Raw genomic sequence first — 71,277 nt, 5'->3', positions numbered from 1 at the left:
AGAGCGCTGAAGTGCTTACCAAGAAGATTTGGAGTCCTTTTCAGTAAATAATGGGACTTCTAAAGCAGGCAAGTGGAACTTATGCAAGAAACGGTTATTCGGTTTTTTTTTTTACAAATTTCAAAATAGAGGCTCAGCGTGAGCAAGCAAATTGCCCCTGTATTCGTCAGGAAAACAGAACTAATAGGAGATATGTATATCTCCATACTTATATGTAGGTATGCACTTATATTTTATATATATTTATATTATACCTATAAAAGATTTATTATACATATATGTATAATAAATATACATATATATATACACACACATATATATAAAAGAGATTTTTTTATAAAGAATTGGCTTATGCGATTATGGCGGCCAGTGAGCCCCAGGATCTGCAGGGTGAGTCGGCAAACTGGAGGCCCAGGAGAGTGGATGGTTTAGTTCCAGTCCAAGTCTGAAGCTATCTGGACACTCTGTGAGCTGTCAATTTGACACATAAAATTATCACAGCCTCACAGCTAAATACTGGTAGAGCTGGGGTTCCATCCCAGGACTATCTGACTCGAGAACCCGTTGCTGCGGCAGCCTCTGGGCAGACATCCAGGGCTCTCCTTCCCCAGCCTGGTCTCCAGCCCCATGCCAGCTGGAAAGAAGCAGCCAGTCACCAGCCAGGTTAGGCCATGGGCCAGTCAGATAACCCAGCAGGACTTGGGGAAGGAAGGACTAAACAACAGCCTCTCTGTTTCAGGCAAGGCTTTACAAAGGGTTTTACACCCTCTTGGGAGGCAAGGTGAGGACAAGGGGGTTGGGGCTTCAGAGAAACTGCCCAGCAGGAGCAGGACCTGCTCCGCCCTAGTCAGGCATCTGAGCAGCTATGCCTCTCTCTCCCGTCCCTCCCACCCCCACCCCCACCCCCCACCCCCACCCCGGCTCCCTGGCCTGGAGAGCCATTGTTTTCAAGATTGCTGGAACTGGAAAAGCCCCCAAACTTCCCTTCTTCAAATCAATTCCACACCATTATGCAGATGGCAAAACAGAGGTCCAAAGGGCTTTCCCACTCAGCGAATCCAGTTCTTGTCAACGCATGTTTATAGGTCTCACTGTTTTCTATTGTGTAGGGGCTTAGATGGTAAAGGGATTGGATAGGCAAGTCCAGGAGTGTGCTTAAGTGACACTTTCCCCACCAGCCTGGAGCCCCTAAGGAATAAAAATGGACCCACCTCTGGGCCTCTGGTGTGAGTACAGGGCCTAGCGTAGAGAAGGTGTGGGACTATTCAGTAGTGTCCCCACATGTTCCACAAGGTCCTGAGGTACCTCTGAGAGACACAGAGAACAGAATCTACATGAGGTTAGTATAAATGTGGGTGGTAAGAGACAAGGAGTTGAGGATAATACATCCCAGGTTCCAGGCTTCAGCTTCTGGGTACATGGGGGTATCCTTCTCTAATTTTAAGGACAGTTGGAAGAAGTGCAGATCTAGAGGGAAGATGACAAGAACAGTTGGGACCTTGAACTCATGAGTAGAGGTCTGGAGAAGGAAAAGTAAGAAGCTTGTTTGGTGAAGGCTGTTGGTGTGTCTTGGAGAGCGGGAAGAATTAGGTATGAGTGGTAGAGGGTTTTGAATGGAGGATGAGGTTAGTCCTTGATTCCCTCGGGGCAGTGGAGGGCCACTGAAGGTCGGTAAGCAGATCCTCGGAGAGATGATTCCAAAGTGCACTTCCAGCAAGCACCATAGGAATAGCACCCTCAGATTCCTCAGGGAGTAGGGGGAGATGAAGCCAGGCTGTGCCCACATCAGTGTCCACTTTCTTTCCCATTCACCTCATTTGAGCTCAGCAACCCTGAGAGTGGGGAGGGGTAAATGCACATTGGGCAGATGAGAAACTAAGACGTAGAGAGGTGAAGTGTGTGCCCAGGGTCACAGCTGGGAAGAGAATCACTTGGAGCCCATCCCCCTCCTAATTTACAGAGAAAGAACGAGAGGCCCAGAGGGGAATATCCCCATTTTGCCCATGAAGTAGAAACACAGGAAGCTTGGGTCTTCTCCAAGCTGTTCAGTAAATAGTGGTCAAGCCCTCGAACTGTCCTAGGTATTTTTTCATCTTTCCAGAGAACTGGGCCTTTCTACGGTCCCCAAGCCCAGAGTTTACAAAATATTTGTCTTGGCCACTATATATTCAGTTCTAGATAATGCCACTGCGGAGCCAGATGCAACCTTACCCTCCGTACTGAGATCCAGGGAGGGGGAACAACCTCCCATGTCACCCAGAAAATCAGGTTCTAACTCCAACTATTTCCCTGGGCTGTCCCTTGGACTGGCAGAACAGAGGCTCGACTGGTGGTGGGACCAGCCTCTGGGTGGCCATGGGAAACCTCTCTGTGGAGAGGAAGGTTCTGAGGCCCGGAGATGGCAAGGGGCTGGCCTGAGGCTCCACGAGCTAAGACCTGTTGCTGCCCTATCACACCACTTGGCGAACACCAGGTACTATCTGGCAGTGATGGAGGATGGGCTGGGCCCCAGTGCCTGACCCACATCCCACCATGAAAGCACACCAGGAGCGAGGGGCTTTCCACCCAGATCTCTGAGAGAAGTTGCTCCATCACGCTGTCTCACCACAACCATTTCCTTCTCTAAAAACTCCCTTCGCCACAGGCTCTGAGGCCAGCCAGGCTGTCAACATGGAGGATCCAGACTAGCTTCTCTAGCTGTAGCCACACCAGGCTCAGGAATGTCCCAGGAGGCCCTCTTGCCTCTGCTACTGCCACAGCCTAGGGTGTGTACAGGGTTAGCCTCAGAGTAACACGCTCCCATTGTTGCAAAGCCATCACACACCACACACAACAGCTCACTTAATCCTCACAGCCATCCCGTGGGGGTGGGAACAGTTATTATCAATGGCCCTTTTACAGGTAAAGGAAACTGAAAGCAGGAAAGAGCTCCGAGTAATGACTTTTCCCTCTGACTGAGCAATCTGCTCTTCCTAAGGGTCTGCTCAGTACCGTCGAGTATCACGTTCTGAGTTTGTTTAGCTTTCGGAGGTTATTTTGGAGGTTGCCAGGGAAAGAGTTAAGCTTCGCAATGCGCCAAAGCGGAAGGGTCCCCCGGGGTTGGGGAAACTGGAGCGGGAAAGGAGACCTGACTTAGGGAAAGTCACACGGCAAGCGAACTAACTGGCTGGGGTCAGACTTGGCGGCGGGAAGCACTTGCCAGGCTTGCACCCTGACACCAGGGCTGCCGCCTCCCATCCCTAAGGCCTCAGCTTCTCGGCTCTCTAGGCGGGGAGCCCTTCCAGAGCTCATGCCTCCGGTGGCGCCGCAGACTATGGGAGCTGCGTCTGCGGAAACCGTTTTATCTGCAGAGATTCTCGCCCCGCTCCCTTTGGCGCGGGCAATTCCTTCAGCCCCCTCTAGCTTCCCGGACCCCCTCCAGCCCTGCCGCCGCCCCGCCCCCTGCACCCCAAGCACCAGAGGACTTGAAAGGCTCCGCCCCCAGCGATGCGCCAGGTGTAAGGGGCGGAGCCTCTCGTCCCAGCGGGGCCAGGCGGGAGCCCCGCCCCTCTACCTGAGGAGGCCCACCTTAGGAGATGAAAGGTTCGCTCCCCATAGGAGAAAGAGGGTCTGGCTGGTGGGCGATGCCTGCTGCTACTGACTCATTCATACACTCATCCATTCACGCATTCAACCTCCCTGATGTTCATTCGTGCACTCCATCAGCAAATTCTTATCCCAGAACCTTCTAATTCTCTCACTAGACTCCCCCGGACAGCCACACTGGGTCACGCCTTTTGCTGGACTCTGGGGACACAGAAATGAACAAGGTGGACATGGTCTCTGCTCTGGAGGAGTTTAAGAGTGTAAGGAGGGACTTCCCTGATGGTGTCGTGGTTAAGAATCCACCTGCCAATGCAGGGGTCACGGGTTCGATCCCTGGTACGGGAAAATCTCACATGCCGAAGAGCAACTGGGCCCCTGCGCCACAACTACGGAGGCCCGCCTGCCTAGAGCCCGTGATCCGCAACAAGAGAAGCCACCGCAATGAGAAGTCCGTGCACCGAAACGAAGAGTAGGCGCTGCTGACCACAACTAGAGAAAGCCCTCGCGCAGGATGAAGACCCAAGACAGCCAAAAATAAATTAATTAACTTAAAGAAAAAAGAGTGTACGGGGCACAGCGGCGTGTGTGTCTGATGCTATAACAGAAGGAAGGGCTCAGGACAGCAACAAGACGGGGAGGGAGCCTCAAGTGTGAGAGCAGCCAGGCAAGGCTACAAAGGGGAGCGGCATCTGACCTGGATCAGGAAGGGAGCAACAGATGGCCAGGTGAAGTTAATAATAGTAACAACCCAAATATAAGCTCTTTGCAGGCACTTACCATCTGCTTTATTTCCATGACTTTTCATCTTTACTACAATCTTGGGAAGTAGATATTATCACCTTCATTTTACACATGAGGAAACTGAGGCTTCAAGAGTTTACATAAATTGTCCAAAGTGATACAACCCATAAATTTTTAAAAAGCCAGATTCTGAACCAGGTCTATCTCCAAGTTTAGACCTAGATTTAAGTTTAAAAATTCCAAATGTTAACTATAAAGGCCTGGAGGCTATACCCAAAATATTAGCAACGGTAGTCTCTTGGAGATGAGTTTACATTGTTATGCATTTGAATTATGTATGAGACGAGATGTCTGTATATGTTAGAATTCAAAATTTCCCTATGGCAGATTAGTTTTGTTTTCTCCTATTCTTTTTCTTCCCCCAGAAATGGAAATTGCTTGACTGTGGGGTTTCTTTTCTTTCTCGATTACAAAAATATAGTATCATTTTTTGAAAATCAGTCCTTTTAAAAATAACCATTTTCAGTGATTATTTTCCCTCTGTGTTTTCCTAACTTACTGCATCAAGCATGAATTACCTTTGTAATTTGAAAGTAAATGCTATTTTTTTGTGGGGGGTGGTTCGCAGGCTTCTCACTGTTGTGGCCTCTCCCGTTGCGGAGCACAGGCTCCGGACGCGCAGGCTCAGCAGCCATGGCTCACGGGCCCAACCACTCCACATCATGTGGGATCTTCCCGGACCGGGGTACGAACCCGTGTCCCCTGCATCGGCAGGCGGACAGTAAATGCTATTTTTAAGAAATGAATTGCACACGTCAAGGACTCAATGACCTGAACCACCAGAGCTCAGGCAGTTCCTGAGAAAAAGGCTTGGGGTTATTGGTTGACCTCAGACAAGAGTGAGTCATCTCAGTGAAGTAGCTGCCAAACACTGGGCAGACAAGTAGAAACGCCCCAGATTGGAGAAGGAAACCTCCCCTGCACCTCAGGGCTGGTCAGACCTCATCTGAGCCTCAGGCAAGCTGGAGAGCTGCCCTGCAGCTGGGGAGAGACCTAAGCACAGTTGAGGGATCTTGGAGGAGAGGCACCTGGGGAGAGGTCTTCACAATACACACACAATTGACGTGCAGGTATGAGCAGGGCGACCAGGGGGCTTAACTTGTCTGGAGAAATAGTGAGCAAGGAGAGACTGGAAGACCACCTGATTAAAGGGTAGCTGTGTGGGTGATAGATCGCATTAGGAGACCTCCCTAATATGTACAGTGTTAGTCACATATGAGGGGAGAGAGATACATCCCCAACTCAACATCTCAGAGGGAATATGCTGGAACTATCGATAGTAAACAATAGTGATAACAATAATGGGAATTGTTTGTTGAGCGCCTATTGTGTGCCAGGCTCTTTATGCCTAGCACATTATATGTAATGTATATTGTAATACATGTAATTGTATACAATATATAATATAAATTATGTCAATTATTATATATGGTGTGTTATATAATATAATTATATAATATAAAATATAATGTTTATAATATAACTATATATATATATAGAGAGAGAGAGAGAGAGTTAGGCATAAAGAGCCTGGTGATATATATACCAATGACTTTTCAAATTTGAGCTACACTAGAATCCTCTGGAAGGCCTCTTGCCACACAGATTGCTGGGTCCCACCCCAAGAGTTTCCGATTCAGTATGTCAGGGGTGGGGCTAATTCACAGGTGATTAAACGCAGCTGGTCTGGGACCCACACTTTGAGAACCACAATATACATTTGTCACAACCGCCTTACAATAGAGGTTCTGTTATCAGCCCCATTTTACAGATCAACAAATAAATGAAACAAGACACATCCATGTTCCTCACGGAGGTAAAATTACTGTTTACAGCGAGTAAGTGGCAGAGCCTAGATTTGAATCCAGGTTTTTCTGACTCCAAATTCCAGACTTAACCAAAACAATCAGTTCTTTTTTTCAGTTAACTAATAAATAGAAATCAAGATTCTATTGTTTGGGCCTCCCTGGTGGCGCAGTGGTTGAGAGTCCGCCTGCCGGTGCAGGGGATACGGGTTCGTGCCCCGGTCTGGGAGGATCCCATATGCCGCGGAGCGGCTGGGCCCGTGAGCCATGGCCGCTGAGCCTGCGCATCCGGAGCCTGTGCTCCGCAACGGGAGAGGCCACAACGGTGAGAGGCCCGCGTACGGCAAAAAAAAAAAAAAAAAGATTCTATTGTTTGAAATTAACATAACATTGTAAATCCACTATACTTCAATAACATTTTTTTTTAAAGATTTTCTTATCTGGTAACAAACCTGTAAATTTTTCCTTCAAGTTATTAAAGAAATAAAAATTTTGATCCTGGAAGAGGCTGGGCAGGAGTTACCAGTATTCCAGAGGTGGAGAATAAGCAAAGCCTTGCGGGGGAGGCGGGAGTGATGATTCAGTCCCTCCCTCCATGTGGGAGGGGCTTTGGATTATACCTTGCCCAGCATTTCTCAGTTCTTACAGCTTCAGGATCTCGCGTTGGGGGCTCTCTGCTGGGGCAGTCGTTCTTCCCTTTCTTAGGATGCAATTGACCAAACATGTATTGAGCATCTTGTTCGATAGAGCAGGGTAGGCTGAATAATGGTCACCCAATGATACCAGGTCCTCATCCCCAGAACCTGTGAATGTTACCTTATACGGCAAAAGGGATTTTGCAGATGTGTTTACATCAAGAAACTTAAAATGGGGAGATCATCCTGGGTTATCAGGGTGGGTCCAATGTAGTCACAAGGGTCCTTAAAAGAGAGAAGGCAAGGACAGAGAGAGAGATTGGAAGATGCTTCGCTGCTAGCTTTGAGGATGGAGGAAGGGCCACAAGCCAAGGGATGAAGCTTTAGAAGCTGAAAAAGCAAGGAAACAGATTCTTTCCTAAAGCCTCCAGAAGAAATGCAAGCCCTGTCAACACCTTGACTTTAATCCCTGCAAGACCCATTTTAGCCCCACAGACCCATTTTGGACTTCTGACCTCCAACTATAAGATAATAAAATTGTCTTGTTTTAAGCCACTAAATTTATTGTAATTTGTTACAGAAGCTATAGGAAACTGGTATGAATATGTGCCAAAAATAGAAAACTGCCTCTAGTTGTTCCATAAATGTGTGAGCCAAAAAATACGCACACATCCACGTTCACACTCACACTGCTTCTGCCTTGTGCATGCAGGGGAGCAGGTGCATATGGTGGCCTCAGTGGCATCTGGCCTCAAAGAGTGAGAGTACCTGGAGCCACCTAGACCCACACAGACCACTTCTGGGCTTACTTCCACAAGTAAGCAAAGGTGATTCATTTCCTCAATAAACATTTACTGAGTACCTGCTCTGGGCCCAGCTCGGTGCCAGATATGGGTATGAAAGATGAACCAAACGGATCCTCATGGGGCTTCTGGTCTGGGGGTGGGACCGTAATTCATAATTATAGTGTGGGTGTCTCAGAAGGGGGTTCAGTTCTAAAGCCAGCACCCAGGAGGAAAGGATATATCATTCAAAATTACATTTGAAAGCCCTTAAATTACCTATAATGCACAATAATTCTTTTGCATGCTTGGGTCTGAGAACTCGGCTGAAGGGAATAACTAAAGGAAAGGCTGTCTTGAGATATCTGTACATTGAAGCTGCTCTGCCTTTAAGAAAAGACCCCATCTCTAGGGATGAATTAAGGTTGGGCAGAGAATTTGGGAGTGCTCCTGGCACCTGCAGGGTGATTCCAGTCTGCTTTTATATTATGCATGTATCATCTTAGTGCACATTAAAAGATTAGTTTGTTTTTATGAGGATAATACAAATTCTGGAGCTGCATCTTTGGAGGTCAGTGGTTGTAGGATAAGTTCATATTATTTAAATATGCCTTGGATATGAATCCACAGGGCAAACTGTGGGCAGTTATTATTATGGAAGAGAGCTGAACCCATGAGAAGCTATGGTTGGAAGAACACAGGGTCCCACAGAGGTCTTCCCAGAGGAAGTGACATTGAACTGACACCTGCAGGACAGGGGGACAGGTGAACATTAACCAGCAAAGACGACTGACCGGGAGAATATTCCAGGCATGCAAACTACCTCAGTAGGTGGCTAGAGTTGAGACCTCCTCTGTAGATCCAAGAGAGTGACACCCACAGTGTCCTTGCTGCCCAAAGATACCCTGGGACTCTCTGCCCTAACTCTGAGACCTTTAAGAGATCCTTGTCTGTGAACCCTAGGCACAGTTCTACTTCCTAGAAAATGCTGGGGATTTCTTAAGATTTGGGATTTCTTGTTCATGCCTGGGGCACTTTTTGTTTTCTGGAACAGTGTGGTGAGGCTTTGCAGGAGGTGGTCCTAGAGTCTGTTCTGACATCAACTTGCTGTGTGATCTTGGACAAGTCAGGTCTCTCTGGGCCTTGATCTGTCCATCTGTAAAGTGGGTTGAGCCCTTCCAGCCCTGACACAGTCCCTCTGGGACTGTGGAGAAATAGCGCCCTACAGTGGTTTGAAACCCCAGACTGTGGCACCAGCTCTGAGTGGGAGTCCTGACTCCACCATTTACTGGGACCTGGGGCAAGTCATTTCACCTCTCTGAGGCTCCATTTCCTCATCTGTTTTACAGATGAGGCCTTTGTTCCCCTCCCTATGGATTGTACGAGGATTAAATGAGATCAGGGACATAAAGCATTTGTTGCTGTTGCAGCTGTGGTCATTTTTTGTTATGGCTGTGAAACGGAACGAGTTAACTCTGCTGATTTCTGCAGAACGCACCACCCTCAGGGTTTACCACCAGTGCAGTCTCGGCAAACAGCGTCAGAAGGTCCTCTGATGGGTGTTCAGGGAAACACCCAGAACTGGGTAGCTGCATTTGGCAGGAACTGAGGAAACTCCCCACAGGGAGTTATGATGGGTGGGCGGTGGCTGCACTAACTTGTGAGTACGAAAATGATTCCCAGACTGAGCTGCAGGAGTAGGCCTGGGATGGAGTCTGGGTAGCCTGAAATAGTTCAGGGTGGGAAGGGAAATGTCCCTTGCCCTCAGCTGGTAACCAGGGCCAGAACAGGCTGGGACAGGATGGACAGGAGGAGGACTGAGTCTTCCCTCACCTATGACCAGCCCCTGAGCCTCTGGCCCTGCCCCACTTTGATTCTGACCACCTGGTGTCTATTCATATTGCAACTTAGACAGTCTGACTGCTCTTGATACAAGGGATAGGAAACTGAGTCCCAGAAAGGGGTAGGGACTTGCCCAAGATCACACAGCAAGTCAGAACCAGAACTGAAGTCTCCAGGTCTCAGATCCAAGAATCTCTGACAGCATCCAAGAATCTCTAAGGCTATGTGACCTTAGTCAGGTCACTCCACCTCTCTGACTTGGTTCCCTCATCTGTAAAATGGGGTTCATCTTATCTACCTCTCAGGTCTGGATAAGGAGCAAATGAAAAAATGACTCAGATCCAAGACTTGGTCAAGTGAGTGAGTAGCTGGTTGTTGCCTGGCAACTGCAGCAGCCCCAGATGTTTTCTATCTCCACACTTCCATGGGAATCAGGCCACCCAGTGACAACTGGGCTCAGATCTCAGAGAGAAAAGTCTCTGGCTTATGGGGCGGTAGGGAGGAAGGCTTCTCCTTCTGAAGCACTGACCGAGGCAAGGCACAGTCAGTTCCCTTCCAGGTCCTAGAGGTCCTGCCAGGCAGCCCAAACTTGTCTATCTTTCTAGCTTAGGGACGGATTTACATGACTCCTTCTCTCTAGGCAGAGCTGAGCTGTGGGCTGTCAGCACACACAGCAGCAAGTGCTAGAGGAGAAAAGCTTGCTGGGGCCTTTTCATCACCCCTGAGAGGCACCTTAAGAGAGTAATCTGGAGACACACCTGGGCCCAAACCCTGTCTCTGCCACTCATTGGCTATGTGACCTTAGGTCACTCCACCTCTCTGAGTTGGTTGCCTCATCTGTAAAGTGGGATTCATCATTTCTACCTCTCAGGTCTGGATAAGGAGCAAATGAAAAAATGAATGTAAAGTACCAGGCCTAGAAGTGGGCACTCAGTATCAGCACTGGATCAATTAGCTTTCTCAATTGCAAACAAGTCCACTCCAGGTCATCTTGCAGAAAAGGGCCAGAGAATCAGGCTGAGAGGCTATACAGTGAAAAACAACACCCCCAGAGTGCAAGTACGCTGCACGGATAGGGCAGCATGCACCAGGGATGCTCTGCAGGCTCGCTTCCCTGACCCCACTGTTTAACGCTGCATCCTCCTTCTCCTCCTCCACCCCATCAGCACTCCCTGACCTCCTTAACCTGCTTAGCCCTTATCAGCTTCTGACATAACTTACTTATTATGTTTACAAGTTGTCTGCTTTCCCTTGTTAAGCACCATGAGAGCGCGGATCTTTGTTCTGTTCACTGAACAAAGTATGGCACATGGTAGGTGCTCAAAAATATTCGTTGAATGAATGTACATAATGTCCCTGAGGTCACACAGCTGGGAAGCAGCATGGCTGTGATTAGAATTCAATTTTAGGGCTTCCCTGGTGGCGCAGTGGTTGACAGTCCGCCTGCCAATGCAGGGGACACGGGTTCGTGCCCCGGTCCGGGAAGATCCCACATGCCGTGGAGTGGCTAGGCCCGTGAGCCATGGCCGCTGAGCCTGCGCGTCCGGAGCCTGTGCTCCGCAACGGCAGAGGCCACAACAGTGAGAGGCCCGCGTACCGCAAAAAACAAACAACAAAAAAACAATTTTATTTGGTTCCAAAGCCATAGAATCTTCTTCCTAGGGCTGTTAAGGAGGCTCAAGTGAGTTCACATGTGTTAGCCACTTAGCACAGTGCCTGGTACAAAGGTTACTGTACCATAAATGTGGGCTGCCATCATCATCATCTCTCTTACTGTTATTATTATTGAAGGGCCCCCCCTTCTCTCCTCATGGGCTCATTTTTCTAAATTCCATAATAGTTCTGTCAGCTATCTGGGGTGTGACTTCAAGCCTGGGCAGACACACTGACATGAACCTCAGGAAGGAAAAATACAGGTGTCTCCAGACAGCCCAGGTCACAGGGAGCCCTGCCTGCCACCCCCACCCCAGGACCCAATCCTCTATGTGGCCTGTATTGTAACTGACCTGAAATTATTCTCTCACAATGGCAAACAACACAGACTTCCTGTGTTTTGAGAAAGGGGAAGTCCAGCCAGCAATTTACCTTGAGTCATTTGTTTCACAAAGGAAGCCCCAGCAGTAGGCAGAAGGTAGCAGAAGAGAGAAAGGAGGATTCTAGGAGAGCTACCACTTCTCAGCTCCATGCTGAGCAAATCTCCTCTCTGGTCTTAATTTTCTCATTTTGGAAAATGGGACAACGATCTTTATCTCACCTGCCCCTCTGCATTGTACTAATATTAGTGAGTATGTGTGAGGAGATGGGAATACATAAGCCCTGTGCAACCAGGAGAACTTGGAATGGCCACTAAGTCCATAAGTTAAAACTACACAGACCTGGATTCAAATCCTGCCTCCATCACTTTCTAGCTGTGCGGTCCTAGGCACGTAATGGACCCTCTCTGAGTCTTGGTTTCTTTTTCTATAAAATGGGCCCTTGGTTTCCTCAGCTGTGAAATAATAGCTTATCTCCTAAACTGGTTTTGAGGGTTAACTGAGAAATGTACATCAAGGCCAGGAAGGACCTAGGTTCAGAGCAAGCCTTCAGGGATGGTGGCTCTTGTTTTTAATCCTCGATGACTTCTCACTTACTCACCTCTCCCCTGTGTGCTGCCTTGTCCAGTCCCTGCTGTACTCAGGACAAAGCCCCTTCTGAGACTGCTTCTCATAGACCTTCTCCCACATCTATGAGGCCACAAATAACTGTTAAAATAGTTTTACTGATTACAAAAGTAATAAATCCATGCTAGAAAAAAAATTTTAAGCAAATAAGTAAAAAGAAGAAAATAGAGATTACGCATAACTTCACCACCCAGAGATAATCACTATCGATTGGGTGACTTTCCTCCCTGATTTCTTTTTAATGAATGTGTAACAGGATGTCCCTGTTGTTTTGGCAGAGGTAACAAATGCCATGAACCACGGACCACCCAGGCAGAGCATGCCGAAGGATGGAGAAACCAGTTCTACCAGCATTACCCCATCACCCACCTCCGGTCATCATGGAGTGTGTGTGTGTCTGTGAGAGAAACAGAGACAGAGATGAAGAGAGAGGAGAGGCTGGTTGGAAGGGATCTTTTTTTTTTTTTAATTTTTAATTTATTTATTTTATTGATTTTTTTTCTTTTTTTGGCCGCGTTGGGTCTTTGTTGCTGCGCGCGGGCTTTCTCTAGTTGCAGTGAGTTGGGGCTACTCTTCGTTGCAGTGCACCGGTTTCTCACTGTGCTGGCTTCTTTTGTTGCAGAGTATGGGCTCTAGGCGCACGGGCATCAGTAGTTGCAGCATGCAGGCTCAGTAGTTGTGGCTCAAGGGCTCTAGAGCACAGGCTCAGTAGTTGTGGTGCATGGGCTTAGTTGCTCCGCGGCATGTGGGATCTTCCCGGGCCAGCGCTCGAACCCATGTTCCCTGCATTGGCAGGCAGATTCTTAACCACTGCACCACCAGGGAAGCCCTGGGAGGGATTTCTTATGGAGAGGACTGTTGGTTATTGTTTGGTCCCCACTGCAAAACCCCCTCCACCCCAGAGAGGTGGACTTGAAGGGAACCACTTGGCAAGTTTGAGATGTACCTGGGGTCCACAGTCCAAAGAGAAAGGCAAGTCTAAGTCAATGGCACACTCTCCTATCACCCACACTTCACCCAGCACAGAGTTTATCACACTGAATTGGAAATGTCTGCTGAGTTGTCTGTCTCACCAGCTTGACCTAGAAATGGCTTTCAGACAGTCTGGGCCTTGTATCCCCTACCCCTGCAGAAGGCCTAGCACTTAGTTGATGCTTGATAAATGTTCTGGTGAATTGAGTGAAGACTGAAGAAGCTGTGTAATGGAAAGCAGAAAGATCAAGGATTTTAGAACCACACAGATCTAGGTTCAAATCCTGCCTCTGCCACTTTGTCGCTGTGTTCCCCTTGAGGAAGTCACGTCATATATCTTACCTCATTTTTTTCACTTGAAAAATGAGGATAATTTGAGTTTCTGTTCTGCAGAGTTTTGAATGATCAAGCGGTGGCACAGAGTAGGTGTTCCAGCAATGATGAATGAATGAAGACACAGTAGTCTTGGAAACGCTGCACACTGACTGGGCCTCCCTGTTTGAACTGATACAGTTCTGGAATTTCTGGATCCTGGTTTCTTTCCCCTGCTCCTTTCTCAATCATCATCATGTCATTGTCGTCATCATCATCATCATCTTTATAGCATCAACAACAGCTGCTGGTTGAATGGAAATTTACAGAAATTCCACCACCTGGTCTCATTTAAATCTCACAATAATCCTGTGAGATCTATAATTCCCATTCCACAGACAAGAAAACTGAGGCCTAGAGAGGGTGAATGACTTGTCCAAGGGCACAAAGACCTAAGACTTGAGGTGCTGCTTTTGGCCTTCCTTAAACTAATTGATTTAACATGTACTCAGCACCCACTGTGTGCCAGGCACTTGAAATTAGCAGCTTGGCTCCTGTCCCCTTATAGATGAGTGGGAAGGACAGACATGCAAGTTAAAACAATAATTATAACTCTGCATAGTAAGTGCTGTCCAGGAAAACTCCACAGAGAAGATGATTATTTCTTCTGCTGGGGGCAATCGGCTGGAGAGCGAGTCCAGTCCACTATTTTCTATCTCTGTGGCTTTGGGCAAGTTACTGCACCTCTCTGGGCTTTAATTTCTTCATCTGTAAAATGAGGATTATGATAATAATATCTCTCTCATACAATCACTGTGGGGATAACAGAGGTAATGTATGTATTTGCACAATGTCTGGCACAAGTAAGCACTTAGTAAATTATAGCTGGTTCTTTATTACTGTAACCTAGATGTCAGCCAGGGGCCTCCTGACCCCTTGAGATCATGGGATGAGCCCAAGCACTCATTCCAAAACCCTCACCAAAATTACTGCGAATTCTTGGGAGATTTGATATCTCGTGGTCCAGCTCCTGATTCAGCCTGTACTGTCTTTGATCAGCACTATGCCAAAACAGATGTAAAGCTTGGCCCCTTCAGCCATTTTCACAAACGCCCCAGTCGGGGCAGCTTCAGTGAGTACAGAAGACTTTTTTGAAGATTTCCAGGAATGGGAGACAGACGAAGAGACCACATCACAGTTACAAAAGACCTCAGGGTGAACTGAAAATACACTGGTTCCCAAGACAGCATCAGCAGCTCTTTTGCTTCCCTCTACACTGTTCCTACCCGCTCAGCTGTGGCCAGCTCCTGTCTCCTGGCCATGGATATCTGCCATTTGGCTATTGTCTCTACTCTCTCTTCCTAAGGAGCTCTCCAATTTCCCTTCCAGGCATTATCCCACTGTGTGAAGCCTTAGGGGTTGGGGGGCTGGCTTCTCCTCCCGTCTCCAGTCACACCCTCACGCTCTCCCTCACCCCCTGCAAGTCCAAGCGCAACAGGGCCCCTCCCTGGCCTTCATGTAGACCCCATGAATGAGGAAATGTTTGCCATCATTCACAGCAGTTGATGCTGGTGGGTAGGTGTCCTGGCTGGCTTTCTGCTGCCTCTGCCCTCCCCCCGCCTCGGTTCCTCCCCATTTCCCAAACCCAGTCCTCCAGTTTCTGGTAGATTTTCTGAGTCCTCAGTAGCTTAAAGCGTCTAGAGTCGTTTTAAGAACAAATCAAATCCAATTCCTCTTCTTTGTTGCCTCCACAACAGCTGCCTCTGGGAGCTTCAAGACCACACCTTCACCTTAAACAGTTTTTCAAAGTATTTTCCCAGTGAAAGCTATCCTCTTTCCTAAAGAGAAGAGGTCACACACTGAGGGTCTATGAGCTGCATCTGGTCCACAGGATGTTTAAAAAAAATCAAATCAATATTTAAAAAGTGAGCGATTACACGTAAAAATCTGGATTTGTGGCTTTTCCTGTACACTCACAGTATCTGGTGTCATAGGACCCACAGTCCCCGCAAGAAGCATGTTGGCCTCAATGGAGAGCAGAGTCCCTGCCCTCTAGCCAGGTTCTTCTTATGCCCCTGCCCACTGGCCCTATTTATTTCTCCTGTTTGACCCCTGTAATCTTTCAAATTTGTGACCTTTGCTGAGAAGCATTTCAGCAGCAGTTCCCACCCCCCATCGAATTTTATTATAATAAAGTTGGGTCTATGAATGTGTTAGGTTCGCAAAGGGCACCCTAGGCAAAAAGTACAGCAAGAATAATCACTTGAGTATGAAAGTGATGGCTGTTCCTGGAGGGGCAAGAGGTCCAGAGGGACTGGGTCTCTGGTGCAAGAGAGCAGTGGGACTGAAAAGGGTTAAGCCGGGGCTTGGTTATGAAGGGCCTTAATGCTCTCCTATAGGGCTATTGGGAGCCAGTGTGGGGTTTAAAGCAGGGCGGCACATCATGAGGTGTGCCGTAACAGAAAAGTGGCTGGTTAGCTCGTGGGGCAGGATAGATTGAAACCCTCCTGTCCCCCGCTGTCCCTGCAGGAAGCCCCGCGACAGGCTGGGGCAGTGGTCCAGGAGGGCCAGGGATGCTGTGGCCTGATTGCGGGGCAGCGGCAGTAGTAATGGCTGGGAGGGATTCCGGAGGCAGCCTTGCCATGGAGTGGGTATGCTCGACCTTGACGGAAAACATTGCGTGCGCTGCGGCTGCAGCTCACTCGCCTCCCCGCCCCTCCCCAGCGCCGCAGCGGACTGCGGCGGAATCCCGGCCCCTCGCCGGAGCCCACTCTCGCGCGGCTGCGGCACGCGAGGGGCGGGGGCGGGAGAGCAGGGGTGGCAGGATGGCGGGGATGCCAGTCTCCCCCAGAAGGCGAGGAGGGGAGGAGATGGGGAGGCTGGTCACGTGGCGCCGCCACTAGGCACAGTCCGATTGGCAGGTCCCGCAGCGGAGCCACCCGGGCTGCTTGGGTTTCCAGGCACGAAGCAGGCCCCTCCCCTCGTTCGAGGGCTCCGGGATGCGCTGGTCTCTTGCGGAGGAGGGTAGGGTGGGGATGCTGCTCCCTCCTCAGGGTGTAAAGCGGCCTGCTGCCTGGCTGCTCGCCACGGTCCTCACTGCATCTTGGGAGGTCTGATTATTGTCTCCGTGAGCACATCCCTTCTCTGCTTCTCTCCCTCCTTCCCACATCTGCCCCTCTTACTACCATGCTAGCTGGAGGCCAGCTTTGTTTAGGCTGGCTGAAGCAGGTTTCTGTTACTGGCCGCAATGTTGCAATTTGGGGTAAATCAATTAACCTGGCTGGAGGCGGTGAAGATTAAAACAGAAATCCCACAGACACTTCCAGCCTCCACACATCCAAACCGACATTTTTCTCTCTCCAAACTGCGCCTTCTTTTTGTCTTCATCTCTGTTTCAGGCAAGAAGCCCAAAAACCATCTCTGTCTCACTGTCCTCCATCAAATCTATGACAAAAACCTATTAAATTTACCTCCAAAATAGTTCTTAAAACTCAGTACCCAGTATTTTTCCTTAGTATTTATCCTGATTTGTAACTATGTTTATTTGTGATTGTTTTTGTACAGTTTTTCCCACTGGACTGTAAGTGAGCTCCATGAGAACAGGGACCTTATCTATTCTGCTCATTGCTGTATCACCAGCACCGTACCAGGCACACAGTAGGTGCTTAATAAGTGTTAACTGAATGAACAGATGCGCAGCAAGTACTGTACTAGGTGTGGAAAAGGGGCTCAGATTTTAAGATGAAACACACAGCTCTAGCCTCAAGAAGTCATCCATCCAACAAACCCACCCTGAGACCTTCTCTACACCAGGTGCTGGGGGGGGAACCAGTGCACAAGATGAGTAAGACTGCATTTCTACCTTCCCCCTACATCTGGGGAAGGGGGACCACACATGACTAACCTAGACAGTAAGACTCTGTGGTATTGGGGAGTCAGGGGTGGTGGCCCATACCAACCTCTAGAGTCAGAAGAGTTCAGGATTTGAAATCTGATGATTGACCTCCCGAGCCAGCTTTGCTGCCTTCTGGCTGTGTGACCACAAGTCTCTTCTCTCTCTGAGGCTTCACCTCCCCATCTTAAAAATGGGGATAACAATATCATCTCAAAGGGCTGAGAGATATGAAAGCACCAAGTGCCAGGTTTTATGACCATGTTGGGTGTAGGTGGATGACCGTACCTTCTAGTTTGCCTGGAACAGACTGATCAGACACCTGTTGAACCAGGGCAATTGATAATAGCATTCTCTTTCATTCTCAAAGGTGTCCTGGGTTTGGACAGTAAATCATGTGGTCATCCTAGTAATAGGTGTGACACTGGTGTTATCTACATCGTGCCCTGGGGACACAAGAGAGGGAGGGAGGTGAGTCTGAAAGTAGAAAGGGAGGTGGTGACCATGGAAATGAACCTGGAATTATGCATGGGATTACAAGCAGAGGGACTAGCATTTGCAAAGAAGCACGATGCATGGAAGGAGATGAGGCTGGCAGTGGGAACTGTAGAAAGTTTTTTGAGGAGGGGTTGACATGAGCAGATGATTTCACAAAAGACACCAATTGAGGGGAGCTGGGGCCAAAGTCCAGGCAAGAGAGATGATGAGGCCTGAACCAGGGTGAGGTTCCACAAGCACTTTGGAGTAAATAAGACTTGGATATGGGGCTCGGAGGACAGGTCAGAGGCAGGAGGACTTCCAGGTGGATGGGGAGGCCATTCACTGAGGCAGGCAGGGAGGGGGAAGGGCCAGGAAACCTAGGAGATAGGAGGCCACCCAGATCAGACTGACTAGGCCAGTGGCATTCACCATTCCTGATCCAGAGGGAATAATTAGGGGTAACAACAGGTAGATCACTCCTGAGGCCAGAGGAAGGAGCTGGGGCCCAGCAGTATTCAGGTGACATCTGATTAAAATTAGCTTTCAAAGCAACCTGGAAAGGCAAAAGAAAGTTCAAAAGTAGAGCCTCAAGTAAAGAAAGAGTAGGCTTTACAGGCCACCTTCATTGTACATATGGCTCTCCTTGATCAGAATGTTCCCACAGTGCCCTACTACTTAACAGAATAAAGGCTGAAGTTCTCAGGCTGGCATTCAAGGCTCCTGGTGACCTGGCCCCAACCTACCTCTGGTGAAAATTTCATATTTTACCGGCTCATGTTTGATCCCTCCCTTCTTGTGAAAACATAAGAATTGCCCTTTCCCCTGGTCCAACCATACGTTCCAGGTGGGGACTTTCAATCATGGCATCCCATCCCCCATGACCAAGGGCCCAGTAGCTGTAGTATTTGTCTCAGAGGTTTACATGAGCCCCAAATCACTTTTTTGGCCTAGGCTAGTTTACGTTGCACTTCTTTTCCTTGCATCCAATGGAGTCATAATACAGAAACTTTCCATTTTCTCTTCTCTCACACATGCTTTCAAACATTCTCTATTCCTGTCACACCCTGTTGCTCACACTTCCTCAGGCTGATCCAGCCTTTGTACCCCTATGCCTTTCTTTCAGGCTCCCTCAGTTCGGAATGTCCTTTCTCTTTCTTTTTTTTTTTTATTTTAACGCGGGCCTCTCACTGTTGTGGCCTCTCCCGTTGCGGAGCACAGGCTCCGGACGCGCAGGCTCAGCGGCCATGGCTCACGGGCCCAGCTGCTCCACGGCATGTGGGATCCTCCCAGACCGGGGCACGAACCCGTGTCCCCTGCATCGGCTGGCGGACTCCCAACCACTGCGCCACCAAGGGAAGCCCCCTTTCTCTTTCTTACAACTTGTCAACTCTAACTCATCCTTTGAGACCCAATCCAAAGGGCTCTTCTTCTGGACAGCCATCCCTCACCACCTCAGCAAGGCTTACCATGCCCTCCTCTGGCCTGTCACAGCTTTTTGTACATGACCTTATCACTTAGTATCCCAATGACCTGCTTTCTTGTCTGCAGTCCCTATTGGACTGTGCTTCATCTCTATGACCATAGTGCCTGGCAAAGAGCCTTCCACAAAGTAAGTATAATAAATGTTTACTGAATGAGTGAATAGACAAATGAGAATCCTTCTCTCTCATGTCATCTCCCTGAGTCACTGCTCAACTTGTATCAAGTGGAGACACAGAGGAAAAAGTGGGAGGAATTGCTTTAGTCTCTTGATTCACGGGTGATGGATTCAGGAGACAAAACCCAGTAGAAATGGGGCCATAGCAAAGTCCAGTGGCATTTATGAGAGGTCAGTTTTCTGCCAAAGCACTGATGGTGGCAGCTTTGAGCTGAGGCAGAGTTTGTTTGGCAACCAGAGCCAAGAAAAGCAAACATTCGGTGCATTGAGCTTTTCAGCAAGCTAGGATTCTGACAGCTGTTTCTGTCAGCTGCACAGGAGGAAGCATCTCAAAGCCAGCTGGGTCTGCCTGGAATCAGAGGTCCCCATCTCCTTCAGCACAAACTGACCCAAGGAACAAGGCAGACTTCTCCCCCATCTTTCATCCCTACCACAGGCACACACCTCCTTGAAGGGGGCTCTGCAACCGCTCAGGACATTGGGCACCGAGAACAAAGTCAACAGTGATTATAGGGAACTGTGGCTGAGACAACATCACTTACTAAATAGTCCATGCCTTCCCCCCCCTACATTTCCCAGCCTCCTTTGCAATTAAATTGGGCCCGTATGACATTTTCTGCCTAATAGTCTGTGAGTGGAAGTAACACGTGTCATTTCCAGGCTGAAGTATTGAACTGATGGTGCACAACCCTCCAGCTCTCTTTCCCCTATTGAGGCAATCCTGAAAGCCTTGGGTTGGGGTGGTAGAGCCCAGACTTCTGAGTGACCCAGAGACAGCCTTGCCTCATAGCAGGCTTTGTATGAGTGGGGAAAATATATCAATGTGTTAAGGCATTGAGATATGAGTTGTTACCACAACAAAGCCTAGCCTACTCTGACCAATATACAGAAATTAATTGTTGTTTAGCCATCCAGCATCAAATCTCCTTCCTCCTTGAGGAGAAACATTTCTCCTCCTTATGGGACTCTTTGGTATTGCCAAATCCAGCGGTCATTTCTCTGTTATCTTTCTTCATTTCTCAGCAGGATTTGTCACAATTGACCACTCCCCCCGGAAACATTTTATCTAGGTGTCTGTGACATCATGCCGGCTTGAGTTTTCTCCTGTCTCACAGCCCCTGCTTCTCAGTTTCCTTTGCTGGCTCCTCTTCCACTGTTTTACCTCATGAGTCTGAACTTTCTCAGGGTTTGTTCCTGGGGAACTTTCTCATGGTTTTAAATACCACCCATGAAAAAGACAGCTGGTTACCTTCCAGTACTCATTCCACCATTCTTTATTAATAACAGAGCACCTATTTTTAGGGGCACATTGTGCCCAGTTAGAAAACTACATGTCCCAGTATGGCCATGTGACGATGCTTTGGCTAATGAGATGTAAGCACAAACGTGCCAGACTTTCCAGGTAGTCTTCTTAAAAGGAAAATATTGTACCTTTCTTCCCTTTTCCCTCCCCACTGTCTGGAATGTGGACCATAATGAGGTGATCTTAAGATTAGAAACCAAGGGCTGAGGATGGCAGAGCAGCCTTGAACTGTCTACTTTGCGACTTAAGTTTTCACAGAGAGAGAAATAAATTTCTATCGTAAGTCATTTTTTTTCTTTTGTTATTTGCAACTGAGTATAATCCTAACTGATACATTCCCATTGCTGTTAAAGTGGCTTTCTTGCCTCGCATTTGTAAGTCTGAATCCAGATCTTCCCCCGGTCAGAGCAGTGGGGAACCAGCAAAAGAAAGGCACTTTCAGGCAAAAAAAATGCTGGGCCTCCTTCCACAAATTGTAAATAACGAAGCTACCGGGAGGTAAGAATGGGAGGTGGGCCTAGGAATAGTTTATTAGCTCACAGAGACCACGGATTGTTAGATTAAGGGATTTGGACTTTGTTCTAGAATTCTCTTGCAGATAGGGGGACCCCGTCTGTCTTATCTAGTAATGCCTCCACTTAACAGATGCTCAATGAATATATTCTTTATTAATTAAAGCTTAATAAACAACAACAAAAGAAGTGCTGGAAGGCGGACCAGCTCGGAGTCACCATCTGATTTACCCTTATCTGCTTTTTACAGATGGAGTAACTGAAGTATCATTTGCTGCAAGTGGCAATCGGCCCATCCTTGAGGAAAGGCAAACCGAAAACTCCACCTTGCGGATGATGGGGGTCAGAGAGAAGGTATTGTAGCAGTTGGGTTACCGTCTCCTCAAGATGGAGGTCCTGGAATCACCTGACCCCGAGGAGGCGGAGCTCCGCTCTAGCACGCCCAGCACGCCCCACCCCGCTCGGCCCCGCCCAGCGCCCCCATCCGGGCGGGGCGGCGCGGGCTGTGAGTTGTCTTCGCGAGGCGCCTGCGCAGTGGGCAGCGGCGCGCGGGGCGGAGGCTTTATAACCGCTTAGTCGCTACCCATCGGTTTCTGTCTCTGGGAGGGCGGTTGAGGCGGCGGCGGCGGTCGGGACGCCGGCTGAGGGGGCGCTGAGGCGTGAGCTGTGGCGGCGCTGGGCGCCCCTCTCTCTTCGGCCTCTGGGGGCCATGGGCTCCGAGAAAGACTCCGAGTCGCCGCGGTCTACATCCCTACACGCGGCTGCGCCCGACCCCAAGTGCCGCAGCGGCGGCCGGCGCCGGCGCCTCACCTTCCACAGCGTCTTCTCCGCCTCGGCCCGCGGTCGCCACGCCCGGGCCAAGCCGCAGGCCGAGCCGCCAACCCCGGCCGCGCCGCCGCCGCCCGCCCCGGCCCCTGCCGCGGCCCAGGCCCCGCCGCCTGAGGCGCTGCCCGCCGAGCCGGCCGCCGAGGCCGAGGAGGAGGCCGCGGCGACGGCGGGGCCCGGGTTAGACGATGAGGAGGCGGCGGAGGGCGGAGGCTCGGGCCCGGAGGAGGTGGAGTGTCCGTTGTGCCTGGTGCGGCTGCCGCCCGAGCGGGCCCCGCGCCTCCTCAGTTGTCCGCACCGCTCGTGCCGGGACTGCCTCCGCCACTACCTGCGCCTGGAGATCAGCGAGAGCCGGGTCCCCATCAGCTGCCCCGAGTGCAGCGAGCGACTGAACCCGCACGACATCCGCCTGCTGCTCGCCGACCCACCGCTCATGCACAAGTACGAGGAGTTCATGCTGCGCCGCTACCTGGCCTCGGACCCCGACTGCCGCTGGTGCCCGGCCCCGGACTGCGGGTGAGAGCGGGGGCGTGGCCCGGGGGCGGTGGCCGCGGCCGAGGGGACCTGGGGCCTGGGGCTGGTCACCGCGTGTGACCGGCCCCAGGGGCCGTCCTCTGCGCACCATGTGTGTGTGTGTCCCAGCGTGGAGGGAGAGGTGAGGGATGACCAGGGGGAGGGAGAGCCAGGCGGCAACTGCGGCGAGCCGGTAAGCGCTAACCATTCGCACGCCCAGAAGAGTAGGGTAAACGCACCCAACACCCCACCACTGCCCGAGGGCTTGAAGTGGGGGCTGAGCAGCCGGTGAGAAGGGAGCTGTCCATCAAGTCAGGAGGCAGGGAGAGGCCGTTTTTGGTCGGGTGAATGCCCCTCTGTCCAGAGGTAGGGGATATGTCTTAATGAGGATGGGGAGGGGATATCTGGCAAAGGATGGAATAAGAATATCATTCTGAGGGGGCAGCGCTTTGGAGGGGTGTGTCCATTTGGCTAGGGGCATACTTTGCAGCGTTTCAGGAGAAGGGGTGTTCTTTCTGCCCACCACTGCTGAAAGTTGGAATGCAGGTGACTGAAATGGCACTAACGGCAAAGGACAGCTCCCAGGCAGCGCTCTGGGGGCACCCTGGGCATTGCGGTGTGTCTTCTGTGCCAAGCTATTGGGGGGCCCCCTGTGGTTCTTACACTGCTGTCTTGGGCAGGGTGCAGAGTGGACAGACCCTTTCTTTGTCCAGAGAAGCAACGGGGCACTGAAAAGGATGCCCAGAGGTTGACATGGTAGGAGAAAATGTGTTTCCCAGCTCCTCTGATCTTGAGTTTTTGACGATGCACCATGTATGCCGGCTTTTTAAGGTCAGTGAGAAAATAGGCAGTAGATGCAGAGACATAATACTACCAGATTTCACCATCTGAAGCATTCAGTGGACACCGCCCCCTACCCCTGACCCTTACCTTTTAAAATCTGATTGTGTTACTGTCAGTACATCCCATGAACGATTGCGTGCAGCAAAGAGGGGCGTCAGACTGTGCCGTTACCTGCTCTGCGACCTTGGACAGATCATTTTATTCTTGTGTGTCATGCTTTGAGGACAAAAAGATGCTAGGGACTCCTAGTAAAAAGCTGAGTGTTCGTTTCTTTCAAAGGAGTTAAGAAAGGCTCTTAATTGTAGCCTATATATCAAGGCTGTTTTAAGATTTCCATGATTCTGCTATTTGTCTCCTTCAAAAGAAGCCGACTTATAGTGTCTAGGGGAGTAAGATGAGTTATTTTCTTCTATTTTTCTGTTCTGACAAACTTGTTTAGAGAAGGATGTGTTATTAAGCTCACTGAGTTGAGGTTTCTAAATTACTTTGAAGTGTTGTGGTCAAAGGTTGGGGCATTTAACTATGGTAGGTCACTTTCAGTTAATAAGTGTCAGAAAGAACCTCATAGGCTCTTGGAAAAGTTTGCTTATATCTGGAGATCTGGTGATCTACCTAGCCTTAAGAGGTTAATTTACATGGTACTGAAATTTTACAGACACTATTGATCTATTTTCTGAATCAAAGGAATATTTACTTTAGAGAACACTGCTTGGTTAACTTTGGAATAGTATATTAACTCCTTTTTCAGATGTGAATTTCCTTGAATTTTAACTGAGAAATGTGGCATCACTGATTATATTTCTGGAAAAGTTCTCTTTTTGTTTTTATTTCTCTGAAGTCAATCTCTGTCTTTGCTCACATCAATAAAAATGGACAGGAATTAATTTACAATCTTGATGATGACAACTCTAAACCATTACTGATTTGGAAGTTATTAAAAAATTAGGCCATTTCTTATTTTAGCCAAGTATTGGATTACTACCATCCAGAGGGTTTTTTTTAATTAGTTAAAAAACTATAACAAGTTTAATATAATCTGTGTTATCTGTTGGTTTAAAGAAGGTGAAGTCTGGGAAAAGCAAGCAGGCTAGCATCTGAGTATCTATGTGTCAGGCATACATAATTTAATTTGATCCCTGCAACATTGTAAGATAGATTTGATCTTGTTTTACAGATAAGGAAACTGAAGTTTAAATGAATTGAGTGACTTGTTTAGGGTCATATAACTAGTGGGTGGTGGAATCAGGCTTGGAACACTGGTCTTAACTCCAACCAAGGCCAGTATTCTTTTCTCTCAAACAATAAAAAGCTTTAAAAAAGCATAGGCTTATCAGCATTATTGGGGATGCTACTGTTTGGGTCATTTCATCAAGTGTGGCCTAAGGACAATGTTGAGAGAGCCAAAAATGCTAGAATCTGCTTTCTCTTCTGATTCGTATTGTTAACAGCCTATTACCTACTTTAATTTTCTTACCTGAAATAGGCCTAATCCTTTCCTTACTTGAGAGGCCTAATTGATATTTTCAGTGTTTTGATAATTCAGTTGAAGGTGTTAGATAAACAGGGAGTAACTTTAAATTTCTATCACTTCCCAAATAGGTGGGGATGTGGCCAGTGGTTTTGCCACCTCTTTTTAATGTCATGAGAAAAATAGCTTGTTTTGTTTTGTTTTGTTTTAATCAAACTGTTCTATTCTTCTGGGTCAGGTAAAAATCATGGATGAGAACTAGAAGAGAAGCCTAAGACCCCAGTTGTGTCTTCTCATACCTGACCATCTTTACTGCCTGCAGATTAAGTTCCTGCCAGCCAAATTTATCAAGTTCTTTTTTGCTCTCTGTGTGTATATGTGTGTATTTGGCAGGGTGAGGGGAGCATATAAGTGATCTGATCGTTAGTTTTACTGTGATTACTCATGATAATAAGAACACTATATGTTAAACGATTCATTATTTGTTTATAAAATATTTGTGGAACAGAGAAAAGAATCTTGAATTTTTCTTTTTTCATACTTAAATACAATTTTATTTTATTCATAAATAAGGGAACTGATTTCTATGGGAAAACACTCACATTATTATTAATATTATTAAGTACAATATTACCAACTGCAATTTTTTTTTTTTTTTTTTTTTTTTTTTTTGCTGTGCGAGACTGTGGGATCTTAGTTCCCAGACCAGGGATGGAACCCGGGCCCACGGCAGTGAAAGCACCGAGTCTTAATCACTGGATTCCCAGGGAATTCCCACCAAGTGTAATCTTTAAAACATACTTTCAAATGAAATAAAATTAACTCAGAATACAGATAAATGACATTTTTATAGTCCTTTATAATCTTCAGACTGTAACTTCATTCAGAAATAATTTCATTTTAGTTTCATACAGGTAGATGGTGGTAAACTCATTTTATAAAAGAGAAGCCAGTTCAGAAAAGTTTAAGTGTGGGACCCAGTGTCTCACAGCTGATAAATGGTACAGTTGATATGCTACCCCTTAGAGTCTCTACTTAAGCACAGGGTCTTTTCATAAACCTCCAAATCATGTAAACATGTAATGTTTTCCTCTCAAGTGCCCTGTTGCCTATCTTTAAACCCCTTCAGAATCTGTAGAAGACTGAGGGGTGAGCAAAGGAGACGACAGAATATTTCCTGGCATACACGGGGCAGATCTTCTGTACAGGTGAACAGGAGATAAGGCTGTCTTGACCTAAATTCTTTGTGCAGGTCCACCACTCCAGCCTCTCATTGCTGCCTCTGTCTCCTGCAGAGACCCCCGTCCCACCTGACCCCAGAAGGTAGTATCACTTATTGGCCCTCCTAGATAACTGGGCTGGATTATCCCATAAACAGGAAGCTTCTTTTATGAGGGAAGAGCAAGCTCCCTGAGTAAGACAGATTTCTCAGTCAGTGAGGGAGGATTTTTCCTTTCTGAAGCCTTCCTGAACCTCTTCTCTCTCTCCTTTTTGTAAAAAATATAATTAATTAATTTATTTTTTTAAAGGTGGAGATGGGGAGCTTTTTTAAAAAAAAGTTCATTTATTTTGGCTGCTCCGGGTCTTAGTTGCAGCACGTGGGATCTTCGTTGCAGCATGCAGGCTTCTTCGTTGCGACATGTGGACTTCTTAGTTGCGGCATGCATGTGGGATCTAGTTCCCCAACCAGGGATCGAACCCGGGCCCCCTGCATTGGGAGCGTGGAGTCTTACCCACTGGACCACCAGGGGAGTCCCCTGGACCTCTTTTCTTAATTTAGCTCTGTACCTTCATTTTCATAACTCTTTATTCCCCCTACAACGCCCCTCGCCATTTACATCATCCTCAGCCCAGTATGTCTTTTTCATATTTGCCAGAGTACTCATTCTAAAGTGGAGCATTTTATATCATTGCCCTGCTTAAAACTGCTCATACCTGACCTACAAGATGACTTCTTATGTCTTTAAGAACTTATTCTTTATATGATCTATCCTTATTATTTAAGACCCTTTATGGTCTCCAACCATCTTTTGATCTTATTTTCTATTTTTCACCAACATCAGTATTTCCCAAGGTATAGGCATTACTATTGAAAAGAAAAATGTTTTATGATTGAATAAGCTTGTGAAATGTTGGATTGAACAAAATAAAGCAACTCTATTCCTGAACCCCTTAGACCCTTTAAAAAATACTAATATACACTGTAAATCTTGTTAATGCTAATATGCAAATCTTCAGTCTGGTATAATTTCAGTAAACTGAGATCACCAGAAAACATGTTTTGTTTTGTTTTGTTTCGATGACGTCTTTAAAGCATACCTGAAACTTTCCCTATTTGCAGTTTTCTAAATTCCTTTAATAGTTATTCTGTCCTGCCTTCTGTTACTGTCCTTATTTAACACTAAATCCTGTGCTCTGAGTAAATTGAGAGCTCCTCTAGACTAGGATATCTATATTCCAACTTTTTCTACAACTCTGAACAAAATCTTTCAATTAGGTCCCAGAAGAATGGGATGAATAGTTAAATTTTTGATACGGGAGATAAAGAATACAAACACCACAGTTTTGAGAGGAGAAACAGATAAGAGGAGGGTGTGCAAGAAGAGGACAGACAAGTAATCATTAAACAGACACTTAACAAAATCATATGGTGTTGAAACTTAGGTGAGTACTGGGTATTACAAAAAGGACTTAGACATGGGCCTCTTGACAGGGAGTTTGGCCTGGTAGAGGAGACAGATAGGTAAGTAGGAAGATAATTATAAATGCAATGTAATATACACTAAAGAAAATACAAGTGTTCTTAGAAGATGGATGAAAGGTTTTGCATGATGGTGTCAATAAAGACTTCGTGGAGGAGATGGTATTTGATCAGGACTTGAAGAATATGAGTAGAAATTTATACCAGACAAAGATGAGGGTAGAGAAAAAGGTGTCTTAAGCCAGAATGTTATGAGCAAATGCATGGAGGTATAAAAATTCAAGACTAAGTCTGGAGTCTCGCTTGGTTAGCCTCTGGATATACAATATGGGGAACATGATCTGGGAAGTGACTTGAGATCCATCGGAAAAGGTAGATTGGATTCAGATTTATAGGTCTATCTATGCCATGCAAAGAAGTGTAAGTTTGAAGGACTTTTTTCTTTTTTGTTGAAGGATTTTAAGCAAAAGAGTAACATCATGATAGATAAACTTCTGGAACTGGAATTTGGATTGGAGTAGGGAATAAAGAGACTGCAGTCTCTTGCAGTTGTCTGGTCAAGAGATGACATGGGTTTGAACTAGCACAGTAAAAAGGAAGATAGTAATAGTATGGCTCATTGTGACAACTTGGCCCATGTTTTCCACCCTTATATATGCTCAGAGTCTGTTTGTAAATGATTATATGGCCTGGAACGGTGAAGTATAGACATAATATAGGAACGCATTTCTTTAACTCCCAGGGTTTGTTGGAGCATAATCAAATTCATACTATTGGGAATGTTTCCCACAGGGCTGGAGTAAGGTAATGCTGTGGTCTAGCTTGTCACACATTATAATGTTTCTCAAGATAGGAAATTAACAAAATTAATAAAAGTTGTATGAACTTAACGGGGGGAGGAAAGGATGCTTTTGTGTTCTTAGCATCATGCAATTTCCTACACCTTCCATTTAGCTTCTCATTAGCAGAACTGAATGCTCTGTTCAGCTAAGAAGGCAGAGTAGGAGAGAGGCTCCAGTGTAGGACATGGAAGAGAGGGAACAAGATAGTCAAGGCAGTTTTGGTCTCAAGGATGAAGGGTTTTTCTTGACTGCCTGGGGTAGAAGATTGCCCTATTCAGAATTGAGGAGTTTGCTCAGCAAAGGGGCTTAAACAGGATTTTAGGATTAAGTTATAGTACTTGACATAAAGAAAGCCAATAGATACATGGATAAATTTAAAAGATTGCTTTAGGAGAAAGTAATGGCCCAGGAGAAGAGCTAAATGACCCGGGGAAAGTAAAAAACCCAAACAGGAGAGGGTCTCTATCATTCATTCAACACAGTTATTTTAAGCATGAATCAGTGTGCTAGACCCTGGAGATTAAAAGATGGTTGATACTTTTCCTTGTGTAGTCTGGTTGGGGAAGCATACATATAAACAGATAATTACAATATAAGGTGTTAAGTATTGTAAAGTAATTATGCACAGACACAGAGTGGGCAACCAACTGCCTGGAGAGGTTAAGTGGATTTTATAGAGAGGATGACATTTGAGCTGGTTCTTAAATGGATAAGTATTTGCCAGGACAAGAAGTAAGGAGAAGGCGTTTCGAGGCTGAAAGGAATAGAATATGCGAAGGCCAAGAAGTAGGACAAAACGCGCTGTTTATCTATACCATAACTTTTGGGACAAAATCTCAAATGCAGTTTGTTTGTTTTTAATAAATTTATTTATTTATTTATGGCTGTGTTGGGTCTTCGTTGCTGCACACGGGCTCTCTCCAGCTGCGGCGAGCTGGGGATACTCTTTTTTTTTTTTTTTTTTTAATTTATTTATTTATGTTTGGCTGTGTTGGGTCTTCATTTCTGCGCGAGGGCTTTCTCTAGTGGCGGCGAGCGGGGGCCACTCTTCATCGCGGTGCACGGGTCTCTCACTGTTGTGGCCTCTCCCGTTGCGGAGCACAGGCTCCGGACGCGCAGGCTCAGTAGTTGCGGCTCACGGGCCCAGTTGCTCCGCGGCATGTGGGATCTTCCCAGACCAGAGCTCGAACCCGTGTCCCCTGCACTGGCAGGCAGATTCTCAACCACTGCGCCACCAGGGAAGCCCCGGGGATACTCTTTGTTGCAGTGCGTGGGCTTCTCATTGCGGTGGCTTCTCTTGTTGTGGAGCACGGGCTCTAGGCCTGCGGGCTTCAGTAGTTGTGGCGCGCAGGCTCAGTAGTTGTGGCTCGTGGGCTCTAGAGCGCAGGCTCAGTAGTTGTGGCGCGTGGACTCAGTTGCTCCATGGCATGTGGGATCTTCCCAGACCAGGGCTTGAACCCGTGTCCCCTGCACTGGCAGGCAGATTCTTAACCACTGCACCACCAGGGAAGTCCTCAACTGCAGTTTTAAAACATGTTCAGTTTTGTTTTTTTTAATAGAAATTTATTTTTTATTATTTATTTATTTTTGGCTGCATTGGGTCTTCATTGCTGCACGCGGGATTTCTCTAGCTGCGACGAGCGGGGGCTACTCTTTGTTGCGGTGCACAGGCTTCTCATTGCGGTGGCTTCTCTTGTTGTGGAGCACAGACTCTAGGCGCGTGGGCTTCAGTAGTTGCGGCACTTGGGCTCAGTAGTTGTGGCTCACGGGCTCTAGAGTACAGGCTCAGTAGTTGTGGCACACGGGCTTAGTTGCTCTGCAGCATGTGGGATCTTCCCAGACCAGGGCTCAAACCCGTGTCCCCTGCATTGGCAGGCGGATTCTTAACCACTGCGCCACCAGGGAAGTCCCAAAACATGTTTAGTTTTAAAACATGTTTAATTTTAAAACATGTTTAGTTTTAAGACTCGAAGACTGCAAGCACCTATACTTCCATTTTAGGGATAGAATCTAAGGTTTGGAGATTTTAATTAGCTCAGTGTCGTGCAGTACGAGTCAGGGGCAAGGAGCCCAGACCAGGCACCCAAAAACAGGAATGCCAAGTCTCGTGCCCTGAGTAATTCTCTGTCATGGTAATAGGTTGCTGGGGGTTCTTGAGTATTTGGGGTTATTTTACTTCCTTGGAACCAAATTCCACACCCAAAATTGACATTGTCAGTACTATCAAATGTTCTTTGAAAATAAAGAAGAATCTGTTAATAAATATTTACTCCCACCATGTGAGGTAGGAATGGATCATGAAATGCTCAAGGTTTCCTGACTGGCAGTCTATCCAATATGTATTGTCAGAAGTTGACTTAATACTTTTCTGAGATCATCCAGTACCTTTCTCATTTAACACAAAATAGCAAGCAAGTCACTTTCTTCAGGAGAAACGTTTTTTTTCTTTAGTAGTTATTTTACAACTAGGTGGGATAAATTTGCTCAGAACTCCTACAGGATATGAATCATTTGCATTCATACATTGACCTCTTCTCACTTTGCTCTTTCTGAGAAGAGTTTTAATACAGCCTGTATTATGTAACATAGATGATACCTTGTCATCGGTAATTTCAGTGTCATTCTCAAATCAGCTTGCAGAATCTATGATGAACCTGAGAACTTAAGTTGCTATCGTGAACATCTAATGTGCAAACAAACCATAGAATAAATCTAAGAAAATGTTATTAGTCTTTTGTTTAAGCTGTTTGAGGTCTTTGACTATTGGAGTAGAACATGGAATAGGTGACAAAGCCCCAATGGCAACACCTAAGCCTGAAATCACTGACCTGTCTAAAAATTGTTTGAACTTTCACAACTGCTGTCCTCCATTCTTCATTTGTTTGTTTAAATTACTTTTTTAAAAAAAAAGAATTATTTTGAACACTTGTCTACTTGTTAGTCTGTGCATTTAGTTGAAATTTTTAGAATTAGTCAGAAAGGCTAATAGTTTGTAAATATATTGGATTGTTTGTAGGAAAGTAATTCTTGGTAAATAAACATGAATTATAAGAAGCAGTTGATACTGGTGCTGATAGATTCTGAATTGTCCATCTTTACTAAGAATATGTGTCAGAAGGGATTGGGGGGAGATATGGCCATATTCTATGTTAATTCATAAGATAGATGAGTGGTATTCTTCGATTCTGGAACCTGTCAAGAAAGAAGAGATTTCAAGGTATACATTCAAATTGGGGAAAAAATTTTTTTGGAAAGATAAAATGAGCTTTCAATAGAAGTTGATCACGAACCCATCTGTGTTCATTGTCTCTCAGTCTGCCATCAGACCAGCTTCACTATGAAACTTAAAAATGAAAAAGTATTGAAATCATAAAGCTCCTAAAAGAAAACATACGCAGAACACTCTTTGACATAAATCATAGCAATATTTTTTTGATCTGTCTCCTAAAGCAGAGGAAATAAAAGCAAAACTAAATGGGACCTAATAAAACTTAAATGCTTTTGCACAGCAAAGGAAACCATTGACAAAGCAAAAAGACAAACTACCGAATGAGGGAAAATATTTGCTAATGATATGACTGATAAGAGGTTAATACCCAGAATATATAAGCAGGGAGAGGGTGTGGAGAAAAGGGAACCCTCTTGCACTGTTGGTGGGAATGTAAATTGATACAGCCACTATGGAGAACAGTATGGAGTTTCCTTAAAAAACTAAAAATAGGGCTTCCCTGGTGGTACAGTGGTTAAGAGTCCACCTGCCAATGCAGGGGACACGGGTTCAAGCCCTGGTCCGGGAAGATCCCACATGCCACGGAGCAACTAAGCCCATGCTCCACAACTACTGAGCCTGCACTCTAGAGCCCGCAAGCCACAACTGCTGAGCCCACATGCTACAACTACTGAAGCCCGTGTGCTTCTCTGCAACAAGAGAAGCCACCGCAGTAAGCCCACGCACTGCAACGAAGAGTAGTACCTGATCGCCGCAACTAGAGAAAGCCCGCACACAGCAAAGACGACCCAATGCAGCCAAAAAAAAAAACAACTAAAAACTAAAAATAGAACTACCATATGACCTAGTAATCCCACTACTGGGCATATACCCTGAGAAAACCATAATTCAAAAAGAGACATGTACCACAATGTTCATTGCAGCACTATTTACAATAGCCAGGACATGGAAGCAACCTAGGTGTCCGTCGACAGATGAATGGATAAAGAAGATGTGGCACATATATACAATGGAATATTACCCGGCCGTAAAAAGAAATAAAACTGAGTTATTTGTAGTGAGGTGGATGGACCTAGAGTCTGTCATATAGAGTGAAGTAAGTCAGAAAGAGAAAGACAAATACTGTATGCTAACACATATATATGGAATCTCAAAAAAAAATGGTTCTGATGAACCTAGGGGTGGGACAGGAATAAAGATGCAGATGTAGAGAATGGACTGGAGGACACAGGGAGGGGGAAGGGTAAGCTGGGATGAAGTGAAAGAGTAGCACTGACATATATACGCTACCAAATGTAAAACAGATAGCTAGTGGGAAGCAGCTGCATAGCACAGGGAGATGAGCTCAGTGCTTTGTGACCTCCTAGAGGGGTGGGATAGGGAGGGTGGGAGGAAGGCACAAGAGGGAGGGGATATGGAGATATATGTATACATATAACTGATTTATTTTGTTATACAGCAGAAACTAACACAACATTGTAAAGCAATTATACTCCAATAAAGATGTTAAAAAAAATTTTTTAATAAAACAAAAACAAAATATATAAGCAGCTCATACAAATCAACATCAAAAAAATTTTAAAAATGATCCAATTGAAAAATGGGCAGAAGACCTGAATAGACATTTCTCCAAAGAAGACATACAGATGGCTAACAGGCACATGAAAAGATGTTCAACATCATTAATCATCAGAGAAGTGCAAATTAAAACCACAATGAGACATCACCTCACACCTGTCAGAATGGCTATCCTCAAAAAGTCCACAAAAAATGTTGGCAAGGATGTGGAGAAAAGGGAGCCCTCGTACACCATTGGTGGCAATGTAAATTGGTACAGCCATTATGAAAAACAGTATAAGGTTTCTCAAAAAATTAAAAATAGAACTACCCTATGACCCAGCAATTCCACTCCTGGGTATTTATCTGAAAAAAGAAAAAAAAGACCAACACAAATTCGAAAAGATACATGCGCCCTAGTGGCAGCATTATTTACAATTGCCAAGATATGGAAACAACCTTAAATGTCCATCAACAGATGAGTAGATTAAAAAGATACGGTATATATACACAATGGAATACTACTCAGCCATTAAAAAAATGATATTTTGCCGTTTGCAACAACATGGATGAACCTGGAGGGTATTATGCTCAGTGGAATAAGTCAGACAGAGAAAAAAAAAATACTGGATGATATCACTTATATGTGGAATCTAAAAAATAAAACAAACTAGTGAATATAATAAAAAAGAAACAGAGACACAGAAATAGAGAACAAATTAGTGGTTACCAGTGGGGCGAGGGAAGGAGTAAGGGACAGGATAGGGGTAGGGGATTAAGAGGTACAAACTACTATGTATAAAATAAATAAGTTACAAGGATATATAGTACAACAGAGGGAATATAGCCAATATTTTGTAACTATAAATGGAGTATAACCGTTAAAAATTGTGAATTACTGTTGTACACCTGAAATTTATATAATGTTGTACATCAACCAAACTGCAATTTTAAAAAAGTATACTTGCTTTAGTTTTTGCTATTGTACTTTATTTTACAAATGTTCTATCCTTTAAACAAATTCTAATTTCTCTAAATATATCAAATCATCAAAAGGAAATAATTTTGTACCCTTATTTATGAAACTTGCTGGGACAAACTGCTCCTAAAGCATCTTAAACTATGACTGAATACATGCTAGAAATTCAGGCTGGACTTCCCTGGAAGTCCAATGGTTAAGACTCCACACTTCCACTGCAGGGAGCACAGGTTCGAACCCTGATTGGGGAACTAAGATCCTGCATGCTATGCAGTGCGGCCAAAAAAAAAAAAAAAAAAAAAAAAAATTCAGGCTAAGTATGATATTTTCCCCTACTTTTTCAGGAGATAAATGATATGTGTTTTTAGAACCTCAAGAAACAATTTACTTTCTCACACAGAATGTTTTACAGTTTGTTAGGTGTGCTTGTGCATGTGTTATTTGTTATATGTGTTTTCTTTCCTCTGCATCGTATTAAGTGGTGGGGGTACCACACAGTGTTACCCCACTGGGACTGATGCATGTCTTAACTTACTTATATCTCTTCCTATTTCCTTACCCAGGTATGCTGTTATTGCCTATGGCTGTGCCAGCTGCCCAAAGCTGACCTGTGAGAGGGAAGGCTGCCAGACTGAGTTCTGTTACCACTGCAAGCAAATATGGCATCCAAATCAGACATGCGATATGGCCCGTCAGCAGAGGGCGCAGACATTGCGTGTTCGGACCAAGCACACTTCAGGTCTCAGTTACGGGCAAGAATCTGGACCAGGTATGAGTTGGCATTGTCTCATTTGTCTCTTTATTGGTATTTCATAATGTGGGCCCAAAGCTGGGAGAGATTACCTTTCTGTATAACTCAAGGATTAGAGAGCAGAGACTATTTGGTTTTTGTTTGTTTGTTTTTATAAATTTATTTTTATTTATATTATTTATTTTGGGCTGCATTGGGTCTTCGTTGCTGCACTCGGGCTTTCTCTAGTTGCAGCGAGCGGGGGCTACTCTTCGTTGCAGTGCATGGCCTTCTCATTTCAGTGGCTTCTCTTGTTGCGGAGCACAGGCTCTAGGCATGTGGGCTTCAGTAGTTATGGCACACGGGCTCAGTAGTTGTGGCTCACAGGTTCTAGAGCACAGGCTCAGTAGTTGTGGCGCACGGGCTTAGTTGCTCCGCGGCATGTGGGATCTTCCCGTACCAGGGCTTGAACCTGTATCCCCTGCACTGGCAGACGGAATCTTAACCACTGCGCCACTAGGGAAGTCCCAAGTGCAGAAACTATTTGGTAATACTTTCAACACTGTATTTGGTATGTAGCTTCTCTCTCTGACCATTTATAGGTTGTTCAACCCAGGTGAAATTGGAATAAAGCAAAACTGAATTCTGTACTTTCTACCTTCTTAGTAATATGTCTCAGATTGGAGAGCAGTTGGGTCCTTCAGCTAGGGGCTTTTTCAGAACTTTCACTGTGAGCAGAAAGATGTTTAGTATTAAAACTGTACTGTTTTCCTACTAGCTTTAAGTACATCACTGGTTTGGGAAGTAGGGTACAGATTTAAGGAAAGGAAATAATATTAGTATGGATTAATGATTAACCTTTAAAAGGAGGAATATCACACATTCAGTTCCAACCTTGACATGTCAGAGTGAACCTCTTTTAAAATGTCAGTGGTTTTATTGCCTTTTATAAGTGTGCTTTATTTCACTGATGTCATTTGAGAGAAGCTAGTAGGAAAGATTTTACCATTCACTTTTTCCTGGCACAGTGTAATCTCCTAAATTCTCTTTGTAATAGGATAGTTCCTAGCTTGCTGTGAAAATTACCAGGTGTATGCTACATAGCATACTCAATTGTTTGTAGGTTTTGAATTTTAAAGTATTATGGGAAGGTACTGTGAATTATGTTAACAGCAAATCACAGTGATACTTGTGCCTGAGAAATGAGTTTCCTGAACTAAAATTTTTCAAGACTTAAAGCCAAATGCGGGCTGCAGACTATTCTTCCTGTAGGACTGTGTTTTTAATTCTGCCAGCCTGTTGGCTGCTGAAATTCCATTTTTCTTGGAACCATCTTTCTCTCTAGGGAAGTCTCCTTGCTCAGAGTGTGGCTGTAGTGCTGTGTAAGATGCCAGATTGGGGAATAGGCAGCTCCGTATGAGACAGGATCCATTTTATGAAATTTCCTGAGGTCTAGACATAGCCAGCCTTCCAGTGAAGTGGGTTGCACAATTTGGAATCCTCAGTCAAGAATTCTTGACTGCCTCTTCATTTCTTGCACATACTCCTAGGAATAATAAAATCAAACGAGGTTTAACTAGGGATATTTTTCTACCCATTCTTTCTCCCCCACTTAGCAGATGACATCAAGCCATGCCCACGATGCAGTGCTTACATTATCAAGATGAATGATGGAAGCTGTAATCATATGACCTGTGCAGTGTGTGGCTGTGAATTCTGTTGGCTTTGTATGAAGGAGATCTCAGACTTGCATTACCTCAGGTGAGATGAGAAAGTGTCTATTGTTTTTATAGTCTTGTTCTCTTACTGATTTAGGGAAAAGGATGTCAAAGAAACATCGTTGTCTGTCCTCTCATTACAGCATAAGGAAGCTGTAAAAAGTTCCTCTGAAACACCCTTCCAATCGTGTTTTTCTCCAGCTCAGCAACTTCCAGTGACTGTTTTCCATTACCTTCCAGACAGAGTTCAGTTTCCCTAGCATGGCTTTTAAGATTTTCTGCAGTCTGGCCCCAATATACCTTTTTCCATTTTGCTTTCATAAATGCTAATGTCCCAGATTATCTGTGTCTCTTCTGTGTTATCTTACCTCCATACTTCTTCATGTTCTTTCCTTCACCTGGAATGCTTTCTAATCACCTCACGCCCCAGCAACCCCCTTTTATCTCAACTGTTCAGTTCTCATTCAGCCTTCAAGGGCCACTTTAAATGCCATTCCATCTCTGATGCCTTCCCCCAGTTTTTTCTGCCTCATTCTTCTTTACTGACATTCTTTAAATGTTCTATAAACACCATCATGACTTTTACTTCATTTATGTGTCTAATCTTGTTGAACTATATTAAGAGTCTTCAGGCCAGTATTACCTTTTTACAGTTCCTTGGATGTAGTAGTCATTAAAATATTGTCCTGAAGGAGTTAATATTTACAAACTTAACATTCATTGTGTGGATGAAACATTTTCATTTCCAATTTAGCAAACATTTGATTACTTACAGTATACCAATTATTGGGGGCACAGGGGTGCATAAGACATGATCCCTACTTTCAAAATTACTTACTCTATCTAGTAGAGAAGACAGTACAAAGGGAGTGGGCAAAAGTGGTTGGACTCAGAAGGGCTGAGTGTAAAAGTAGCCAAACTCAGAGTATGAAACTGTCATAAAGGGTGTGATGAAGTCTTTTTATATCCTGTCCCAGGAAGGTGGTTTGCAGTATCTACGTATGCCGAGAAAACTATGCAAATCAGAGAGAGTTCATTAGCTGCAGGACACAGTATGTCTAGATGAGATGTCAGGTGCATAGACTATGCAGGATCCCACGTAGTATCACTCAGAGAAGTAGGTTCAGTTTGGTGCGTTAGAGAGGACAGAGTGCAGCAGAAAAGAACGGAAAAGAGGTTTCAAGTCTGGAGGCCTGCCTTTACGATAAAAGAAAAAAAAAGTAAAGAGCCAGAACTCTAATAGTCTAGCCTTGTCCTTTACTCCCCCTCATGTAATAAATTCATTTCTTGTAACCTCTTGTAACCGTTAATCACTCCTATAGAAAAGAAGGCTCTTGCTCTTATCAAGCTCTCTGATGACAATAGCTGCATTTGTAATATTGACATTAACTTCAGCATGTTTCCTCTGTAGCCCCTCTGGCTGTACATTCTGGGGGAAGAAACCATGGAGCCGTAAGAAGAAAATTCTTTGGCAGCTGGGCACATTGATTGGTGCTCCGGTGGGGATATCCCTCATTGCTGGCATTGCCATTCCTGCCATGGTCATTGGCATTCCTGTTTATGTTGGCAGGAAGGTAAGATATGTTGAGTTCTGTGCATGTTCCATCTTCAGGTTTGTTGGTAAAGGTTTGAAGGAAATGGGGAGGAGCTTATGTTTCAGAGCTGCCTGAAAGCCAGCTGGTTCTTAAATAAAAAGAATTTCTTAAATGGATTTTCATAAATCCCCAAGAGATCTGAAAGTTCTTATTAACATCCCGGGCCTGGTTTGTCTCAGTGACTTAAAGGTAAAATGCTTACTTCACTCCCCTGAGTTACTTTGTCTCTTCTTATATTAACTTTTTCTGTATTCGTTTATATCATCCTGGTCTGAGTTAGATTAAAATGTGAGAAAGATGTCTTTTTGACATGGGGCAATATGTTTTAATATAGGTAACTTATAAGGGAATATTCACTTATCCTTTTTCTCCCTAGCAAAAAGATTGATGTCCTAACCTGCTGACCTGGATTTTCTTTCTTATTCTTAGATTCATAGCAGGTATGAGGGAAGGAAAACCTCCAAACATAAGAGGAATTTGGCTATCACAGGAGGAGTGACTTTGTCGGTCATTGCATCCCCAGTTATTGCTGCAGTTAGTGTTGGTAAGAAGCTAGCCAGGACCATGACTCCTCCCCTTACACGACCCACTCCCATCAGCTTTCTGGCCCCGCAGTTTTGCCAGCTGGCCAGATGTTTCACCCTGGATGCTCCTGCATTTTATGTCAGACCCACCTTGGGAGTTTATTAGGCACCATTATTATTATCAGCCACACTATGTATCAGAGTTTGGGATCTTTCATTCGTAAGTTAGTGCCTAGAACTCCATCTGGCACATAAAAAAGATTGAATTAAAAAATATTACTTTAAGGCCTAGTTTTTCACTTTTCCTCTTCTTTCTCCATTTGCCACAGAACCCACAAAGCAAAATTACTTTTGATTTGCTTAATGCCTCACAGTATTTAGGGAGGCATGAGGGTCTGTTTTAGAATAATAATAATATAATATTTTCTGAGACTCTCCATGTGCCAGGAGCAGGTCTGAGTCTTTTGCCTGTATTAATTTATTTAATCCTCAGGGCAGCCCAGTTGTAACAGAAAGGTGCAGTAATTTGCCCAAGGTCACTTAGCTGGGACATGAATTAAGGCAGTCTGACTTCAGAGTCTGGGCTTTTAACAACTAAGCCATTCTGCCTTCCACAGCAGCAAGATTTTGGAATTAACACTCTGGGGGGATCCTAAACCCTAGGAGTCGCTTATTTAATGTTTGATTATTGATTGGTTCTTGGATTAGCACTTCAGCAGTGAATGGAAGGGGGAAAATGAAAGCAACGTATATTTACTGTGCTGAGCACTGTACATACATTGATCATTGGCAACCTAAGGAAGATATGTCCAAGGTTATAACAGCTGGTAAATTGGAGACAGGATTCTAATCCAGGCCTTTCTGATTCCAAGTCCAGTCATCATTCTGTTGGACCAGGCTGCCTCTTTAGCATAGCTATCTTCTGTCTTTCCTTGGCCCTTTATAAAGTGGTTTGTCTGTGTTCAGCCCTGGGAAGGAGAATTCAGGGCAGCTGCAACCTGATGGCCTGCTGACATGTTTCCTTATCTTCCCCAGGTATTGGTGTCCCTATTATGCTGGCTTATGTTTATGGGGTTGTGCCCATTTCTCTCTGTCGTGGAGGTGGCTGTGGAGTTAGTACGGCCAATGGAAAGGGAGTGAAAATTGAATTTGATGAAGATGATGGCCCAATCACAGGTAAAAGGAGAATTTTAATTTCCCTTTGAATTTATGGAACACAAGATAAAAGTCAGTAAAATTCAGCACATTTTACAGAGAGATTGACATTGGATTACATTGGCTAATGAGCTTTATAGGAGGTAAAGTATTTTTAGCTTTTCATTTCTTTTTTCCAGAGTTATTAGGTTAATTCCCCTGGTACTTGCCTCTGGGTGGCAGGTACAAACTAGTAGGACTCCAAGTAACTCTAAGTATGCTGGTAATAGTAAATTACATAATTATAATTATAATAAAGTCTTATATCTGCATGGTACTTTATAATTTTCAGAAGACTTACACAGTTATTATTTTCACTTGGCTTTTACAACAGCTCTGAAGAGAGAGGGCCAGGGCTGTTATTATCCCCAATTAATCGGAACTTATTTAAGCCTTTGTCTCAACATCTGTTAAATGGGTTTAAGAGCTTTTGCGGAGCTGGAACTATAGCAAGTCTTCTGGCTTATACTTTGATGTTGTTTCCACTTTACCATATTAACTAACCTGGGACACAGAGATCCCCAAAGGTCTTTCAAGCTTCCTACTAGAGTCAGCACACGACCTAAGTGTATTTTGAAATTTTCATGTTTAATTAGATGACATCTATAGTGTAATGGAAAGGATAGGAGACTTAGAATCAGATTGTAGTTTTGTGTGACTAGCCACAGACCAGGCATTTAGTTCTAAGCTTTTGTTTCCTCACCTAAAATTGAGGCTATTCCTAGTTATTGGGAAGATTACATGTAAGCATATGTTAAAACACCAGATATGTGGTGGCTGCCTGTAGTAGCTATTCATAAAGTGAATAAACGAGTATTTTTCTACATGAATATTCTCTGCTCTGAAGAGTCATTGCAGGAAAATGCCAGACTCTGTTTTGATGCTGTGCTATCATCAATTGAGATGTTTGGTTCCATCCCCAGTGGCAGATGCCTGGCGAGCCCTCAAGAATCCCAGCATTGGGGAAAGTAGCATTGAAGGTCTAACTAGCGTATTGAGCACCAGTGGAAGCCCTACGGATGGACTCAGTGTTATGCAAGGTCCATACAGCGAAACGGCCAGCTTTGCAGCCCTCTCAGGGGGCACACTGAGTGGTGGCATTCTTTCCAGTGGCAAGGGAAAATACAGCAGGTAAGCAATTTCTGACAGAACCAGTTGGAATTATAAGAAGTAACATATCATATTGAGCCATTTCTCTGTGCCAGACATGTCTCATATAGCATCTCATTTTGATTTAATCATCAATGGTGTTGTTTTGTTTTGTTTTGTTTTGTTTTAACTTTTACAATTAGAAAATAGGCTAGAAAGGTTAAGCGACTTAAACGTTCTGTGTTTCTTCCCACTGCACCATCGTGGCTCCATGTAAAGAATAATTTTTTTTTAACACAATAATCCTGTGTTCCTGGCCAATCTCTCTCTCTGTTTTTGTTTTTGTTTTGTTTTTTAAAAATGTTTATTTATTTAGGCTGCGCCAGGTCTTAGCTGCAGCACACGGGATCTTTAGTTGCAGCATGTGAACTCTTAGTTGCGGCATGCATGTGGGATCTAGTTCCCTGACCAGGGATCGAACCTGGGCCCCCTGCATTGGGAGCACAGAGTCTTAGCCACTGGACCACTAGGGAAGTCCCAATAAAGGATAATCTTGACTTCAGATCCTCCCTCTACTACGTTAGGCTGCCTCCATCAGGAAGGGGAAGTATGCATTTTTATAGAATTCCCAAGACTGTGTCCTCCGTTAGGCTTATCACTGGCTTTTAGTTGAACAGCATTTATACTGTATCTTGTTGGCTTATTGGTGCTGTGATCCTTAAAACCTTCCTATTCTGATTCCCATTTGATAGATAAGGTAAATCAATTCTATAAACTTGTGTTGAGAATATGTAAAGCTTTATGATTAAAAAGGTTATGACTTGGTTGGTCGTTGTACCAGTTAGAAAAAACAGAACATATTCAGAGGAGCATAGCATATGTTACATGAGAAGCAGTTATTTGAACGCACTGGAGAAGAGAGCCCTGGGGAGGGGTAAAGGTGCTACAAAACCAGGTAGGGAGGTAGGGGAGATGCCTGCCTTCAGATATCTGAAGGGCCTTGAACTGGAAAAAAGGATTAAGAGTTCTGCCTCATGCCAAGAGATAGATTAAGACGATTTGGCAGAAGCTAGAGGGAAACTAATTTTGTTTCATTATAGAGACTATAGGAAAAATCTATATAAAGTCCAAAGAAGGGATGGATTACGTTAGTAGATACGGACCTGTCTATCCCTGGAAGTGTTTAAAGTGAGACCAGAGGGCCATTTGGCTATTAGAAGGAGTCAAGCAACAGATGGCAGATGGACTGGATCCCACACCTGAGTGCTTGTCAGTTACCTGGGAGCCTTTTAAAAATAGATGTCAGCACCCTATCCCAGAATTAATAAATTAAAATCTCCCAGCTTCTCTTCTAATCTCCTAGGGATCTGTGGGTTTTTTTTTTTTTTTTTTTTTTTTGCGGTACGCGGGCCTCTCACCGTTGTGGCCTCTCCCGTTGCGGAGCACAGGCTCCGGACGCGCAGGCTCAGCGGCCATGGCTCACAGGCCCAGCCGCTCCGCAGCATGTGGGATCCTCCTGGACTGGGGCACGAACCCGTGTCCCCTGCATCGGCAGGCGAACTCTCAACCACTGCGCCACCAGGGAAGCCCCCGGGATCTGTGTTTTGAAAAGGTTCCCCAGGTGATTTTAGCATAGCCATTGCACAGACTAGCATCTGCGAACCACCTAAGGTGATAGATGTCCTTTGCGAAAGGCCTTTTCCAATTCTAACTGTGATTCTATGGCAGAGCTGAAACTAGGACCCAGGTCTCTGACTCAATGTACTTTCCATTGCACTGCCTCATTTTCCTGAGCCATGGCACATTTTTGAAGGGCATCTAAGGCTGGAGCAGCAGAGCAATGACTCAGGCAGCAGGATGGAGGTTGATTGAACGTGCAGCTGCAGGCTGCTGCTGACCTGTCTGCATTTCATGACTCTGGTTGTCTCTTGTTAGGGGATCCCGCCAGCACATGCTGGAGAATTCACTGCTGTGCTTTCTTAAAACCAACACCCCTGTAAATAAGCAGACATAATTGGAGACTGACTTGCTGAAACTGCAACTTAGCCAGTCCAGCTGTTCCAGTACTGTGAAAGCCATTTATAGGAAGTGAATGAGTCAGATGGGTTTGGCTGTGAAACCCATTATGAGGAAATACTTAAGTGTGCAACCAAATGATATTGGAGTCAAGAAAGGAAAAGCTATGGGTCCTCTGAGACACCACTGGGAAAGTTTGCTGCTCTTGTCGGAGGTTGACTCTTATTATGTCCTTTAAGCTTATAGGCTGGGGGTAATTTGATTGCTAAATGTTTAAGTTCCTAGTATGTGCAAGACATGGAGGGTAAAGTGTGAATGAGGTGTGGTCTCTCCTTTTTTGGAGCTCACAGATGACTGGGAAAGAGATGCATAAATTGATTTAATAAATAGGTAGGTGCTGTGGGAGCACTTCGCAGGAAGTGACTGGTTTGATAGAAGAATGAAGGGAGATGATACTTCCTTTGTTGTTAAGGACTGAGTATGAGTTTGTCACATAGAGAAGGGAAACTTCCAGAGAGAGGGACTAGCATATGCAAAGTCATAGAGGTATAAGATGTGTATAGGTGCGTAAGGAAAGAAAAAAATTCAGCGTGATTATGATTTAGGACCTATGGTGAGAGATGGAACTGGAGAGAGAGCTTGGAGGCAAATCAGTAGACCTTAAATGCCTGTTGGCAAGAGGGAGCCAAGAGAGGGCTGTTAGAGTGATCAGGTTTTTGTCCACGTTGGCACTGATCTGGAAGTTGTTTGACTTGGACTTAGGGCTACTGGAAAGAGAGCCCAATTGCAGTTACCCACTGGGGAGCTGTTGAGGGCCTGAAGTTAAACAGTAGCAGTGGGGATGGAAAGGAGGGGACGATTTCAATAGAAAAATTTAAGAGAGAAGATGTGTGGGCATCTGTTTGAGCTATTTGACATTTGGAGAAGATCAGATCAACTCATTTAGCAAGAGAATAATGGAAGAGGTATGTGCCAGGAAGCAGACTGTCTTGGAATACCCAGGTCTCGCATTAACTTAAACGTCCCCTCTTTACACAGGTTAGAAGTCCAAGCCGATGTCCAAAAGGAAATTTTCCCCAAAGACACAGCCAGTCTTGGTGCAATTAGTGACAACGCAAGCACTCGTGCTATGGCCGGTTCCATAATCAGTTCCTACAACCCACAGGACAGGTATGTGAACAGTCAGAAGCCTAGGAGAGGTTGCATTTTTTTGGTTGGGTTTTCGCCCTAGAAGCTCAATGCCTCATGTTAGGGCTCTGTGTACCATCTAGTGTGATACATAGTGTGTATACCCTGTGAATTCATCGAGCAAGTTCTTGGTATGGGAGTATTTGGCATCTCTTGATTGATTTTTCTTGTTAGCACTTGATTTTTAGAGGTTCTTTCTTCCTTTTCTATTTCCTTTTTTTTCCTTTTCTTTTCTTGGCTATTGCAACAGTGTAATTATTCACGTGGAACTGAAGAGCTAGATTGGTGTCCATTGATGTATGTATGTGGCTCTATGGTTTCTGCTCTCATGTTGCTCTTTGCTTGATGTGGCTCCTGTAGGCTATTTGTACTTGAGAAGCTAGTGTATCTGGTATGGTGTGACTGCAGCACTCCCTACTGGAGAGATTCTGGTTTCTTCTAATTGTGGCAGAGAAGTAAAAAGCTGTGACTCTTCTTTCACTTTCATATTTTGAGTAAGATAGTGTGAGGCTCCGAACCTTAGTTGAATTTTGGAAGCTCATTTTTAGTTGTTTAAAGAAATTGGCAGAATAACTAATAAGGACCTACTGTATAGCACAGGGAACTCTTCTCAATACTCTGTAATGACCTATATGGGAAAAGAATCTAAAAAAGAGTGGATATATGTATACATATGTATAACTGATTCATTTTGCTGTACAGCAGAAGCTAACACAACATTGTAAATCAACTATATATACTCCAATGAAAATTAAAAAATAAAGAAATACAGAAATTGGCAGAGATGTTTGTGTTTGTGTGTGTATTTTAAATCAACAAAAAGATCTAATTGTTCTTCTGCATCTTATTTAAGTGTTAGGTTAAATTTTATTTTCTCTGAAAGTGAGCTCTATTCTACTATTTACCTACATTTTCGGACTTTCTAATCCTGAACCCACAAACTGCTTTTACCAACAGGTATAGCATGACCCATGCATGATTCAGCAAAGTGGATTTTGTCTCCACAGAGAATGCAACAATATGGAAATCCAAGTGGACATTGAAGCCAAACCAAGCCACTATCAGCTGGTGAGTGGAAGCAGCACGGAGGACTCACTCCATGTTCACGCACAGATGGTGGAGAATGAAGAAGGTGGTGGTGGCGGTGGCAGCAATGAAGAGGATCCCCCCTGCAAACGCCAAAGCTGTGAACAGAAAGACTGCCAGGCCAGCAGACCTTGGGACATCAGCCTGGCCCAGCCCGAGAGCATCCGCAGTGACCTGGAGAGCTCTGATACGCAGTCTGATGATGTGCCAGACATCACCTCGGATGAGTGTGGCTCCCCTCACTCCCAAGCTGCAGCCTGCCCCTCAACACCCAGAGCCCCAGGTGCACCGAGCCCAAGTGCCCATATGAACCTCTCTGCCCCAGCTGAGGGGACGACTGTCTTGAAGCCGGAAGATGCAGAAGCCAGAGTATGAAGTGGAATAAATGCTCCTGTTCTGAGAAGCACACTTGTAACTGCATCTTTTGGAATCTTTTTGGGGGGGCAGGGATTTACATATTTTATTTCAAAGATTCTCTGGTCACAGGTTTTCCCCAGGGAAATTCTGAGAAATTTGCAATTTCTTACCAGAGGAAACATGGAAACTTTACCCTTAGTTCCACCCCCCATCCCCTTTGCCCCCCCACCCTTTTTTAGTTTTAATTTATTGGTTAAACTGTTGGTGGCAATCTGTGAGGTGTGTCAAAGAGTGTACAGATGTATGTGTGTATATTGTATGTATACTAACATATTACTGAAGGACACATTTTAATAAAGATTTCTGTCGTAATTCAACTCCTCTCATTTTCCTTGGCTTGGATAGTTCTCCAGAGCCAAGTGTTTGAAACAGACCACTACATCTTTAACAGTCTCTAGATCTAAGCTTTCCTAATCCCAGGAAAGAAGGATGGTATTCTAACCAGACTGCAGTGGAGTCATCTGTAAACCAATGACTCCTGGTATGACAGGAAGCAAAGCCAAGCTTGATTTGGACTGTGTAGTCAGACTGAAGAATTAGCTGAGTCAACCAGATAGAGAAGCTGGAGATTAAAATGAGCCTTGTTTGCCCTCTAGAGGCAGCTGTGCAGTTTTTCTTATTTACCCCTTTCTGCATTATAGTCACTATTAGAAACGTGCTTCAGAGGAGGGAAGGGGTATCAGTTCCAGTGGCTCTTCAGAAATTCCAGTGAATGTTGCATGGTTATAAGTTGGGGAACAGAGTATTCTTACTGGATAAAGAAATGTACCAGTTCTGCATAATCACCAAGCAATATCCTAGGTGTTTGTTATGCTCCCAGGTACACATTCCCTGTTCCAAAAAACTCTCTAGTTTTGCCAATCTAGTTTAAGTAAGAGGGACTAAAGAATCTGACTAGGATTTGTAATGAAAGGAGAGAGGAGGCATGCCATCAAAATCACAACATATTTAATTTTATCTGATCTTACAATTTTGTCAGAATTGAGCTAAGTTAGTGCTACTTGGGGTTTTGGCTCTGTCTAGAATAATGGCCTTAGAAGTCAAAGCTCATACATAGTATAGCAGAAAAATTAAAAGATTTATGAAACCTGATCTGAGATTCCAAATCTGGCAGTAATTTACTCTGTGACTGTGTGAGTCAGTTACTCTCTCATGCCGCTAATATCCCCAACTCAGACAGTGTTTAAGGAGCTTCCAGTGCCAAACTTCTCTGTCACTTTAGCCCTGGGCCCAGAGGAAGAATTGAAAACATCCTTTCCCTGAGGACCAGATGGCTTTCTGTTTCCTTTCACAGATGCACCTGCTCTTTGTCTTCTTGGCCTGTGCTTTACTACGATGAGGATGATGAGTCTGGACAACAGCCATCTTGGAAGCTTCTTATCTCTTGGGCACTGCAACCAGACTTAGCACATTGCCCTGCACCTGGGACAGGAGGTGCTGTTAGTGGACTTTGGGTCTCTAGAAGAATGACCAAGAGGGTGTCTTTGTGTGAAAAAGGGAACTTGTTGGGAAAAGGGGCAGACTGTATGGAAATCTCTGAAATGCAAATTATCAACTCAAGACTTGTATTTCTCTTGAAGCAGCATGAAGAGAGCAATTAACTTGGATAAAATCAAGGAAGTCTTTTGGAGGGGCAGGAGTTGCAGCCAAACCTGTATTTTTATCTAGGCTCCAGTTCTCACTGCTGCAAGAGTTGGGCTACTTACTCTGAGTGTGTTTACACTTAGCCAAAATGGGGATCATAATCCTAATTATGGAGTTGTAAAGATTAAGTGAGACGGTACTGAAAACGCTTTTGTTAAAGGCCCATAGTTTTTTTTCTCCTGCAGGAATAAGAAGAAATAAGTTAAGGGAGATTATGGGTGCCATCCAAAAAAAGCCCAGAGCTCTAGACCAGAGGCTATGAAAAACTAAGCTTATTCTAATCCTTTGCAACACTGTTGTATCTCCTAGACATTAGATGAAAAGGCCCGTCAGCACCACCTGGAGGAGAACATGAGTAATGCATGGGAAAAGTTGATTCTCAGTTTAGAAAATGGGGAAAGTTTAATTTCTTACTGGTACAGCATTCATTCATTCTGAAATACCTACTACGTTTCAGGTATAGGGTGCAGCAATAAGGAAAACACAAAATTCCTGTTCCTGTGAAAGTCACACTCTAGTGGGAAAAGACGATCAGATGTATAATCTGGATGAGGATAAGTGCGATGAAGAAAAGCAGGGAAAGTGGAAAAGAGAGCTGCTTTAGGTGGGTACTGTGGGCCTCTATGATAAAGGTACATTTTATTAGAGTCTTGATGGAGTGAGAGAGAACCATGTGGATTTCTAGGGCAAGAACATACCAGACATGAAAAATAAAGTACGAAGGCCCTTTGGTGGAGCATCCTTAGTCTGTTTAAACACACACACACAGGGCTTCCCTGGTGGCGCAATGGTTGAGAGTCCGCCTGCCAACAGGGGACACGGGTTCGTGCCCCGGTCCGGGAAGATCCTACATGCCGCGGAGCGGCTAGGCCCGTGAGCCATGGCCGCTGAGCCTGCGCGTCCGGAGCCTGTGCTCCACAACGGGAGAGGCCACAACAGTGAGAGGCCCGCGTACTGCGCAAAAAAACAAAAAAAAAACAAAACACACACATACACAGCATAGAGGCCTAAATGGCTGGAACAGAGTGGACCAAGGAGGAGAGTAGTAGATTGAAGGTTGAAGGTTGAAGGTTGAAGAGGTGGCTGAGGACAAGATTGTGTAGATTATCAAAACAACTCTGAAGACAATGACATTTTAGGTTACTCTGAGGCCAGGAAGAGAGGTAATCTTCAAAGCCAGACAGATGGGGTGTTGTGTTCAACTTTAAAAGTGGCTAAAACTGGGAGAGGGCATGTCTGGTCACCAGTCCTACTTAGATGGGCCAATGGAAAGAAATTTGTGGAAGTGCTAAATGGGTACTTACTCATTCTGACCTCTTTCTAATGTACTGTCTTATACTCTAGAGGCTGGAAAGTTAAAACTACATGTCTCACACTTCCTTGAAACCAAGGTTCTGAATGTAATTTATTTTGCCAGATGCACAAACAAGGATATGGAAGGAGGAAATGATTCAGGGGTCATCTTCAGCAACTTTGTTGTTCCTGCAAAAGTATAGAGCCCTTAGGTTTCCCTCCAGTGGTATTCCAATATCCATCAATAGTTGTGTGGATGTTGAAGGGACTCCTGATCCATAAATAACCATTAGTGATACATGTTCTTGTAGTCAGCCTATGCTGGCCTCCTGGTTCCTCGTCTTCCTGATGGTGGCAGAGGTAGTGGCTCCCATAGTGGACCAATCTGGGAGTCTTTCCTGGCGGTCCAGCCTAAAGCCCACTTGCCCAGCTTTCTAACTCCTTTGTAAGCACCTAATTTACATGTATTGAATTCTTTTCTACTTAAAATAGGTGGAAGGGTTTTGTTTCCTGCAGTTACTGAACCCTAACTGATACAGTATTTGGTTCCAAATTTGGTTATAGACAGTAGGCCCTCAAAGATGGGATTCTTGATTAGTTATGACGAAGTTGGATTTGAAGGAAATGAGAATCTAGTTGCCATTGAAAATGGTAAGGTAGTAGGCAAAGATGACTTACATCTGTGGTCGCATTAAATGAATTGTCTTTTGGATAAAAGACTTTGATAGACCAAGTGGCTGCCACAACAGACCATCGTGTAAGAAATGAAGAGTTAAATGGTGGTGGCTTATGCTAGAGAGATTAAAGAAAGAAAATGAAAGGCTCAGGAGTTTATAATTTTCAGCTCAAAGCTGTCTCTTGTAGCCACAAGGCTGATGTACATGAAAATCAAGGAAAGATTCTGGATTGTTGAATTACAACATAAGTTAAATTCTTAGCTTACCAGGTCTCTTATATGAAAGTTAGGACGTTGTTTAGGAAAGAGTAAGATGTGAAATGGCGACATGTGATTAGATTTGGGTAAATCCTAGTGTTCTGAACCCACAGACTCCACTTAGCTTCTCTTACCAGCAGAAGCAGCCCTCCTCACTCCTCCCTGCCTTGATAGGGCTGGTCCTGTCTTCCCCCATTGATAGGGCTGGTCCTGCCCTCCCCCCGTTGGTAGGGCTGGTCCTGTCTTCCCCCCCCCCCGCGTTGATAGGGCAACTTACCTGCGGTAGTTGCCTTGAAAGGGAAGGCTTTTGTGTCCCTTCTCATGTACTTCTCATGTCCCACCCACTACCCTTATTGCTACCAAATCTGTGACTAGAGTCAGATCCCAGTATGCTTCAGAAAGGCAACCACAAAATCTGACCTGAGAGAAAGAAAGGTTACAGAATTGTGAGATTTTGCTAATTTGAATCAGCAGAAACCTGAGGAATGTGTGTGGACTGGATTCTAAAGGTATTAGACCAGGAAGAAAAGAACAATTTTATTTTCATTTGGGTTGAACTTATTCATATGGGCATTCTAGAGATTCTGAAATCAGTGTACTGACTTTAGCAGCTAAGAGTAGCTTTTAGCTGGTTGGTTGGATGAAACCTGGACTTAACAGTGGTCTACACTCAAATTGAAATGCTAAAAATTCCTTAGTATAGCATTAGAAGATGAATCCAGAAACATGAAGATAGAAGTGTTGGTATAGATTTATCATATGTGTGACCTACTCATCTCCTAATTTTGCCCTCTAAAATTGCTCAGAGGACATTCCTTTCACAAAGGAATTGGAAAGTACATAGATAAAGGGAACACCTTACCTTGAAAGTGCTGTAATGTATATCCTCTATAGTCGGAAGTGAAGCTAAGAGATGCTGCCATTGAAATAGAATCCCTGATATCAGTCGGTATGATGGAGATCCTGGAGTGGCAGGGGCCAAGGGGCAGTACCAAGGCAACAGAGCAGGAATACTTGGTTCGTATACACAAAGCAAAACTCCAGGTCTGGCAAAGTGAGGCCTGTTTTAAGTCACCAAAATGGAGAGTTATGGACACTCACTAAATTCTCAGACCCAAAGCCCTTGAGTAAAGGAATGCTGAGTACCCTGGAGAAAGTACCCAGCAATATTACCATAACTAAATTGTAAATTTTCTAATCTTCCCCAAAGGAATCTTAAGTCAATTAACTATGTTCCTGTGCTTAGGGAAATGGAAATACCCAGGCCTTTAGGGAATACTTGGAAACTGACCCTAAGCCAGTACTAATCTCAAGGGACCTAAAAGGTCTTTGTGGATCACTAGTTAAAAATAGAGGCCTTTGGGGTGTTATGGGTTGAAAATTCATATGTTGGAGTCCTAATCCCCAATACCTCAGAATGTTACCTTATTTGGAAATTGGGTTGTTGCAGATGTAATTAAGATGAGGTTATACCAGAGTAGGGTGGGCCCCTAATCCAATACGATTGGTGCCATATAAAAAGGGGAAATTTGGACAAAGAGTCACTCATACAGGGAGAATGCCATGTGAAGATGAAGACAGAGATCGGGGTGATGCAGCAGAAGCCAATGAATGCCAAAGATTGCCAGCAAACCATCAGAAGCTAGGGGAGAGGCATGGAACAGATTCTCCCTTACAGCCCTCAGCAGGAACCAACCCTATCAACACCTTGATCTTGGACTTCTAGTCTCCAGAACTGTGAGACAATAAATTTGTAATGCTTAAGCCAGCCAATTTGTGGTACTTTGTTACGGCATACCTAGCAAACTAATACACAGGGATCATGTAACTTAAAAGGAATCTTGGCCTGTATCTATCTCACATATTCATCCTGTGGTTATTTCCCAGTTCCTGTAAGCACAGTTGTAATAGATGTATTTGGCACCTGGCAGAATCTTCACATTGACCGGTAGAGTGAAAGCTATTGTGGTAAGAAGAGCAGAGGAAAGCCCCTTGCACAGTCCTACACCAGAATCATAAGCCAGAAGAAATAGTGCATCCCTGAGGGCATGATAAATATTACCGCCACCATCCAAGACTGAGAAGTTCCACAGTGGTGATCCCTATCATATCTACATTTAAATTATTTGCCCGGTAGAAGACATGACATGTAGCTGTTATTTCAGATATAATCACTTTGAAGCAAGTCAACACCTGCCCCAGCACCTGCAGCCATGCAACTACTGACCTGGAATATGCTTTTTTTCTGTAGCCCAAATAGCAGAAAACATGAAAAGCAGATTACTTTTACCTGTCGAGGTCAACAGTACCACTTACTGTCCTACCTCTGGGTGGTATCACCTCTCCAGCTCTGCTGAAATCTAATGTGCAGGCACTTCAATCATTTCATATTTCCCAGAACATCACTCTGTATGTGATGGCATGTTTTTGGACATAATAAGCAAGAAGTAGCAGGTATCTAAATGCCTTGATAAAACACATGTGTTCTGGAGGATAGGGGATAGTCCCTGTGGAAGCTTAAGGGAATTTTCAGCTCCATGAAATTTTTCGGGATCCAGAGCAGGAGTCTGGAGGATGGCAGTTTATCTAAAGTGACTGATGAGCTGTTGCACTGTACACCCCCCACCACTAAGAAAAATCCTGAGCATTTGGTGGATTTCTTGATTTGGGAGGTAGTGTACCCCTTTTGATTATGCTGCGCTGACCCAATTTCCAAGTAACCCACAAGGGCTACTAGCTTTGATGGGCCCAGAGAAAGAGAATGGTCACCAGTTGGTACAGGCTGCAATGTAAGCAGTTGGAATTTTATGACCTAGCAGATCCAGTGGTGTGCAAAATCCCTTGGCAAATGAGGCTACTGTACACACACTGTGGCAAACATCCATAAGAGAAAAACAGCACAGGGCCATCAGATTTCGGAGCCAAGCCAGGCTATTTTTGGCAATGGCAATTCTTTTGAGAAGCTGATGTTGGCTTACAGCTGAGCCCTGCTCCATGCTCTGGAGGGACCAGCTGGGCACTTAATATCAGATCAGATCCCTCCCATCACAGAGAAGGCAGGGATTTGTCCTCACTGGAAAAGACACACAAGATATGAATTGTTTCCATGTATGCCAAGCCTAAAATATTCATAAAGAATCAACTTTAAATGAGAAAAATAACAATTATCAAGCCAAAGACATCCATCCCCCCATTATTCTAAATTTGACTATATGTTCACTTTGAGAAGCATAGTGGTTAAGAGGACAGACAGCAGAGCCAGAACGCCTGAGTAGGAATTCTAACTCCACCATTTACTTAAGTAACTTATAACCTTGGGCAAATTATTTAACCTTTCTGTCTCCGTTTCTTCATTTGGGGCTATGAGGATTAAATGAATGCACATGACAGTGCCTGGCCTGTAGTAAGAGCTATATATATTAGCTAGTATCATCCTTTTCATTTATTATTATCATGCTCATCATCATCATCATTGTTACTATCCATGAACTTACTGAATGTCTATTCATCATGTAGTATTCCACACAACACTGCCTCTCATCAAGTGAGGCAGTGGGCTAAGACCCATGGGATCATCCAAAGCAGCTGGCCTCACACAACAGTCAAATGGCACTATTGGAAGACAGTGTCTCATGCAGTGGAAGTTCTGTCCTATAGGATGAGGTATACGTTCTGAAACAGTGACCTGTATATAACCCATTCACAAAAGTTTTGCTTCTTGCCCCTGTGACTTTGGTCTTTGTTAGTTTAGAAGTCTCAATACCCAGAGGAGAAGTACTTCCACCAGGACACATAACGAGTCCATTGAACTGGAAGTTTTTTGGCCAGTTTGGGCTCCTCATCCACTGAACCAATAGCCTAAAAGGGGGCAGTTGTGTTAGATGGAGAGATTGATCCTGATTATCAAGGGAGATAGGTTTGTTGTTGCTCAGTGGGAGCAGGAAGGAGTGTGTCTGGAACTTAAAGGGTGCTCTGGGCTACTTCTAGTACTGCTGTATGCAGGAGTCAAGGTTAAAAGGCTATTCCAGGGAAGGCTTAATTCCTTTAGGAATGAAGATTTGGGTCACCACACCAGATAAAGAGCCTCATCCGGCTGAGATACTGGCTGTGAAAATGAACTTCATAAGTAGCAGAGAAAGATATTTATGAATCTAAGTAATTCCTGAAAGGTGGAGAGATGAGGACTATATTAGCGTTTCATATTTTTCCCTTGCTCTGGTATGTATATATTTATAGATATTATCCCATTTCTTCCCCTCCCACATTTTCCCTAGTATCATAAAGTGTGTTGGTAAGTTGATCAGTTAATCATTAGGTTACAGGTTGTTGAGCCAGGATCGTAACTGAACTGGAATGAATATCACCCAGAGCTGGATACATGACTAATGAGATTTTGGATCTCTCCTTTTAGGGAGGGTGAAATTGTGTAGATGTGGTGAATTGCTTGTCAGCATCCATTCCAATCTCTTTCTCATAGTGCCAAGGCCAGAGTTAAATGCTACACTTCCCAGAATCCCTTGCAGTTAACATTCTGCATGCAAATTAGGGTTTATAAATTGCATCCGTTTATATAAGAGTTGGGAGGAGAAAGTAAGGCAAAGGCCATCTCCCAGCTGTGTGGTTGTTGCTTCATGTTTGTGGCAACCTTGAGTTACTTCAGCGGCATTCCAATGTCCAAGCACTAGTTTCATGAGGTTGAAAAGCAGTGGTGGCAGCAGCAGAGGTAGATTTCTGATCCCTGGTCCTTAGATTGCAGCCACATGGTGTGTGTGTTTTTTAACCATCTTATTTCTTTATGGAGATATAACTCACATAACATGAAATTCACCATTTTACTTTTTTTTTTGGCCGCACCGTGCGGCATGCAGGACCTTACTTCCCTGACCAGGGATCGAACCTGTGCCCCCATGCAGTGGAAGCGCAGAGTCTTAACCACTGGACTGCTAGGGAAGTCCTTAAATTCACCATTTTAAAGTGTGCAACTCAGTGGATTTTAGATATATTCACAAAGTTGTGCAACTATCACTACTGTCTAATTCCAGATGATTGCCATCCCCCCCCGAAAGAAACCTATTATCAGTCAGTCGCATTTCCCCCCTCCCTCCAGCCCTGACAACCACTAATCTACTTTCTCTATGAAATTTGCCTATTCTGGACATTTTGTATAATCATACAAAATGACTTTTGTATATAACCTCTTTCACTCGGCATAAGGTTTTCAAGGTTCATCCACATTGTAGCATGTATCAGTATTTCATTCCTTTTTTTTTTTGGATGAATAATTAATATTCCATTGAATATTGTAAGGGTTTTGTATGGATATACTACATTTTGTTTATCCATTTGTCAGTTGATGGATATTTAGATTGTTTCCACTTTTTGGCTATTGTGATTAATGCTGCTATGAATATTGGTATACAGATATCTTCAAGCCCCTGGTTTCAGTTCTTTTGGGTATATACCCCAGAAGCGGAGTTACTGGATCATATGGAAATTTTATGTTTAATTTTTTGAGGAACTACCATCCTCTTTCCATAGAGGCTATACCATTTTACCTACCAGCAATACACAAGGGTACCAATTTCTCCACATCCTTGTCAACACTTGCTATTGTGTCTTTTTCGTTATAGTCATCCTACGGGGCATAAAGTGGTACCTCATTGTGGCTTTGATTTACATTTCCCTAATGACTAATGATGTTGAGCATCATTTTCATGTACTCTTTGGCTATTTGTATATCTTCTTTGAAGAAATATCTAGTCAAATCCTTTGCTCATTTTTAAATTGGGTTGTCTTTTTTATGGTTGAGTTATAAAGACTTCTTTATATGTTCTGGTTATAAGTCCCTTAACAGATATATGATTTGCAAATACTTTCTCGCATTCCGTGGGTTGTCTTTTTACTTGGTGTGTTCTTTTTTTTTTTTTTTTTGCGGTACGTGGGCCTCTCACTGTTGTGGCCTCTCCCGTTGCGGAGCACAGGCTCCGGACGCACAGGCCCAGCGGCCATGGCTCATGGGTCCAGCCGCTCCGTGGCATGTGGGATCTTCCCAGACCGGGGCACGAACCCGTTTCCCCTGCATCGGCAGGCGGACTCTCAACCACTGTGCCACCAGGGAAGCCCTGGTGTGTTCTTTAATGCAAGAATTCTAGTAGCAGCCTCCTGACTCATCACCTTCATGATTGTGCCAGTTAGCAGCTATTCTGGGGTCTTGTTCTGGAAGTCATTCCTGGAGCCCACTCCTCCAGCCCTCCCAACTATTTTGTTTAAACCTCTGATTCCCTGTATCAAATCCTTTTCTGCTTAAAATAGAGTGGTTTCTGTTTCCTGCAACTGATCCCTGACTAGTAAACAGCACAACTTGAAAACTTCGAGCAAGAATGTGACATGTCATTTTGCTAGAGCTGATGTGCAGCCCAACTATAATAATAATAAATTCCTGGAAAGTCAAATTTGGACACACCTTTGCCAATCCCTTCATTTGTCAAATGAAGGAAGGAAATGGAGACACAGTGAGGAAGACACAAAAACCATGATGCTGAGGACCTGCACCTCCCTCTCCCATCTCCCAGGGCCAGCAGACCTTAGTTGATCTTGCTTCATGAAATCAGCGGGATCTAGGTCACGTAAATCCAATGAGGCCAGCCCTGCCAACCTTACTGCAGCTGATTGGACACGGGATTTGGGCCCAAGCCAAATGCTGCTGTGAACAACATGGATGTGATGGAGGCCACGCACCCGTGTGAGGCCGTCTGGAATGAGAGAGGTAAGTGCCAGGAGCACATCCAGAGCATGTTGCCAGATCATTGTTCCTGTTCTCCAGGGACCTGCTTGGGGCCCCTGAGATGGCTTCCCCTGATACCCCACATCCTCTGAGTCCATACCATGGCCCCCATTCCTGAAAGTCATCTGAGCACCTGAAGAAGCTAGGAACATACCCAGCCATGGCCACTGATTTTCTGGAGATCGAAGCCTGGTCAAAAAAGAAGCAGGCTGCAAACCCAGATCTGGAATTCATGCTCTTCCCACTCCAATATGGCTGTCCCTCATGCAGACATGAGGGAGAGGGCTTCATGAGTGGAGGGTGACAAAGAGAGAAGACTGCTGGTTCTTTGTGGCTGAATTATCAGGCCTGAGTTGTCATCACAAGGATCCAGCAAGGGCAGGATAACCACCCCTCCTCTTACTTTTGTGCGTCTGCCTTTGTGAGTGGCTTGGGATATAGTTCCAGCTCTGGATACTGCTTTGTCATTCCTTAGGCACCAACCTTTGAGGAAATCCACTCATTGCTCACCATATGTGGACAGCTGCTCTGTTCAGGCTCTGTGTCAGGGCACAGAAACTGACACCCAGAGACAGACCCAGGCCCTGGAGATGGAAAATCACCAATGAAAAAAACACTTCTTGAAATCATAGATGTGAATGAAAGGGAAATTGGCCTTCTCTTTTCATAAACCTTTAACCAGTGAGTGCAGGAAAGGAACAGCCAGGAAAAGGAGGAGGAGAACCAGGAATGAAGGAAATGATGGGGTGAGGATTTCAGGAAGGAAAGCAGAGTTAGCTGACATGTGAGACAGGTCAAGCTGGCCAAGGGCAGGATTTGTCACAGGGGAAGTAACTGGTAACTTTGGAAAGAGCAGTTTCAAAAGATGGCAGCAATAGAAAACTGATTTCGTTTAGTTGAGGTGTGAGTGAAAAGTTAGGAGGTACTGCTAAGAAGAGGAGTTCTGTTTTTTTTTTTTTTTTTTTTAAGTACAAGAGATTCAAGCATGTTTGGAGGCTCAGGAGAAAATAGGGTAGAAATGGAGAGAGTGACAATATAAGAGAAAGGATGCTATTAGATGGTGCTTTGTCTTTAGGAAAATAGAGGGATGGGATCAAGGGCACAGGCAGAGGGGTTGGCTGTGGACATGAGAAGGAACCCCTCTGCTCTCAGCTTGGAGGGAGGTGGAGACCACCAGGAGATCTAGTCTCCTTCCCCAAAAGGGATAAACTTCACCATGAGAAGATATAAAATGCCTGCCACAGAACAGATGGTTGATAAATATCAAGCCTTTCCTCCCTTCTCTGGCGGTGCAGTTTCAGTCCCCCGAGGCCACATGTGACGTCACTCTGGGATGTTTCAAGGCTAAAGAACGCAGCTCCAACTGGAGAAATTAAAGGCAATCCCAAGCTTTTCTGGAATTCCAGGGGAGTCGAGGCTGCTTTCTCCTGAGGTTCCAAAGCTGGGAAGTTGTAAGCATGGATCTTCCACTACATGGGCAGAGACTGCCTGATACTGAAACCAGCACAGACGAAGGCAGAGCTGAGAAATGGAGAGAAGACAAGAGACAGAGGCACCTTTGAGCATACCAGGTGACACTGGGTTTTTTTTTTTGTTATTGTTGTTGTTGTAGTTTGGCCACGCCACGTGGCTGGTGGGATCTCAGGTCCCCGACCAGGGATTGAACCAGGGCCACAGCAGTGAAAGCACCGAATCCTAACCACTAGACCACCAGGGAACTCCCTATGTGACATTAATGCCAGGATCTAATCATGCCTAAGGCCCCCAAACTTTCCCAGAACGTCATCCAACAAATTCCTTCCCGCTACCCAAAGCCCATTTCTGTTAGGATTCTGTCACCTGCAACTGAAGTTCTGACTACTGTGAGAAGTGGGGTGTTGCCAGTGGTGTGCCTGACACGTGGAAATGGCTGAGTTGAGGTGAGGTACAGAACAGTGAGGATTTTCCAACTGTTGGGAAAATCCTGGGATTTTCCATTCCCAGGAGACTAGGAGGTCAGCATTCCCTGAGATGCAGCTTCAAGGCCAGGGTCTCCTGAAGCTCAGACCATGTACTTGACATAGGTGGGATGTTAAGGGGACTTGATAAAAATTTGTCAGAGGGTTGTGTGTGTTGGCTATTTTCCCAAGCCTTGATTTCAGAGTCAAAGGCATAAATTTTGCAGAAAGAATAATGAAGAATAAAAGCTAACATTTCTGAGGCACTCATCATGTGCCAGGCTCTCAGTGCTTTACGCATATGAACTCATTTAATCTTCACAATAACACAAAGAAATGGGTACCATTGTTATTCCCCATTTTACATTTGAGGAACTGAGGCGGGAAAGAATTTGCCCAAGATCACAAAGCTAGACAGGGATAGAGCTATGACTTGAATCCAGGCAACATGACCTCTGAGCTTATGTACCTACAGCTTTGCTAAGAGAGATAGCCCATAGCCAGCAATCCAAGCTGATGCAGAGTCTGACGGTCACATGCTTTGCAAGACTGAAAAAGCTCATCTGTTCACGTCAAAGCTAAAGTGAGTGGGAATAAAGGCAGGGAGGTAGGAAGCACAACCTCTCCCAAACCCTTCCTACCTGTTCCCACTAAGAGGACAGTGACCCCATGTAAAGAGCCTTCCAGTGGGATGCAGCCTAGTGGTCAGGGACAGCCAGCTGTGCCTTCCCCCCATGCCTGGTGTTCACAATTGCTTCAAGGCAGAGGTGAAGCTGGAGGCCCTGAGCTGAGGACTGGGAGGTCCTGTTGCTAAGACCCTGTATACCAAGATCAAGGTCTAGATTTAGGGACCATAATTCATCATTCTTCTGACTTGGTTATTAACTCATGGAGTTATCCAAATGTGAATAGCCAGAAAACGTACACAGCTTTTAAGGGGGTGGTTCTGTGAGAGAAACCCCAATCCTGGCACGTGGAATCCTGTAATTGATCAACCCCAGGGGCAATGTCTTGGCCCCAAACAATACCAATCGGAAATCCTCAAAATTCTTCTAAAATGTGGCCACAGTTACAATGGTTAGATGAGATTCCCCCAACCTGGCAGAGCAGCCAGACTGGCCTCATTTTATCAAAGCAGGGAATCCTTGCTGTTCTCACTCTGCAGGATACAATACACACCATGGACCACTGGGTGATTTTTCCCCTCCTCTCCTGTTCAAAATGGGATTGCTTATTTATAATTACCTTGTGTTCCCTTCATCAATGCACCAAGGTATTAGGGGCTGATTAACTTTATTGTTTATCTATAGCAGTATTTCCCAAACTTTTTGGTCTCAGGATCCCTGTACACTCTGAAAAATTGAAGACCTGAAAGAGCTTTTGTTTATGTGGATTACATTATTGATATTTGCAATATTATAAACTAAAATTAAGAATTAAAAATATTTATTAAAAAATAATAAACCCATCAATGTTAAAGTAAATAATGCCCTTTTCAATGAAAAATAATTACATTTTGCAAATCAAAAAAATGAGTGAAAAGAATGACACTGTTTGACATTTTTGCAAAGTTCTTTAATGTCTGACTTAATAAAAGGCAGCTAGAATTCCCATATCTGCTTCTTTATTCAATATGTTGAGATATGTTGTTTTGGCTGAAGTACATAAAGAAAATTCAGCCTCACACAGGTATATAACTGGGAAAAGGAGGAGTATGTTAAAAGGATTTTCAGATAATTGTGAATATTCCTCTTTGATACTCTACCTAAACTTGACAAGTCATAGTTTTGTAAAATTTAGTTTCAATGTGGAATCTGAAACCATATCTGTCAACTTTCCATTACATTAAAATACATTGGTCTATCTTGCACTTTGAATTCATCCTTAACCTGTGCATGATTTTGTACAGTCATGTGTTGGTCACTTGGAAAGTATTGATTGGTTCACTGAGTTATACAGATCTTCCAAATGTTGACACATTTCATTATACAATATAAAAATCATATATGTTAATGTCACCACTAGAAGTCTTTAATATTGGGAAGCTGCTAAGCTCACGGCAGTGGATACCAATTTTCCAAACACCTAATTTTCACTCAAAAGCTCAAATTTTATCTTTGGCATCAAATATTGTCAACTTTTTTCCCTTGAATTGACAGGCCCACTTCCTTCATTTTAGAGAAAATGCCTGCAAAATAACCTACATTTCCATAACCACAGTATGTCTTTCAATCCTTCTTTCAAGTAGAAATGGTGCTCATGAAAAAAAGCAGCTAGTTCATCTTGCAACTCAAACAATTGCACAAGTGCTTTTCCTGGGGACAACCATGGTACTTAGGCAGACAGCAGAATTCTTCCCCTTTTGTCAAAATATCTAAAAGAAGTCTACTCAAGGGTAGAGAGTTAATAAAGTTAATAATCTTTACTGTTTCATCAAGTCATCCTTAAATGAATCTGGTATATTTATTTTTTTGCTGTGCGTGCACAGCAGTGACGGGTACAATGACTACAAGGATATCCTGGAGCTCCTACCTTTCGTAGTGCTAAGGGGACAGCTGTTGGACCCACCATTGCTTTTCTGCCATCAAAACTGGAAAATAACATCTTAGAATTATGATAAAAATAGTTTTGACTTCACAGACTCCCCGATAAAGTCTTGGGGATCCTCAGAGGTTTGCAGACCACATTTGGAGAACCACTACCAATGCTTTATTCATCAGTTAACAAATATGTATCATGCATCTACCATGTCCCTAACTAACACCATTTCAGGCCCTGAGTTTTGAGTAGTGAGCTTTATAGGAGATACTTAAGACCTCTGCTCTCATATGACCTACATTCTTGTAGACAGAGCAGAAAATTAATATATAAGTGAACAAGGTTATTTCACCTAGAGAAAAGTACCTTGGAAAAATAAAACTCTGTACTCCTTGAACATTATATAGTAATGAATGTCAATTATTTCTCAGTAAAACTTAGGGGAAAAAAGAAAAGAAAACTGGGTAATTTAATAGAAAGAGGCTTTGGGGTAATGTATGTTCACGGTTCAATATGGTGTCCACTAAACCCTGTGCCTATTGAACTTTAAATTTTAATTACGTAAATTAAATAACTCAGTTTCTCAGTCATACTAGCCACATTTTTTTTTTTTTTTTTTTTTTTTTTTTTGCGGTACGTGGGCCTCTCACTGTTGTGGCCTCTCCCGTTGCGGGGCACAGGCTCTGGATGCTCAGGCTCTGCGGCCATGGCTCACGGTCCCAGCCGCTCCGCGGTATGTGGGATCTTCCTGGACCGGGGCACGAACCCGTGTCCCCTGCATCGGCAGGCGGACTCTCAACCACTGCACCACCAGGGAAGCCCCTAGCCACATTTTAAGTGTTCGGTAACCACGTGTGGCTAGTGGCCACCCTATTGGACCGTGCAGGTATAGAGCATTTCCATGATTACAGAAAGTTCTACTAGACAGCACTGATATAGACAGTGAGACAGAGAAAAGATTTGAGGACAGAGTATTGAAGGCAGAGGGACAAGCAAGAGCAAAGATCTACTTTAGTGCCTTGAAAGAAAAGGAAGAAGAGCAGGTGGCTGAAGTGCAGTGATTGAGAGGAGAGTGGTAGGATGTGGTATCAGAGAGGTGAGTGGGGACCTCGGCATGTTGGACATTGTAAGCTGTGGTGAAGCCCTACATAGGCCACTAAAGGGAGGTGTTTATTTTGTTTTGTTTTTAATTTATCTTTGGCCATGCTGTATGGCTTGCAGGATCTTAGTTCCCTGCCCAGGGATTGAACCCGGGCCCTTGGCAGTGAGAGCACCGCCAGGGAATTCCCAGGGAGGTGTTGATATGACCTGATTTATGTTTTTGAAAGATCACTCTCTTTGCAGTGTAGAAAATAGATTTTAGGGGTAGATTAGAGGGGCCAGTTAGGAGGCTACTAGATGCAGGGAGTGACTGTGGAGATGGAAACAGGCTGTTTGATTTAAGATATATTTTGGAGGTAGGACGACAGGACTTGTCGACGGAGAGAATATGGAGAATGAGAAAAAGGCAGGAATCGGAAATGCGTTTTATGTTGTTGGCTTGAGCAACTAGGTAGATGATGGTGCCATTTATTGAGATGGGGAAGACTGGAGGGAGAATGAATTAAGGGGAGTGGAACTAAGGGCTCTTCTTGGGTATATTCAGTTTAGATGGCCATTAGATGACAAGGAGGCATTTGGGTACACAAGTTTGGCACTTAGCGAGTGGTCAGAGTTGAAGATGTATATTGTTGTTACTGACATTATCATTGACACATTGGTAGTATAAAAGCCAAGAGACTGGATGAGATCACTCAGAAAGAGGGTGCAGATGGAGAAGAGACCTTTGCCCAAATTCTTAGGCACACCATCATGAAGCGTCAAGAGAGTGGAGGCTCTTAAGAAGCTGAAGAATTGAGAAGGCAATAGAGAAAGTAATCTGGAAAGATAGGAGATAAGTGTCAGGGAGTAGGGTGCTGAAACCTAAGGTCTTAGAGGTAGTATAGTTACTGAAGATGACAAGGTCAAGGGTTTGACCTTAGAATGGGTAGTTGAAAACTACCATGCAGGGTCTTAGCAGAAGGACCTCCCAGTCCTCAGCTCAGGGCCTCCAGCTTCACCTCTGCCTTGAAGCAATTGTGAACACCAGGCATGGGGGGAAGGCACAGCTGGCTGTCCCTGACCACTAGGCTGCATCCCACTGGAAGGCTCTTTACATGGGGTCACTGTCCTCTTAGTGGGAACAGGTAGGAAGGGTTTGGGAGGGGTTGTGCTTCCTACCTCCCTGTCTTCATTCCCACTCACTTTAGCTTTGACGTGAACAGATGAGCTTTTTCAATCTTGCAAAGCATGTGACCGTCAGACTCTGCATCAGCTTGGATTGCTGGCTACGGGCTATCTCTCTTAGCAAAACTGTAGGTACATAAGCTCAGAGGTCATGTTGCCTGGATTCAAGTCATAGCTCTAACCCTGTCTAGCTTTGTGATCTTGGGCAAATTCTTTCCCGCCTCAGTTCCTCAAATGTAAAATGGGGAATAACAATGGTACTATTGTTATTGTGAAGATTAAATGAGTTCATATGTGTAAAGCACTGAGAGCCTGACACACGACGAGTGCCTCAGAAAGACCCACTGTGTTGGGTCTTCATTGCTGTGCGCAGGCTTTCTCTAGTTGCGGCCAGTGGGGGCTACTCTTCGCTGCAGAGCGTGGGTTTCTCATTGTAGTGGCTTCTCCTTGCGGAGCACAGGCTCTAGGCGTGCGGGCTTCAGTAGTTGTGGTGCGTGGGCTCAGTAGTTGTGGCTCGCAGGCTCTAGAGTTCAGGCTCAGTAGTTTTGGTGCCAGGGCTTAGTTGCTCCATGGCATGTGAGGTCTTCCCAGACCAGGGATTGAACCCGTGTCCCCTGCATTGGCAGGCGGATTCTTAACCACTGCGCCACCAGGGAAGTCCCTGTTTCTTTTTCAAGATTGTTTTGGCTTATTCTGGGTCTTTTGCATTTCCATATGAATTTTATGATCAGCTTGTCAATTTCTGCCACACAAAAAAAAGGCAGCTTGGATTTGGGGAAGAATTGCCATCCTAACAGTATTAAGGCTTACAATCCATGAACACAGGATGTCTTTCCATTTAGTTATGTCTTCTTAAATTTCTTTTATGTTACTGATTTTAAGCAGAAGAGTGACGTGATCTGATTTATACTTTAGGAAGATTACTCAGTAGTAGGAAAAAACAATTGGGGAAAGAGATGCTGCATGAACAAGGACAATAGTAGCAGAGACAAAGAGGAAGCACTATCTATGATGTAAGTCGGCAGGACTTGACGACTGACTTTATGTAGAAAGAGAGGAAAGAGGGCTTCCCTGGTGGCGCAGTGGTTGAGAGTCCGCCTGCCGATGCAGGGGACGCGGGTTTGTGCCCCGGTCCGGGAAGATCCCACATGCCGTGAAGCGGCTGGGCCCGTGAGCCATGGCCACTGAGCCTGCGCGTCCGGAGCCTGTGCTCCACAACGGGAGAGGCCACAACAGTGAGATGCCTGTGTACCGCAAAAAAAAAAAAAAAAAAAAAAAAAAAAAAGAGGAAAGAGTAAAGAATGAGTCCCAGGTTTTTGGCTTGGGTACCTCATGATGCCAACCCACTGAGGTAGAAAATACACAAGAAGCAATAGGGGGTAAAAGTTGGTACATGTTGAGCTTGAGGTGACTGGACACCCAGGTGGAGAGGTAAGATCATTGGATATTTAAGTCTGATCCTCAGGGGAGCTGTCTAGTCTGGGAGAATCATCCTATAAAAGGGGAGCCATGAGACTACATGAATTAACCAATGGGACCCATGAAGGAAGCAGCAAGGATACAGAGGAATACCCATATTTAAAGGTTGAGCTGTTGACAAAAAGTCTACAATGGAGACTGAGAAGGAACGGCCAGAGGTAGGAGGAAAACGGGGAAGGAGGTGTGTTACAGGAGTACGGAGAGAGTGGCTGATAATAATAAGTTAGGAACTGAAATGCTTCGTTGGATTCAGTGTGGTCAGAAGTCACTGGTGACCCGGAAGAGGGCTCTTCCAGAGGAGGGCTGAAGCGCACCGCTGTGGAGTGTGGAGGGGGTGGTAGTTGAGAAGATGGAAACAGCATGTAAAGATAATTCATTTCAGAAGTTTGGAGGGGAAGGGAAAGGAAGTACAAAAGCAGTAAGTAGAAATGTAAAGGGAGCCAAGGGTAGGTGTGTTTTTTTAGGATAGAAGAGACTTGGGTATGTTTATAGGCTGACGGGAAAGACTTGGCAGGAAGGAAGAGGGTGAGGAATGAAGTGTGGTCCATGTGGAGCTGTAGGAGTGACTGGGAGAGAGAGCGAGGTGAGTGGATTTAGAGCCGTGCTTTCCACGTTTTAACATGCAGACTAATCACATATCTCAAACCTCCCCTCTTCTCTCCATCTTCGTAGTCACCTTCCTGTTCCAAGTCCCCTACATTCCTCATTTCTCACCTGGACTAGTGAGCTGGCCTTCAGATGCTCAACCTTGTGATGTAGGCTTGGTGGGAAAGAAGCCAGGAGGGGGTTAACTGAACAGAAGAAAGGAGAATGGGCTGGTGGCCTCTGGGAAGTCAGAGGATGAGGTCATGGGAGTCAAAAGACCAGCATGGTGCAAGAGAAGTCTTTGTGGGATGCTCAAGGCTGGGATTTCAGAGGGGACCGTTCAAGGCATGAACCCAGACAGGATGGCTGGGGTCATGATGAAGGTCACTGAGGAGGTCAAGGAAGAGTATTGGAGGGTCCTTCACATGGATGAGCAGGACAATTTGGAATGACTGCCTCACCAAAATCTGGAAACCCAAGTCCTTGATAGATGGAAGGGGATGGCAGAGAGGGCAACAGATCAAGGTGATGAGAAGGGGTGACAGAGTAAAGCCAGGAGTCAAGAGTCTCAGAGGAGAAAATTACATACACACATAGGAAAAAACCCTGCAAAATGTGAATGCTGATTATCCGTGGGGATAGGGAGGATTATGAGTAGTTCTGATTTCTTCTCTATACTTTCCTGTTTTGTTCCTCTGTTTTCTACAATAAGCTTTAAAAAAAAAAAAGAAAGAAATGTAAAAGATAGAAAATATACAAAGAATAACAAACTCCCCATTCACACCATGTAGAATTTGTCATTGTAAATATGCCTAAGTCCCCTTCAACCACCTCCTCCTCTCAGCATGATCACTTGGCTTTTCGTTTTATGTATGTGTGTGGAAAGACACAAAATTGAATATGGTAGGGTCCGTGTGTGATTGTTCTACTTAGAGGGAGGAAGTATTCTAATAATCAGCGAGGAAAAATCCTTTCTCAGGTGAAGAGGACTTGCACAAGGACTGGAAGCCTGAACCCCCTTCCCAGCTGAGCAGCCCGGCGGGGAGGCCATGCCCTTGGAAGACCCAGAGTCCAATTTAAGTGTACTGGGCCACACCTGGTTGTTAAGTGTTCCAGGAAGAAAGAGAATTTCTATTTGTATTTCTCTGGCTAGGTTTCAACCAACTCTCATATCTCTCAAGTCTTTTTATGGCTCAGAAATCTGGGAAGGCAATCACTATCTCCATTTGACAGATGGGGAAACTGAGATCTGGGGAAGGGCTGTGAGCTGCCAGGGTGTCACAGTGAGTTGGTGGAGCACAAGGGGCTAGTGCTCTAGCCTGGGGTTCTTTCCAGAACCCCAGAACCCTAGCCAGTGTGCAAAAGGGTGAGGCGCAGGCAAGGGACACTGGACAACTCAGACGAATGGACTTTGGTCACTTGGCAATAAGCAAAGAGAAATGGCAATAACTTCAGGGCGCTTAGGCTGGACCATGGCCGAGAAACTGTCAGAAGAGAAACAGGTGGGCCGTTCCCTCCTCAGAGGCCCCAGAGAGTAGGCCCACTCCCTGGAGACTATGGCTCCCCTGTCCCCCACCACACTCAGGAGCAGCCTTCACAGTTAAACAGATCTGGATTCAAGTCTCAGCTCTACCAATGATACATGCTGTGTGCTCTTTGAAAAGCCCCTTTACCTTTCTGGGCCTCAATTTTCTCATCTGTAAAATGGGGTAATAATCTTTAACTCTCAGTATTGTTCTAAAGATAGAAAGAGAGAACCCTCATTTATTCATCTGAAAGCAAAGACATTTAAAAGGTCTGGGTCCCCAGCCTAATTCCAGACTGCCCCAGTTGGGGTCAGTGTCAAGGGGACAGCCTGACACTGATAGAGAAGCCACATGCACGCACATGCATGAGATTTGACATTGGCTTTGCAGTGACCACACGTGCTCTCCAGGGCAGCCCTTGGGAGGTGGACTTGGTCATCAGTAAGTTGTGTGCCCCACACACAAGGCACATGCATTCAGTGGACAGCTGGTGTTAGATGCATCAAGCCAGCCCCTACCCTCAAGGCCACTGACCAGTGGGGTAGGGGGTGCAGACTGTGAATTGATGCTGCCCAGATACCACGGAAGTGCCTCCCAGAGGCCTGCCTGAGGGCCAAGAGCCCAGGCTGGCAGCCACAGCACGGCCACATTAGAGAAAGGGCACTGAGACCCCTACTCCACCTCTTCCGCTGGACACTCCTGTGTGAGTCCATTTCTACATGTTGAGGATGAAACAAAGGGTCATTCTGGCACATTAAAGGGGCACAGTAACCAATAGCCAGGAATAGTAAAGCTCTTGTTACATGCTCCTGCTAAGTCTGCACTTTGCAAAGATACTCTAGAGGGTTTTCAAAGCATTTTCTTACCTCACTTTTGTATCTCACCATGACTTTAGGGGACAGGAATTATTATCCCTGATTTTCTGAGAAGGGAACAGAGACCCCCCCATCCCCACCCCCACAAGTAAAGCACCTTGCTCAGCATGTGGCCGAAGACCCTCAGGCCACGGCAGGGAGGAAACCTGAGGTCACAGCGCAGGTCAAGGACAGAGCCTGGCTCCCGAGGTAGTGCTCTTTCACCACCCACTGTTGCACTTCCCCACCCTCTAGAAAGAAGTGGATTCCCAGCCCTCACCCCGGGGCTTTCATGTCCAGCTGCCCACCAGGTCGTGACAACCACGCATCAGGCCCCCATCTCACTCCCTAGCCGGGAAGATCGCAGCTCCTCTAGGCTTCAGTTTCTATCTGTAAAATGGGCATCACTGGAGCGGGGTGGGCTGCGGGGGGTTGCTGGCCGGGTGCCGGCCGACATCGAGGCGGGTGGGTGAGACCAGCGCTGTGACTCAGCCGGGCGGGCCAGGAAGGGCTGCCCAGCCGGTCAGACCGGCCCGGGATGCAAACGAGCCGCCAGGGCCCTCCCGGGGCCGGGCCGCCCAGGGGGTGACGGGAAAGGAGGCCGGCCGGCGCCGGGCGCTCCGGGCTCGAGGCGGGAAGTGGGCGCGGCGCGGGCTCTGCTGGGCACTCGGCAGCTGCGGACCAGTATGGGAGTGGGGCCGCCCGGCCGCCCGCAGCGTCTGGAGCCCCGCTGAAGCCGCCGCGGAGACCCCGCTCGGGAGCCGAGATGTGTCTGCGCCTGGGTGAGCCGCGGGGGGACGGCCCGGGAGACCCGAACCCGCCCCAGATCCTCTGGCAGGGGCGGAGCACTGTCGTGGGCGCCCGGAACCCCGGGGTCCAGGCCGCCTTCTCTGCAGGTCACTTTCTGCTCTGGGCCTCAGTTTCCTCAGCACTGAGCTGGCGAGAGGAGGGCTTCTGGTATCTTCCGATGCGGGGTAGCACCACGGCCTCTCGCCCGCCCCCACTGCTCCCCGCTCTCCTTTCTTGCGGAGGAGGCACCCCCAGGTGGGAGGAGAGCAGCCAACCCCCACTGCCCACAGAAGGGAGAGCACAGGGAGGGCATTCAGTTCCGAACCAGAGGCTGCCTGCCCTCGGCTTCCTCAGCCTCCCAAAGGGCTCCGGCTCCCACACCCTCCACTCCCCCAAACCGGGCCAGGTGAGAAGGGCCACTGGCAAACACGATCCAGACAGAGGAGTAGGACTGATGTGTCCCCTCCTCTCACTCCCTGGACACAATGATGCTGCTCTTGGGCATCAGACAGACCTGGGGAGTCCCTACTCTCTAGCCAAGAGAACTCGTGAGCCTTGGTTTCCTCATCTGTAAAGTGGCGAGGGAGCACCGCCTCCTAGATCCCTCCTGAGCCAGGGACTGCCCTGAGACTCTGTCCACTGCTCCAGGCACAGCCCCACGCTGGCACTGTACCTCCAGTTTGACAAGTCTTGGTCCTGGGATGCTGTTGTTCATGAGCTCAGCCCTGAGCCGGGTGGTGTCTGGGTGGCCAGGTAGGTGGGTGGATGGGGTGAAGTGGGTCAGGCCCCTGGGACAAAGCTGCCATGCCCCTTCCTGTTTGGCCAGCAGCTAATCTTCATGATGCCATCCAGTCCCACGGTGCCTGTCCAGCCCATCGTCTGCCCTCTGCTTCTCCTCGATCTGGTACAGCTCCAGAGGGTCCTGAAGGCTCCAAGGATCTCAGAGACCGGCTAGACCAACCCCTTCCCATTTTACATATGGGGAAGCTGGGGCCCAAAAGGGAGAGAGGCTGGTGTAAAGTCGCACAGAGGGTCTGTGTGTCTGAGTAGCCCCAGCCCTCTCTGCTCCCGGGGGCTTCCTCTGGGCGCAGCGCCCCCAGGGACATCCGGTCTAGGGATTCCTTCCTTCCTCTCTCTCTTTCTCTCTGGCTGCAAAACTCCCATATATGAAATATGACCCAATCCTTGCTGCCACAGATGGGGACACTGAGGTCTAGGAAGGGACTCACAGGTCCCACAAGGAGCAGCTAAAGGAAGAAGGGGGTGCTGTTTAGTTCTAGGGGCCAGGCCAGTCTTCCAGTCTCACAGAGCTGGCTAGAGTGAGGGGGCTGGTGGGCCTAAGGGGCCAGCATGGTGCAGAGCCAGGACCCAAAGGGGACATTCCGAAGAGCAGATCTGGAACAGCCGGAAGGAGGGCTCCTGATCCTGGGGGTGTGCAGATAGGGGCCGAGTAGCCACTTGGACACTCAAAGAGGATTTGCGTATGAGTCCCTGATGTTCTTTTGACCTCAGCCTCCTGCACCTTGCCGTGTCCCTGCCTAGTGCCCCTGCACCAAGAGTTCGCTTTTCCCAACACCCCCCGGGTATGCCCCACTTTCCCATCCATCTCCTCATGGGACCCTCCTTCCCCACTGGGAAACAAGGGTTATTCTTCCCATTTTACAGATGGGGAAATGAAGACTCAGAAGTTTGAGTATTTTGCTGGAGTCAGTTCAGCAATTGTGAGTTGAGTATCTACTGTGTGCCAGGCTCTTTACACCAAACTGAATCCTGAATAGAACCTGATCCCTGCCCAGTGAACTAGGGGCTCCTTGGGGCCTGGGCAGTGACCATCAAGCTCTCTGTGGTACCTCAGGGCCTGGCATGGAGCAGGCACTCAGTGAACATGGATGTAACAAATGTATGGATGAAAAAAATCAGTGGATGCAAAGCTTAGTGGAAGGATCATGGGTCTAGAGCTAGAGACCTGGGTTCAAATCCTAACTGTGCCACGCATGACCTTGAACACTAACAAGGACTACTACCCTTTATTAAGTACCACCTGTATGCTTTTCCAACCTTAGAGATCCAAGGACTCTCATGAAAGCACTGTGAACCCCTTTTCCTGATGAGGAAACTGAGGCACAGAGAAGACAAGTTACTGGCCTCGAGTCACCCAGAAATAGATTTAGAAACCAGTGTCCATCACTCCTGCAGGGGCCTCAGTTTTCTCCTCTGCCCAGCAGGATAAGCCCTACCCATGGCCCTGACATGGCTGTCCCTCACAGGTGGCCTGACTGTGGGTGACTTCCGGAAGGTGCTGATGAAGACGGGGCTGGTGCTGGTGGTGCTGGGCCACGTGAGCTTCATCGCAGCCGCTCTCCTCCACGGCACGGTGCTGCGCTATGTGGGAGCCCCCCACGATGCTGTGGCTGTGCAGTACCTTGTAGTCAACATCCTCTCTGTCACTTCCGCCATCGTGGTATGGCCAGGCTGGGAGGGTGGCTGGCAGGAGGGGGCTGGAGGGTGCTGGAAGGGGCTTCGATGAGCCCACCCACAGCCTGGGGTGGGCAGGCAGAGAGCCCCAAGTACTAACCCCTGTTCCGCCACTTACCGACGGCACCAGTCACCCAACCTCTCTTTGCCTCAGCTTCCTCATCTATAAGATGGGGATGGTAACAGTGTCCATCTGAGAGGGTCCTGATGAGTATTGAATGAGATCATCCACATAAAGTGCTGAGCACAGTGCCTAGCACATGGTTAACACACTACTGTGAGCTTGGATTATTTTTACAATAGGGAAATAGTCAAGGCACTGTTGGCCAGAAGGAAGGAGCATCAGCTCAGCTTGGGAGGGTTCCCAGAGGTGGAGGCCCCTGAGGTGGGTATTGATGGATGAATAGGAGTTCAAAGATAGG

General features: G+C 45.6%; 2 protein-coding genes across 10 annotated transcripts in view; both read left to right on the top strand.

The window, feature by feature from the left end:
* Positions 1–21,789: 21,789 nt before the first annotated feature.
* Positions 21,790–46,064, top strand: RNF19B (ring finger protein 19B). Of its 4 annotated transcripts, none has more exons than XM_060089420.1 (9): positions 21,790–22,579; positions 34,759–34,964; positions 36,542–36,686; positions 38,055–38,217; positions 38,668–38,782; positions 39,798–39,938; positions 40,880–41,087; positions 44,100–44,231; positions 45,207–45,336. In XM_060089420.1, exons 1-9 carry the CDS (start codon positions 21,948–21,950, stop codon positions 45,226–45,228), a joined length of 1,764 nt encoding a protein of 587 aa, XP_059945403.1. In that variant the 5' UTR covers positions 21,790–21,947; the 3' UTR covers positions 45,229–45,336. The 4 variants fall into 4 exon arrangements, with proteins under 4 accessions (XP_059945403.1, XP_059945401.1, XP_059945399.1 ...); XM_060089416.1 differs by having other exon boundaries at positions 21,792–22,579; positions 45,257–46,064; XM_060089417.1 differs by having other exon boundaries at positions 21,793–22,579; positions 36,545–36,686; positions 45,257–46,064.
* Positions 46,065–68,117: 22,053 nt separating this feature from the next.
* Positions 68,118–71,277, top strand: part of TMEM54 (transmembrane protein 54) — a 6,887-nt gene continuing 3,727 nt past the window's right edge. For 3 of the 6 annotated variants that reach the window (XM_060081902.1, XM_060081894.1, XM_060081912.1), the window contains exons 1-2: positions 68,118–68,373; positions 70,648–70,841. In XM_060081902.1, coding sequence (XP_059937885.1) covers positions 68,358–68,373; positions 70,648–70,841 — 210 coding nt within the window. In that variant the 5' untranslated portion in view covers positions 68,118–68,357. Of the gene's footprint in view, positions 68,374–70,619; positions 70,842–71,277 lie in introns of those variants that run through there. The other 3 variants (XM_060081938.1, XM_060081930.1, XM_060081922.1) reach the window with 1 other exon arrangement.

The sequence above is a fragment of the Mesoplodon densirostris genome, chromosome 2, assembly GCF_025265405.1.
Source record: "Mesoplodon densirostris isolate mMesDen1 chromosome 2, mMesDen1 primary haplotype, whole genome shotgun sequence".
Lineage (NCBI taxonomy): Eukaryota > Metazoa > Chordata > Mammalia > Artiodactyla > Ziphiidae > Mesoplodon > Mesoplodon densirostris.
This window is presented reverse-complemented; position numbering and strand designations above follow the sequence as displayed.

What these genes read in the sequence shown, in the direction of transcription:
- RNF19B (XM_060089416.1), top strand. Translation starts at nt 21,948, where the DNA reads ATGGGCTCCGAGAAAGACTCCGAGTCGCCGCGGTCTACATCCCTACAC. An exon ending in CTGTTTATGTTGGCAGGAAG is followed by an intron (nt 38,218 to 38,667) that starts GTAAGATATGTT and finishes TCTTATTCTTAG; the next exon opens with ATTCATAGCAGGTATGAGGG. An exon ending in AGATGATGGCCCAATCACAG is followed by an intron (nt 39,939 to 40,879) that starts GTAAAAGGAGAA and finishes TTCCATCCCCAG; the next exon opens with TGGCAGATGCCTGGCGAGCC.